The 72089-nt window shown below is 40.4% G+C and overlaps 1 long non-coding RNA gene and 2 pseudogenes across 3 annotated transcripts; all 3 read left to right on the plus strand.

The window, feature by feature from the left end:
- Positions 1-6261: 6261 nt before the first annotated feature.
- LOC102178808 lies at positions 6262-45489 on the plus strand. The gene is made up of 3 exons (XR_001917589.1): positions 6262-6611; positions 18791-18856; positions 44394-45489. It is a non-coding gene; the product is annotated as an uncharacterized LOC102178808 (long non-coding RNA).
- On the plus strand, positions 11155-13399 carry LOC102177717 (annotated as a pseudogene). The gene has a single exon (XR_001295427.2). The product of XR_001295427.2 is annotated as a serine/threonine-protein phosphatase 2A 65 kDa regulatory subunit A alpha isoform pseudogene (transcript).
- LOC108634365 lies at positions 16405-18480 on the plus strand (annotated as a pseudogene). Its single transcript, XR_001917588.1, has one exon. The product of XR_001917588.1 is annotated as a serine/threonine-protein phosphatase 2A 65 kDa regulatory subunit A alpha isoform pseudogene (transcript).
- Positions 45490-72089: the final 26600 nt, after the last annotated feature.

The following is a 72089-nucleotide window of genomic DNA, read 5'->3' on the forward strand; positions in this document are numbered from 1 at the left end:
AATTTCAGAGAACTGTTGTCACAAAAGCTATGGTTTATAAATAAACCCCCTTTTCAAACTCAGAGTTCTAGTGTGCATTTTTTATGTCACTGTAGCGCACTAAGTCTTCAGGTGGTGGCACCTTAGTGGCTTCAGAAGTCTTACCAAGACTAAATTACTTCCCCAAAATTTTAGATGGGGAAATTACAATCAATTAATGCAATTAAGATCAATCTGAAAGCTAGCATGGGGTAGCACTTGAATAGTTCAAACCCCAGTAATTCAGATTTGGCAAAAAGTTAAATGGAGCACCAAAAATAGGCCAGAGAACTGTCTGTGGGTCTTACAGAACATTTCAGCAATACTGGGCATAGTACAGTACTGTCCCACCAATTACACAAGGTGGCAGCTAATGGATTAGGGAGCTGTGGTATTTGGTGACAAGTCACAGCACTTAAAATGCCAGCTATTAATTTTGTTGTCTATTATTTATTTTAAATGTTAGTCATAGAGTGTCAACTGGACTTCAGGCTATTAGAAATCCCCTAGATAGTATAATTTCTGTGAAGGGAAATGTACCTATCAGTTTATCCTTTAATGACATTTGTCATTTCTGAATGATGGGAAGGGGTGAAATGTTTTGACTCTTAAAAGAGCACTTATTTGTGCTCTTTCTTCAGGTAGAAAATGCTGCAAGGCATTCTTTGAGGCATTTTCATATAGAACCAGTGACATTTAATACACATTAAAACCAAGAATGGAAGTAAACATTTCTGAGCACCTCCTATGTCCCTGACACCATCCCAGGCTTTGTGTATGTGTAATTTCATTTAACCCTTATGTATATACTATTTTGTGTGTATTTTTTTTTACATATATGGAAGTGGACACAGAGAGCTTGAGTAACTTGGTCAGGGATTCAAAGCTCGTTATCTGCCTCCAAAGCTTATGCTCTTTCTACTGTATGGCTGCTTTGTCTACATCTGTCAAGACGCCAAGAAAATATTTTCAGATAAGAGCCTAAGCAAAAAAAAAAACAAAACAAAACAGCATTTTCATCCCTGGGAATTTTTAGCATTGAAATGAGCCAGCTTTTCCAATCAAGAATGAATGATAAGGAATGATGAACACATGCAAATGTCCGACTTATAAACAGACAGAAGAACACTGTACATCATTAGTCAATTCTGGATTGCTTATACTAACAGCCGAGAGTGGGCGTGAAGACAATCTGGAATAGAGAACTTTAAAAAATTATATTTGACTTCAGACTGCATTTTTGGCCTATGAATTATTAAAAATAGTAAATTATCACTGCCTTATTATTATGAGATGGTATTTCCTGGACATCAGCTTCCAAATCATAAAACACCAAAACATTAAAGTTAAAGACAAAGAATTCCACAGGAAAAATTTTACACGAAACCACAGAGCAGATAATTGAAGTTTGGACTATATGACTATATAAATTGGCAGCATATGAAAGATTTCACACTCTGGTGTGCTACACTCAGTTCTCTGACCCATGCTTCTTATGAACACAGACTCAATTTATCTTCTTCAGGCACTGGAATTACTTTATTCAAAGATAAAATAACAAATCTATATATAACTTGCATGGCTTTTTTAAGTTGCCCTATCAGGCTCTTAAACTTTTTACTTTTAAATCTGTGTATAATAATAGAAAAACTTCTTTAAAAAGAATTTTAAGTAGAGATACAAACTGCAGTGCCAATATGAGTACAATTAGCAATATTTTCTTCATTCCTAACTTATTCCTTTACAAATAGAAAGTGATTATTAACTCAGGTACTATTCGTGCTAAGTCACTTTAGTCATGTCTGACTCTTTGAGACCCAATGGACTGTAGCCCACCAGGCTCCTCTGTCCACCGGATTCTCCAGGCAAGAACACTGGGATGAGTTGCCATGCCCTCCTCCAGGGGATCTTTCCAACTCAGGGATCGAACCTGGGTCTCTTATGTCTCCTGCATTGGCTGGCAGGTTCTTTACCACTGAGCCACCTGAGAAGCCCCAGGTACTATTAGTTACACAATTAAATGAAACAATAATTTCATGTGGACAAAGGGCTTTGAAAGAAAGAACATATTTGTTGAGTACTGTGGAGAAATTAATGAACAACACGGCATCAGTCAGGCTCTCCTGTCCCACTCTCTCACAGCCTCATACCTTATGTTCTGCAAACAGTGATATTGCTAACCTTGGTAGCACTGCGCCTGAGTGCCCACTTGGCCATGGGCCACTTTTGTGTATCCTAGTATATCAGTAGTCTTTGAAGACTCACTGCTGCTGCTGCTGCTGCTGCTGCTGCCCAGAGAAAATAAACATGTCTGCAGTCCCCACAGCTCCTTGAGTCTTCTTCCATTTTCCCTGGCTGCACCTTATCTATTATGGGTGCAGTGAACAGTGTGAGTGGCAAGGCAATTGGTGTAGCCAGCAGCATACCTAGCAGGTCAGGGGAGCCTCAGGCAGGGAGGAAGCCAGTGGCCACCACGGAACATGTGGTATCTGGTGGCCGCTGTCCTCTCAGGGTGGGCCCTGATGGAAGACTGGGAGGCAGTGAATGGGTCACTGGATAATATTGAAAAGACACTATAGGCAGTGAGTTCTCACTTGCTGGACAAATCTGCATATACTGCTGCTAACACCATGAGGTGGATTTTGTTGACTGCCTTGAAGGCAAACATGGGGAATGCTCTCCCTGATGCTGCGCGAGTGCACAGAGAGTATTATAAAGACATTAGAAGTGGTGAGCTTTTGGAAAAAAAGCAGTGCATGCTGCTGCTGACACCATGGGGTGGACTTTATTGACTGCCTTGAAGGAAAACATGGAGAATGCTCTCTGTGATGCTGCACCAGTGTGTGAACTACAGAGATGGGCAAAGGAAGTAGAGTAACAGATGTAGATGCTACGACAAGAGCTGCATGGCCTTGGGGACCATGGTGTCTCGGACTATGAGATTACAGAATGCTAGGCAACTCACACAGGGTGCACCTAATCAAACACACGGCCTGATGAAATGGATCAATGCCACCATCTGCACCATGCAGACCAACGCAGGAGTGTTCCCAAATACCATAAGTAAATGGCATACTTGTGCCAAGCTAACCCAAGTGGTGAGAGAATTGGGCATGAGACAGGCGATGTTTAACCTAAATGCCTGGAGCCCAAATGATAAGCCTCTTACCGGCGGTATGCGAGACACCATTTTAACCAGTGCTCCATCTGCCTATTTTGGATCACTACCTGCTATACTTACACCCTATGTGGGGCACCTCATCTGGCCAGCTTGAGAAACACAAAAGGGCAGCAGCAGCAGGCTAAAGGGATTAGAACAGTGAAAGCCTCCAAGCGGGGTTGAGCTGGTAAAGGCCCCACCTGGTTAACAGCGGTACAAGTGAGGGCTGATTCACTAGCAGCAGGTCTTGACAGAAACAAAATTGATAAGCAACCTAATGCTGTACTCCTAGAGCTGTGGAAGCAATTGAGCCCAGAGCAGCAGTTTACCAAGTGTGGAAAGCACCCACAGCATGAGGTACAGGCAGTTTGGATAGAGGACTTTATGCCAAGTGGAGATGTCTCTGCTGATGCCCTGTTCTGTTTTGAATAGGGCTCAGGCCAAGGTACCCACCCAGAAAGCCCAAGCAGGGACTGGAGGCCCCATGTGGAACATGTAATTCACTGGTCGCTGACTAGCGTACAAAGAGTAATGGCCCTGGTTGACCCTGGTGCTGAATGCAGCCTGGTACATGGCAAACCAGAACAGTTTCCTGGCCGCAGTACATATATCAATTGCTACGGTGCCCAAAGCATTGAAGTAGAGGCTGTGTCTTTACCACTGGAAATTGGGCAGCTTCCTCTGCGAGTATACACTGTATGCTAAGTCGCCTCAGTCGTGTCCGACTCTGTGCAACCCCAGAGACGGCCGCCCACCAGGCTCCCCCGTCCCTGGGATTCTCCAGGCAAGAACACTGGAGTGGGGTGCCATTGCCTTCTCCGATACACTATATATGTGTTCCCAATTCTGGAATATATTTTGGGGATAGATGTCTTGCAAGGTCTTGTGTTGCAGACCTCTGTGGAGGAATTCTGTCTCCAAGTGTGTGTTGTGAAGGCAGTCGTGAGGGGATATGCAAAGCATCCCCCACAGATGTTGCTGACACCCTGGAGGGCAGTAACTGTGAGACAATATCATCTACCTGGTGGCCACAAAGAAATAGGCACCACCATTGCTGAGCTGGTGAAAGTGGACATGTACGTCCTGCAAGAGCCCATTCAACTCCCCGTGTGGTCCATCCAGAAGCCCAATGGCTCTTGGCAGTTGACTGCAGACTACAGGGAACTGGATAAAGTGAGGCTGCCTGTGCATGCCACTGTGCCATCCATCCACGACTTGATGGACCAGTTACCTACAGCGCTGGGCACTTATCACTAAGTGGCAGACTTAGCAAATGCTTTTTCCCCCAATAGCTATAGCTGTTAAAAGTCAAGACCAGTTTGCATCCACTTGGGAAGGGTGTCAGTGGATGTTCCAAGTCCTTCCCCCAGGATATCTACATAGCCCAACAATCTGTCATGGGCTGGCTGCAGGAGATTTGGGAAAATGGAACTGCCCTGCATCAATGAAACTCTTTCATTATATTGATGATGTGCTACTAACCTCTGATTCTTTTGCAGGTATAAAACAGCGTACTGTGAAGGCTGTGTCCCATGATGTACATTGTACTGTAAAGGCTATGTACTATGATATAGACAGCGAACTGTGAAGGCTGTGCCCTCCTAATGAGGTAGTGGCTTGGCTATACCAGCACCTGCATCACACAGGGACAAAAACTATGTGGGCAATTGCCAAAGGGTGGGATCTTCCTATTTCTTGGAGAGAAATAGAAGATGCCTGCCATGACTGTTCCACATGTGCCTGGGAAGCTCTTCACCCCCACAGGCTGGCAGCCACTGATGGACAGGTGGTGAGGGGGAGAATTTCTTTGACTCGGTGGCAAGTGAACTTTGTAGGGCCTCTGCCACTAGCAGAGAACGCCAGCTTTGCTTTAACAGCTATAGATGCAGCTACAGGTTTGCTATTTGCCTGGCCATGTAAGGCCGCTGACTAACGCTGTACACTTAAGGCGCCTGACTGCCTGACAGCCATGTATGGCCATCCTCTGATTATAGCGGGTGACTGGGGTACCCATTTCACTGGAAAAGAAGTCCAGCACTGGGCAAAGAGGCTGGAAATTCAATGGGTATTTCATATCCCTTATCACCCACAGGCAGGGATCTGACTGAGCCATATAATGGTTTGTTAAAACAAGGCTTGAGGCTGTCTATTGATTCCCCCCTTCTTGAAGAGGTAGACCTGACACATATGGAGGCTTTTACAGGTTCTCAATGAAAAACCACACAGGGGTGGAATCACCCCAGAGGAGGCTCTTCTGCATCCTGCTGCTGCACCAATACAACTGCAGGTGGCAACAACAGATATTTGCCTAAAACCTGGCTATGGTACCCAAGGTAATATCCTGTTGCCAGCCCCAACAGAGACTGCACAAGGACAGATGGTGGACTGGACTTGGCCATGGAAGATAAAGACACCCCACATGTGGTGGGAAGCTTTCCTAGCCCCATGTGGGCAAGGGCTGCAACATGACTTTCAGGTTGTACCCTGGGTGACAAGCACCTGGTCCCCTCATGTGCATGTCACCTGGCCAGGACCACAGGGAACTGCCTCAGTGTTGAAAGGTGTATTTGTACTCTCCCTGAGGTCTATCATGAGTTCCCCTGTTATGCTCCGTGTGGAGCCACAGGATGTGAGAAACCCATGATGTGCAACGCCTAACCAGAGACCCACTGCAAGAACGGTGGGCAGCCTGTCCAGTACCTGGCATTGGAGTTTGCTCTGTATTGGGTGTGTAGCCTGCACTCTAGTGGTTTGTTGTTGTAGCTTTCACTGTTGTTGTGGAATATGGGTACAAGCAGCAGCGGCGTTCGCCAGAAAGAAGCCACAGAGGGCCGAGCCTATGTAAACAGTGGGACAGAAGACCCTGAGGGGTGGATTGTGGAGAAGTTAACTGACAACACAGAGTCAGTCAGGCTCTCCTGTCCCACTCTCTCACGGCCTCATACCTTATGTTCTATCAACAACGATATTGCTGACCTTGGTAGCACTGGGCCTGCGCACCCACTTGGCCATGGGCCACTTTTGTCTGTCCTAGCATATCAGTAGTCTTTGAAGACTCCCTGCGGCGGCTGCTGCTGCCCAGAGAGAATAAACATGTCTGCAGTCCCCACAGCTCTTCAAGTCTTCTTCCATCTTCCCCGGTCACGCCTTATCTACTCCGGGTTCAGTGAACAGTGTGAGCGGCAAGACAACTACTTACCATGAACACGGGATTCTGAAAGTACTTTATATCCATGATTTTCTCCAACTCTCAAGACAGTTTCTGTGAGGAGAGCATTATTATCCGCCATTGTTGGAATGAGAAAGCCGAGTCCACAAGAAGCGCCAGGTTCCAGTGATTATAACCAGCCACCTGGGTTCTATCTTCTAAACCACGCAGCTGCTGCTTCTAAACTTCAGGAATCCTGAGAAGCACCAGCTGAGAGTGACAGAGGTGAGTTTCAGCCCCTAGTTCACCACTTCATATTTGGGGGACCTTTAGGAAGATGAATCACCTGACTCTTCATTCTCTCATCTGTAAAATGGGAAAAATAATGAATTTAAAACTTAGAGTGGAATGAAAAAGATTTATATATATAAATATATTAAAAATATATATTGGAATCACTTTGCTGTACATAGGAAACTAACACAATATTGTAAATTAACTATATTTCAATGAAAAAAAATTTTTTAACTTAGGGAGGATGCAAAGTTTAAATGATTAAGTGCCTACTGCTGGGAGGGATTGGGGGCAGGAGGAGAAGGGGACGACAGAGGATGGCATCACTGACTTGATGGATATGAGTTTGAGTGAACTCCGGGAGTTGGTGATGGACAGGGAGGCCTGGCATGCTGCGGTTCATGGGGTCGCAAAGAGTCGGACATGACTGAGCAACTGAACTGAACTGAACATGCTGATTAATATTATTAATTTCCAGAAATGTACAGTACAAATACAAAAATAATTTTGTAAAACGGAGCAGGGTCCATCCTATGAAGGAATAAATGTAGGAACACAAGGAGTCAGTACAGTTGTGTTAATCGAGACTATAAGCCTTCCAGAAGCCAAAACAACATACCATACCACTCTCTTTCTCCCAGAACGGATCTTACATCAGTTTCTTAGTGAAAACAGGGTTTTCAGAGTGGAGGAATTCAACTGGGGCCTTATGTAGAGGAAACTATGGCAAATAGCAGAGTCCATAAAATGAGAGTCACAGAAAAGCCTGAAGCAAATATCAAAGGTTGTTCTTGTAGCAATCCTAACTGAAAGATAAAGGCCTAACAGAAACTGTAATTTTGAGGCAGCAGTTGAACAGAGAATTAAGCTAATGCCGCTAAAGTGTTTTGAATCTATGGGCACTCCAGCCAATATCAATGTGCTCAGCCTTGTCTGATTCTATGACCCCATGGACTGTAGCCAGCCAGCCTCCTCTGTCCACGGGATTTTCCAGACAAGAATACTGGAGTGGCTTGTCATTTCCTTCTCGCAGAGATCAACCAGTCTCTAGCGTCTCCTGAATTGGCAGGCAGATTCTTTACCACTGTGCTACCTGGGTGATTGTTGTTTTTCAGTCACTCAGTTGTGACTTTTTGCGAACCCATGGAATGCAGCACACCAGGCTTCCCTGTCCTTTAGCATCTCCTGGAGCTTACTCAAACTCATGTCCATCAAGCAGGTGATGCCATCCAACCATCTCATCCTCTGTTGTCCCCTTCTCCACTTGCCTTCAATCTTTCCCAGCATCAAGGTATTTTCCAATGAGTTAACTCTTCGAATCAGGTGGCCAAAGTATTAGAGCTTCAGCTTCAGCATCAGTCCTTCCAATGAATATTCAAGACTGATTTCCTTTAGGACGGACTGGTTTGATCTCCTTGCAGTCCAAGACACTATTAAGAGTGTTCTCCAATACCATAGCTCAAAAGCATCAATTCTTCAGCACTCAGCCTTCTTTATGGTCCAAGTCTCACATTCATACATGACTACTGGAAAAACTATAGCTTTGATTAGGCGGACCTTTGTTGGCAAAGTAATGTCTCTGCTTTTTAATATGCTGTTTAGGTTTGTCATAGCTTTTCTTCCAAGTAGCAAACATCTTTTTATTTTAGGGCTGCAGTCAACATCTGCAGTAATTTTGGAACCCAAGAATACAAAGTCAGTCACTGTTTCCATTGCTTCCCCATTTATTTTCCATGAAGTGATGGGACTGGATGCCATGATCTTCTTTTTTTGAATGTTGGGTTTTCAGCCAGATTTTTCACTCTTCTCTTTCGCCTTCATCAAGACGCTCTTCAGTTCCTCTTTGCTTTCTGCCATAAGGGTGGTGTCATCAGCATATCTGAGGTTACTGATATTTCTCCTGGCAATCTTGATTCTAGCTTATGCTTCATCCAGCCCAGCATTTCACATGATGTACTCTGCATATAAGTTAATTAAGCAGGGTGACATATACAGCCTTGATGTACTCCCTTCACGATTTGGAACCAGTCCGCTGTTCCGTGTCCAGTTCTAACTGTTGCTTCTAGGCATGCATATAGGTTTCGCAGGAGGCAGGTAAGGTGGTCTGGGTTTCCCATATCTTTAAAATTTTTCCACAGTTTGTTGTGATCCACACAGTCAAAAGCTTTAGGGTATTCAATGAAATAGATGCTTTTCTGGAATTCTTTTGCTTTTCTATAACCCAACATATTGGAAATTTGATATCTGCTTCCTCTGCCTTTTCTAAATCGAGCTTGGACATCTGGAAGCTCTTGTTCATGTCCTGTTGAAGCCTAGCTTGGAGAATTTTGAGTATTACTTACGTAGTGTGTGAAATGAGAGCAATTGCGCACCTCCTGCATTGGTAGGTGGATTCTTTGCCACTGACCCCTGCTGCTGCTAAGTCGCTTCAGTCGTGTCCAACTCTGTACGACCCCAGAGACGGCAGCCCACCAGGCTCCCCCGTCCCTGGGATTCTCCAGGCAAGAACACTGGAGTGGGTTGCCATTTCCTTCTCCAATGCATGAAAGTAAAAAGGGAAAGTGAAGTCGCTCAGTCATGTCCGACTCTTAGCGACCTCATGGACTGCAGACTACCAGGCTCCTCCGTCCATGGGATTTTCCAGGCAAAAGTACTGGTGTGGGGTGCCATTGCCTTCTCTAACCCCTAGGGAATTCCAAATCACCTCGAGGGTTTGTTAAAACTCTGAATTCAGAGCTCCACCTGCAATGTTTCTGATTCAGTTATCTCCAGTGGGGCTGTAGGATTTGCATTCTAACAAGTCCTGGGGGAGGAAGATACCCTGGAGAAGGAAATGGCAACCCACTCCAGTATTCTTGCCTATGAAATCCCATGGACAGAAGACGCCTGGCAGGCTACAGCCCACGGGATCACAAAAGTCTTGGAAATGACTAGGTGAGTAAACAACAACGAGGTGATTTGGATGTTTGCTCACATGTGACACAAGAGTGCGTTAAGACCTGAAATATCTCTGAGAAGTGGTGGGAGCTTGTGTGCTTCAGTCATGTCTGACTCTGTACAACCCTATGGACTGTAACCCACCACTGGTAGCAGTGGTAAATTAAAATTTCAGCGCCTGTAATTCTGGCCATCTCCCAAGACAAAGAAATTCCCCTAAAGAAGAGTCTAGTTCTAAGAAATAGGGCCTCCCATTTTGCCTACTAATATGTTAGCCACAAAATACACATCTCTAAGTTTACCGGTCAAAGGAGCCTGCCAAATGCGCTTATGATATTAATCAATTTCCGATTAGAATGTTTGCCAGTGATGATGATTTTTTCTATTACAGTTAAAATTCAGTCTTTCCTCCCTACACCGTAAGTGTGGAGTCACTTTCTTCCAAAGACCACAGTATAGAAAGGGGTAGAAAGGGCAACTTTACAATGAGAAAACAAAAATGGCATTTTACTTCTGTGGTCTTCTTCCCAAGGATACACAACCTCAGTCTATCCCTAAGATAAACGTCAAACACATCCCAAGTAAGGGACATTCTACAAAACACCTGAATAGTATTCCTCAAAACTGTCAAAAGTCATGAAAAACAAGAAAAGTTTGAGAACCTATCATAGTCTAGAGAAGACCTGACAACAAAATGTCATGTGATAAACCTGGGTGGGATCTAGAACAGAAAAAGGGTATCAGGTAAAGAATAGCAAACGAATCTGAATAACGAATGGACTTCAGTTAACACTAATATATGAATCCTGGTTCGCCCATTGTGAACAAAGTACCAGACCAAGATAAGATGTTACAAAAAGGGAAACTGGTGTGGAATGTCTGAGAACCCTTTGTACTATCATAATAATTTTTCTGAAATCAGAAACTCTTCTAAAATTAAAAGTTCATTTTAAATTTCAGTCTTTCTTCTTGATAAGAAGCAGATATCCAGACGATTTGCACGTCAAGTTTTCTAATTAATAATGAAAATAGAATCCTCCTCTCCTATGCATATGTGCATTAGTCACTAAGCCCTGTCCAACTCTTTGCCACCCCATGGACTGTAACCCGCCAGGTTCCTCTGTCCATGGGATTCTCCAGGCAAGAACCTGGAGTGGGTAGCCATTCCCTTCTCCAGGGAATAATCACGAACTAGAGATCAAACCAGGGTCTCCTGCATTGCACGCGGACTCTTTACCATCAGAGGCTCCAGGGAAGCCCCACCTCACTCCCCCCACAACTTCCACGTGTTCCCTACCCACAACCATCCACTGGATGCTCTCCCCTCCGGTCCTGCACACCTCGCAAACCAACCACACGCTCCTGCAAAGTTAATCTGGTCCCTTCACCCAATGGCAAATGGGTGGTAGGTGGGACTTCGTTTGTTAAAATGAAATAAAGAAACACTGGCTCAATTAGGGGTAGCATGGCCAATGACTGTGGGGTTGCCCCTGTAAAGTGACTCAGGCATCTTCATGCCTTTCTTTGCTCCTCCCATTCCACCCATTCCCTATCCCTGTTTTTGCAAAGCACTGGCTGCAGTCTGAGAGGAACGGAGATGGCAGAGGCTGACGGTGATGACTCGCTCAACCCCATGTCGATCCTCATAGACGAGCTCCAGAACGAGGATATTCAGCTTCGCGTCAACAGCATCAATAAGCTGTCCACCATCGCGTTGGCCCTTGGAGTCGAAAAGACCCGCAGTGAGCTTCTGCCCCTCATTATAGACATCTTGTACGATGAGGACGAGGTCCTGTTGGCCCTGGCGGAGCAGCTGGGCACCTTCACCCCTCTGGTCGGAGGTCCCGAGTATGTTCACTGCCTGCTGCCACCCCTAGAGTTGCTGGCCGTGGTGGAGGAGGCCATAGTGCGGGAGAAGGCGGTGGAGTCCCTGAGGGCCATCTCGCATGAGCACTCACCCTCCCATCTCGAGGACCACTTTGTGCCACTCGTGAAGCGGCTGGTGGACGGCGACTTAGTCAACTCTCGCATCTCAGCCTGTAGCCTTTTCTCCGTCTGCTACCCTGGCGTGTCCATTGCCATCAAGGCGGAACTTCTACAGTGCTTCCGGGATCTGTGCTCAGATGACAACCTCTTGGTGCGATGTGCAGCAGCCTCCAACCTGGGGGATTTCGCCAAGGTGCTTGAGCTGGATGACATCAAGAGCGAGATCATCCCCATATTCTCCAACCTGGCCTCTGATGAGCAGGATTCGGTGCGGCTGCTAATGGTGGAAGTGTGCGTGAACATCGCCCAGCTCCTGCCCCAGGAGGCCCTGGAAGCCCTGGTGATGATCACCCTGTGCCAGGCTGCCGAGGACACATCCTGGCGCGTCCGTTACATGGTGGCCGACAAGTTCACAGAGCTCCAGACAGCAGTGGGGCCTGAGATCACCAAGACGGGCCTGGTCCCTGCCTTCCAGAACCTGATGAAAGACTGTGAGGCCGAGGTGAGGGCCGCTGCCTCCCACAACCTCAAAGAATTCTGTGAAAATCTCTCCACTGACTATCGGGAGAATGTGATCCTGACCGAGATCTTGCCCTGCAGCAAGGAGCTGGTCTCAGACATCAACCAGCATGTCAGGTCAGCCGTGGCCTCCGTCATCATGGGCCTCTGCCCCATCCTGGGCAAAGATAACACCATCGAGCACCTCATGCCCCTTTTCCTAGCTCTGCTGAGGGATGAGTGCCCGGATGTGCGGCTGAACATCATCTCCAACCTCAGCTGCATGAAAGAGGTGATCGGCATCCTGCAGCTGTCCAAATTCCTGCTCCCCACCATCATGGAGCTTGCGGAGGATGCCAAGTGGCGGGTGCGTCTGGCCATCGTTGAGTACATGCCTCTGTTGGCTGGACAGTTTGGGCTGGAGTTCTTTGATGCGCAGCTCCACTCCTTGTGCATGTCCTGGCTTGTGGATCATGTCTATGCCATCCGCGAGGCGGCCACCAACAACCTGAAGAAGCTGGTGGAGCTGTTTGGGAAGGAGTGGGCCCTTGCCACTACCATCCCCAGGGTCCTGACCCTGTCTGAGGAACCCAACTACCTGCACCGCATGACTACGCTCTTCTGCATCAATGTGCTGTCTGAGGTCTGTGGGCAGGAGATCACCACCAAGCACATGCTGCCCACAGTGCTGTATATGGCTGAGGACCCCGTCGCCAATGTTCGCTTCAACGTGGCCAAGTCCCTACAGAAGATTGGGTCTATCCTGGACAACAGCACACTGAAGACTGAGGTCAAGCCCATCCTGGAGAAGCTGACCCAGGACCGGGGACGTGGACGTCAAGTACTTTGCCCAGGAGGCTCTGACTGTCCTGTCTCTCGCCTGATGCTGGAAGAGGAGCCAACGCCAGCCTCTGGTATCCACTCTCCCCCTCCCTCCCCCCAAGTCCCTCCTTTGGGGAGACAGTGCCCTTGGCTGTCACTCCCTGTGCATGTTCTGACCCCAGGCCCCTCCCCCAGCACGGTTGCTGGCCCCAGCCTGGGAATCCAACTTCTCACCATCCACTCCCTCGGGGTTGGGGGTGCCCAAGGTGGGACAGAGCAGAGATCCTAGGAGGAAGGGTTGTTCATGCTGCGCTGTGTGGTGATGCTGGCATCCCAGGTTGCAGGCTCCTGTTGCTATGAGGACCCCTCCCCTATCGATTTCACCACCTCCCTTCCTTCCCCCTCAGTTGGTTGTTTGTGTCAGTTGTGCCATTTTTATTTTATTCCTTTTACCTCCTTTGCCAGAGAAATAAAGATCTAGAAAATTTTTTAAAAATGAAAATAGATTCATGGGAAAATACATGTTTCCGCCAAAAAGAAATGGTAGCTCTTTCTACAAATCACAAGGATTCTTACTGTTTTAATACCTTCCAAACTTCCTAATTTGCATCATTGTTCTAAAAATATTATGTGAAAAGATTGTCACAAAATATTTTCATATTTTCTCCCTTGCTTCTCTTTAGCTGGACATGAATATTCACCTTTTTTCTATTTGAATGAGTTATTGCTTGTTTTTCCACATCTGCTTAAGTGAGTAATATTGTAAGCCTCAATTAACTGTATCTTGAATCTGCAGATTCAATTTCCTTATCTTGGACCCTTTTATTTAACGAACCTAAATAATTCTATTAAACATGAGGCATTCAGCTTCCCTCTAATTATCTGGAGAACTCTGGGAAAGAACTGGGACCACTTTGTTCCAGCTAACCTTAGACTGCGGTGGAAAGTCATTCTCCAGCTCTTTTTGATACTTTGTGGAAGCAGCTATAAAAGGGAACCAAACACCCAAGAATTTCACAAACATTTGGCAAAGTAAAATGTGAGTAGGGAATTCTATATAGTCCATTAAATAAGAATCAAAAATAGAAGCCTTTTCTGCAGTGCTTGGCTCCAAATTAATTACTTAATTTTGTTTTCTCCTGCACCATGGAGCTTGAGGGAACTTAGTTCCTGGACCAGGGATGGAACTGGCACCCCTGGCAATGAAAGCTCAAAGTCTTATCCACTGGACTGCTAGGGAATTCCCCCAAATTAATTTTTTTTAGAAAAAAAAGACCCATGTAAGAAGTGTGTTGTAAAATTATGTTATGAAGCTGATTTGAGGCAGGGAAATACCACTCTAGGTATAAATTACAGATTTTTAGCATGGCATAACTGGTAAAAAGTAGAAGAAAAAGGACCAGCTTAGGTGGTTTAGGCCACAACAGACAGAACAAGACCCATCAAATTAAACCAGTTTCTTCCTCTTATCCACAAAAAGACATTACTAAGTAAGATTCAGTAGTTCAGGTCTTTATGGAGAGTGGCATAACTTTAGAGTTCTGGTAAAGTCTCTGAGTAGCTAAGCAAATGAGCACATTTTAAAAGTTATACTCCAGTTGGAAAGATTATCAGACTGATTTAGGAGATCTGGCTCTACAACTGGTAATGGTAGCTCAGCTAGTAAAGAATCCACCTGAAATGCAGGAGACCCTAGTTTGATTCCTGGGTCTCGAAGATTCCCCTGGAGAAGGGACAGGCTATCCACTGCAGTTTTCTTGGGCTTCCCTGATGGCTCAGACAGTAATGAATCTCCCTGAAATTTGAGAGACCTGGGTTGGGAAGAACCCCTGGAGAAAGAAATGGCAACCCACTCCAGTATTCTTGCCTATGAAATCCCATGGACAGAAGACGCCTGGCGGGCTACAGTCCATAAGGTCACAAAAGTCTTGGAAATGACTAGGTGAGTAAACAACAACGAGGTGATTTGGATGTTTGCTCACATGTGACACAAGAGTGCGTTAAGACCTGAAATATCTCTGAGAAGTGGTGGGAGCTTGTGTGCTTCAGTCATGTCTGACTCTGTACAACCCTATGGACTGTAACCCACCACTGGTAGCAGTGGTAAATTAAAATTTCAGCGCCTGTAATTCTGGCCATCTCCCAAGACAAAGAAATTCCCCTAAAGAAGGGTCTGGTTCTTAGAAATAGGGCCGCCCACTTTGCCTACTAATATGTTAGCCACAAAATACACATCTCTAAGTTTACCAGTTAAAGGAGCCTGCCAAATGCACTTATGATATTAATCACTTTCCGATTAGAATGTTTGCCAATGATGATGATTTTTTTCTATTACAGTTAAAATTCAGTCTTTCCTCCCTACACCGTAAGTGTGGAGTCACTTTCTTCCAAAGACCACAGTATAGAAAGGGGTAGAAAGGGCAACTTTACAATGAGAAAACAAAAATGGCATTTTACTTCTGTGGTCTTCTTCCCAAGGATACACAACCTCAGTCTATCCCTAAGATAAACGTCAAACACATCCCAAGTAAGGGACATTCTACAAAACACCTGAATAGTATTCCTCAAAACTGTCAAAAGTCATGAAAAACAAGAAAAGTTTGAGAACCTATCATAGTCTAGAGGAGACCTGACAACAAAATGTCATGTGATAAACCTGGGTGGGATCTAGAATAGAAAAAGGGTATCAGGTAAAGAAGAGCAAACGAATCTGAATAATGAATGGACTTCAGTTAACACTAATATATGAATCCTGGTTCGCCCATTGTGAACAAAGTACCAGACCAAGATAAGATGTTACAAAAAGGGAAATTGGTGTGGGATATTTGAGAACCCTTTTGTACTTTCATAATTTTTCTGAAATCTGAAACTCTTCTAAAATTAAAAGTTCATTTTAAATTTCAGTCTTTCTTCTTGATAAGAAGCAGATATGCAGATGATTTGCAGGTCGTTTTCTAATTAATAATGAAAATAGAATCCTCCTCTCCTATGCGTGTGTGCATTAATCACTAAATCACGTACGATTCTGCCACCGCGTGGACTGTACCTAACACCTCAGAGGCCAGGCTCTGTCCATGGAATTCTCTAGGCAAGAATACTGGAGTGGGTAGCCATTCCCTTCTCCAGGGGATCATCCCGACCTAGAGATCAAACCATGGTGTCCTGTGACGCAGGTGGACTCTTTACCAGAGGATCCATGAAAACCCATTCCACTCCCCCAACAACCTCTGTACCTCCCCCACCCCCAACTCTCCACTGCGTCGTCCCCCGTCCCATCATGCACTCCACCCAACCCCACCTCAGGTTCCTGCAGTTAATGTGGTCTCTTCAGCCAATGGCAAATGGGTGGTAGGTGGGACTTCGTTTGTTTGGACAAATGAAATGAAACGCAGGTTCAGGACGGCGTAGCGTGGCCAATGACTGTGGAGGAGTCCCTGTAAAGTGGCTCAGGTATCCCTACGCCTTTCTTGACTCCGCCCATTGCAGCCATTCCCTATCCCTGTTTACACAAAGCGCTGGCTGCAGTCTGAGAGGAACAAAGATGGCGGAGGCTGACGGCGATAACTCGCTCGACCCCATGTCGATCCTCATAGACGAGCTCCAGAATGAGGATATTCAGCATCGCGTCAACAGCATCAATAAGCTGTCCACCATCGCGTTGGCCCTTGGAGTCGAAAAGACCCGCAGTGAGCTTCTGCCCCTCATTATAGACATCCTGTACGATGAGGACGAGGTCCTGTTGGCCCTGGCAGAGCAGCTGGGCACCTTCACCCCTCTGGTCGGAGGTCCCGAGTATGTTCACTGCCTGCTGCCACCCCTAGAGTTGCTGGCCGTGGTGGAGGAGGCCATAGTGCGGGAGAAGGCGGTGGAGTCCCTGAGGGCCATCTCGCATGAGCACTCACCCTCCCATCTCGAGGACCACTTTGTGCCACTCGTGAAGCGGCTGGTGGGCGGCGACTTAGTCAACTCTCGCATCTCAGCCTGTAGCCTTTTCTCCGTCTGCTACCCTGGCGTGTCCATTGCCATCAAGGCGGAACTTCTACAGTGCTTCCGGGATCTGTGCTCAGATGACAACCTCTTGGTGCGATGTGCAGCAGCCTCCAACCTGGGGGATTTCGCCAAGGTGCTTGAGATAGACGACATCAAGAGCGAGATCATCCCCATATTCTCCAACCTGGCCTCTGATGAGCAGGATTCGGTGCGGCTGCTAATGGTGGAAGTGTGCGTGAACATCGCCCAGCTCCTGCCCCAGGAGGCCCTGGAAGCCCTGGTGATGATCACCCTGTGCCAGGCTGCCGAGGACACATCCTGGCGCGTCCGTTACATGGTGGCCAGCAAGTTCACAGATCTCCAGACAGTAGTGGGGCCTGAGATCACCAAGACGGGCCTGGTCCCTGCCTTCCAGAACCTGATGAAAGACTGTGAGGCCGAGGTGAGGGCCGCTGCCTCCCACAACCTCAAAGAATTCTGTGAAAATCTCTCCACTGACTATCGGGAGAATGTGATCCTGACCGAGATCTTGCCCTGCAGCAAGGAGCTGGTCTCAGACATCAACCAGCATGTCAGGTCAGCCGTGGCCTCCGTCATCATGGGCCTCTGCCCCATCCTGGGCAAAGATAACACCATCGAGCACCTCATGCCCCTTTTCCTGGCTCTGCTGAGGGATGAGTGCCCGGATGTGCGGCTGAACGTCATCTACAACCTCGATTGCATGAAAGAGGTGATTGGCATCCAGCAGCTGTCCAAGTTCCTGCTCCCCACCATCATGGAGCTTGCGGAGGATGCCAAGTGGCGGGTGCGTCTGGCCATCGTTGAGTACATGCCTCTGTTGGCTGGACAGTTTGGGCTGGAGTTCTTTGATGCGCAGCTCCACTCCTTGTGCATGTCCTGGCTTGTGGATCATGTCTATGCCATCCGCGAGGCGGCCACCAACAACCTGAAGAAGCTGGTGGAGCTGTTTGGGAAGGAGTGGGCCCTTGCCACTACCATCCCCAGGGTCCTGACCCTGTCTGAGGAACCCAACTACCTGCACCGCATGACTACGCTCTTCTGCATCAATGTGCTGTCTGAGGTCTGTGGGCAGGAGATCACCACCAAGCACATGCTGCCCACAGTGCTGTATATGGCTGAGGACCCCGTCGCCAATGTTCGCTTCAACGTGGCCAAGTCCCTACAGAAGATTGGGTCTATCCTGGACAACAGCACACTGAAGACTGAGGTCAAGCCCATCCTGGAGAAGCTGACCCAGGACCGGGACGTGGACGTCAAGTACTTTGCCCAGGAGGCTCTGACTGTCCTGTCTCTCGCCTGATGCTGGAAGAGGAGCCAACGCCAGCCTCTGGTATCCACTCTCCCCCTCCCTCCCCCCAAGTCCCTCCTTTGGGGAGACAGTGCCCTTGGCTGTCACTCCCTGTGCATGTTCTGACCCCAGGCCCCTCCCCCAGCACAGTTGCTGGCCCCAGCCTGGGAATCCAACTTCTCACCATCCACTCCCTCGGGGTTGGGGGTGCCCAAGGTGGGACAGAGCAGAGATCCTAGGAGGAAGGGTTGTTCATGCTGCGCTGTGTGGTGATGCTGGCATCCCAGGTTGCAGGCTCCTGTTGCTATGAGGACCCCTCCCCTATCGATTTCTCCACCTCCCTTCCTTCCCCCTCAGTCAGTTGTTTGTGTCAGTTGTGCCATTTTTATTTTATTCCTTTTACCCCCTTTGCCAGCAAAATAAATGTCTAGAAATTTTTAAAAGATGAAATAGATTCATGGGAAAATACATGTTTCTGCCAAAAAAAAATGGTAGCTCTTTCTACAAATCACAAGGATTCTTACTGTTTTAATACCTTCCATACTTCCTAATATGCATCATTATTGTTCTAAAAATATTATGTGAAAAGACTAACGTTTTCATATTTTTCTTTCTTGCTTCTCTTTAGCTGGACATGAATATTCACCTTTTTTCTGTTTGATTGAGTTATTGCCTGTTTCCCACATCTGCTTGAGTGAGTATCATTGTAAGCCTCAATTAACTGTATATTGAATTTGCAGATTTGGCAAAGTAAAATGTGAGTGGGGAATTCTATACAGTCTATTAAATAAGAATCAAAAATAGAAGCCTTTTCTGCAGTGCTTGGCTCTAAATTAATTACTTAATTATTTTTTCCATGCACCATGGAGCTTGAGGGAACTTAGTTCCTGGACCAGGGATGGAACTGGCACCCTTGGCAATGAAAGCTCAAAGTCTTATCCACTGGACTGCTAGGGAATTCCCCCAAATTAATATTTTTTAAAAAAAAAGATCCATGTAAGAACTGTTGTAAAATTATGTTACGAAGCTGATTTAAGGCAGGGAAATACCACTCTAGGTATAAACTGCAGATTTTTAGTACGGCATAACTGGTAAAAAGTAGGAAAAAAAGGACCAGCTTAGGTGGTTTAGGCCACAACAGACATAACAAGACCCATCAAATTAAACCAGTTGCTTCCTTTTACCCACAAAAAGACATTACTAAAATTCAGAAGTTCAGGTCTTTATGGAGAGTGGCATAACTTTAGAGTTCTGGTAAGGTCTCTGAGTAGCTAAGCAAATGAGCATATTTCAAAAGTTATACTCCAGTTAGAAAGACTATCAGACTGATTTAGGAGACCTGGTTCTACCACTGGTAATGGTAGCTCAGCTGGTAAAGAATCTACCCGGAATGCAGGAGACCCCAGTTTGATTCCTGGGTCTGGAAGATTCCCCTGGAGAAGGGATAGACTACCTACTCAGTATTCTTGGACTTCTCCATTGGCTCATTCAGTAAAGAATCTGCTTGCAATGTGGGAGACCCGGGTTCGATCCCTGGGTTGGGAAGTTCCCCTGGAGAAGGAAATGACAACCCACTCCAGTTTTCTTGCCTGGAGGATCTCCATGGACAGTGGAGCTGGCGGGCCACAGTCAATGGGGTCACAAAGAGTCGGACACAACTGAGTGACTAAGCAGAGCACTTGATGAACAGGGGTTTGTTTTCTCCTTCATAAAAAAAGTAATCATACATTTGAACAGGAGCTCTTAGTTCCCAATAGACTTTTTGTATACTGTATCATTTCATCCTGACAAAAACAATAGAATTTATAAGGCAGGGATTTTTCTTACTTTCACAGATGAGGAAATAGAGTTTAAAGAATTTATGCCATGAGTTGGGTCACACAATGACAAAGTGGAAAGCAGGAAGTTGACCTCACGTTTTCTGACTTCCATTCTCTGCTCTTCACACATCACCACAAAGCTATCTAAAGATGCCTTTTTGCTCTAAATTTCCATTATCCTTTGACTAAAATATGGCTTTTAAATTTCAATTCATAATCTCTCTCCAGCTAACTAAATATGAACGTTTCTACATCTTCACTTCCCAAAAGTCAATATGTTTTTCCATTTTAAAATGAGAAAAAAGATTGGAGATTTTTAAAAGTATAAGAATCAATCATAATTTTAGCATCTTTTATAGATGTAAAGGGCTTTGCCTGCTTTAAAAAAAATCGAGGCAATTCTTCAGAGGAGCGTAGGGATTCTTAATAAAGTTGCAGTCTAAACATGGACCAATATGCTATCACAAAACAACATGAGTTATAGGGTCCATGAGCTTGTTTTGTTCCTCAGTCTAAATTGTGGTAGGTGATAAATAACACATTCTTAAAAAGGTTAAAGTAATGAAGAGCAAATAAGTAGGTGTTTTTTTTTAATAAATCATGTTTAAAAACTACAGTAGACAATATTCCCCTACTTTTGGCATTTTAACTGTGAAATGAGAATCTAAATGTTGAAAATTAGATTATGAGAAGTGAAAGTAAGATTTTGGTAAAATTCTGGCACTGCCACTTCTCTGTATAAGTATCAATTACACAATTAATCATTTCAAATTATGTTGAGGGGTAATCTAAAAAAAATTCTAAATATTATCTCAGAAATTAGAGAAGCAGACTGGTCTTTAAAATACTAGATTTATCTCTATCTCCAAGAGATATCCACACTTCTGGGCTGATCACAGCATCATTTGCAATAGTCCAGATATGGAAACAACTCAAGTGTCCATCAACACTTGATGAATGGATAATGAAAATGTGGTACATGTATGGAATATTATTTATTCTATAAAAGAAGGAAATTCTGTCATTTGCAACAACACATGAAAGTGGAAGACATTATGATTAGTGAAATTAGCCAGACAGAGAAAAATACTGAATTGTCTCACTCGTATGTGGAATCTAGAAAGTGAACTCATAAAAGTAGAAAGTAGGATGATGGTGGCCAGGGGCTGGTGGTGCAAAGGGTGGGAGGGAATTGGGGCTATTGGTCAAAGGGTACATACTTTCAGTTAAGCAGGATGAATATGTTCTGGAGATCTAATGTACTATATAGTGACTATAGTTAAAAATATAGTATTGCATACTTGAAATTTGCTAAGAGAATAGATCTTAAGTTTTCTTAACAAACACAAATGGTAACTATATGAGTTGATGGATATGTTAATTACCTTGATGGTGGTGATCATTTCACAGTGTATACATACATCAAAACATCGTGTTGTAACTTTAAACATATATAATTTTTAGTTGTCAAATATGCTTCATTAAAGCTGCTGCTGCTGCTAAGTCGCTTCAGTCGTGTCTGACTCTGTGCGACCCCATAGATGGCAGCCCACCAGGCTCCCCTGTCCCTAGGATTCTCCAGGCAAGAACACTGGAGTGGGTTCATTAAAGCTAGGGAAAATATTATAGTTCTCCTAAAATAACTACAAACTTGGAAAACCAAAATTATTTCACTAGTCATACAGAACACACACACATATGTACAACTGCCTCTGTTTTCAAATCCTATTAAAAGTACAGGGGAAAGAGAACATACAAATACATCTATATTAGTGCTAGAAAGTTGAGGAAGGTATCAGAGGATCAGAGCAGTAAGGAAAGACATAAAGCAAGTCAAACTGACAGAAAATCTAAACACTATTAAAGAAATTGTAAACTTATCAGGACAAAAGTGAGGAACATGCAAGAAAACGTCAGTTTTCTCAGAAGCCTGAAATAATCCCCAAACTAGAGCCATGGAGGCTTGGAAAAGGAAGAGGCAATAAGTAAACAGCTGATTAAAGGAATAGAAGGGAGCTGGACTGATCCCCTAACCACAGAACCATGACTGTGGCATTTGCTACAGACTCTAAAGTATTCTCACCTGGAAAATACTATGGACAGAGGAACCTGGTGTGCTGCAGTCCAGAGGGTAGCAAGGAGTCAGACGTGACTGAGTGAGAACACACTAAAGAATTTAGAACAACTCTGCATATAACACTAGAGTTTTGACAACTACCCTCAGAATGTCCCTTGTGGTAAGAGAAGGAGGACACTGCCATGAGTCGTATACGGCCATTATGAGGAAACAGAAGACTCTGCATCCAAGAAACAAGCTCCCCATACACCCTAAATGAAAGGGCATGCAGCCATATAGCCCCTGCTTCCCTCAGTGAGTGCTGGATTGAGAATCCCTATCGTTAAAACATTTACCCATTACCAAGGATATGGAGATTCTCTCCTTGGATGCAGAAACTAAGCTTGAACTAACCAATAAGTATCAATCAAGGGTAATTATGTATAAATATGGACAGAACACCAAGAACCCTCATACGTTAGAGGAAAATCAACAAAATGAAAGAAAACTACCAAACTCAACAACCAGAAAAATTAACTTCACAAGAAACAGTGTCAGCACAGAAAAAAGAAATGTAAGTTTTCAGTGTGGTTTAAAACCATTTAGAAATAACAGGCTTCTATAAAAAAGGAACTTCCCTGGGTGAAATCTGAAAACAGTCCTGGTACAGGGAGGGCAAGGAGAGATCAAAAAAAAAAAAATGCAGGCACCCCAGACTGGTAGGTGTCAGGGTTAAGCAACGAGGGAATTACCCAGGAGGGTTGTCTGGGCACCATGAAATGACTAGATCTCCATTCCCATTAAGTCTATATAGAGACCTTAATAGGTTCAGTCATGTATGCTGTCCGGCCTCAACACACCTGACTCTCTCAAGGCTGTGTCCTTGAAATGGCTTGGGCAAAAAGACCAGAGGATGGAGCATATATTGCAAGGACAGAGGAGGAGCTTCGGACAGCCTGGGTCAAGCAGCAATCATGCCCTCTCCAGGTCTGCTTCTAATAAGAAGCAACTGAGACCTTGAAAATGTTAAATATTATGGCCACTTTTCAAAAAGTTCAATGGGTGGGCTGAGGTCATAATAAAAAAGCAGGAAAATCAAACCAGGAGTTCTCCTGGAGTACTATGCAGAAAAATAAACCTGAAGAGTATGAGGAAAACTAAAAGGCTTAGAAGGGTAGGTAGATTCAGTGGTTCCATTGCACTATTAACAGGGGTTCCAGAGAGAGAAAACAGAATGGAGTTGAGAGAATCATCCAAAAAATAAGAGAAATTTTTCACTGAGCTGAGGAAACATGACTCTTTAGTTGGTAAAATCCACCAAGTGTCCTGTGGTAATGGAGGACATCAGCATAGACAAGTACTGGTAGAACTTCTGAACAACAGTAACAGCTTTCTGAGAGGTAAACCAAGTTGGACTCACATGTACTTCCTGTCCATACCAGGGGAGGCTAAAAGAAAAAAAAAAGGAGGAAAAAAAGTGTCTAAGTGCTATGAATATGTTGCTCATGGAAATGTAAATTGATCCAAACTTTTTATCAAGCAACTTGGCAATAACTATGGAAATTAAGAAAGCACATACACTTTGACTGTGCAGCTACATTTCTAGGAATCTACCCTACAGGTAAATTTGCACAGGTACAAAATGATATCCACAGATGCATACTGACTGTGCTACCTACAGTGAACCCCAACCCACCTTGGCAACTTGTCTCCTCCATCTAATCACCACGCCTATTCCTCTCCCTCCTTAACTCTCTCAATTTCCTCAGAGGTCCAACAGGCTGACTGTAATACTATTTCTTCCCCCTCCTAACCACCCCAGGATCTTACTTTTCTAAACAATTTTATATTTCTGTACATCTACAAGCAAGGTTTGGGCTTCCTAGGTGGCGCTAGTAGTAAAGAGCCCGCCTGCCAATGCAGGAGATATAAGAGATACAGGTTCGATCCTTGGGTTGGGAAGATCCCCTGGAGAAGGTAATGGCAACCACTCCAGTATTCTTGCCTGGAGAATCCCATGGACAGAGGAGCCTGGTGGGCCACAGTCCATAGGGTCATACATAGTTGGACACAGCTGAAGTGAATGAGCATGCATGCACAAGCAAGGTAATGATATATACTGGGAAAGTATTTTTATGCCCAAATACTTCTCATTTCAATATAACCAGTGTATGGGGTGTGGAGAGTTTGGGGGAGAATGGATATATGCATATGTATGGCTGAGTCCCTTTGCTGTTTAACTGAAATTATCACAACATTGTTAATCAGCTATGCTACTGCTGCTGCTAAGTTGCTTCAGTCATGTCCAACTCTGTGCGACCCCATAGATGGCAGCCCACCAGGCTCCCCCCTCCCTGGGATTCTCCAGGCAAGAATACTGGAGTGGGATACCATTTCCTTCTCCAATGCATGAAAGTGAAAAGTGAAAGTGAAGTTGCTCAGTCATGTCCGACTCTCAGCAACCCCATAGACTGCAGCCTACCAGGCTCCTCCGTCCATGGGATTTTCCAGGCAAGAGTACCGGAGTGGGTTGCCATTGCCTTCTCTGGTTAATCAGCTATACCCCAATACAAATAAAAAGGTGTAAAAAAAAATAAAAGATAATCGGTGCTATTGGAGAATGCCAAATGGGAAGATTCCAGAAGCCAAGTTTTTCTCATTTTGAAGAAAGGTGTCTTTTTTTCTCTCTCTAAATTTCTTTCTTAAATAATGTCACACATAAGATGTGTCACAATTCTCCCTAGAAGTGTAAAATATAGCTAGAAGTAGTCCATTCAAAGGGAGAAAAGAGCACAACATGAGAAAAGAGACAAGAGACTTTGAAAATTAAGTCTACAAACTACAGGTTGCCTGGAAAGAGTAGGAGGGTCTCCTCTTTGAGCTCAGCATGAGTCTGTTTAAAGCTAATTCAAAACCCTTCCAAATGAGCTTATTAGATTCTAATTTGGTGGCTCAGAACCTAATAAGAATTCAGATCAAACTGTTCTTCTTTCTCAAAGAGAAAGCATTGTCAAAGAGCCAAAATTGGAGTGGGTGTTGGGGGAACTGAGTTATACAGCTTTCACATTATGATTCACCTCACCACCAGTGAACCCTCCTCCATCTCAGTAGCATCTGTCAGACATTTTTATTCAAATTCCTTTCCACTAAGGGCAATCAGAAGCTGAAGAGATGCTCCTTCAGAAGTGACCTCCACAAAAATCAAAGTCAATAATATGGCCAGCTGACACAGAGGATGTCAAGAAGTGCAAACTAACGATGACAAAGAAAAAGGCAAAACTGTGAGACAGGAAAAAAAAAAAAAACAATCACAGGCCAGGATGAAAAATTAGGGCAATTATCTGGATAAGTCCACCTCAAAACGTGCTACCTGATGATTGACATAAATGTGTGTTCTTCTCTGGTCTCCATTTTCACAATAGATGGAACAGTGGAACTGCAATAATAGCTTTCTATTTAAGTTTAAAGGGAATGTGCCTTCTTTGCTCCTGCTTTACACTTTATATCTGTTGTGAAGGAATGCTTTATAAATATAATGCTAACTAAAAGCTTGGCTTAGAATGAAAATAATATTCATCTGGATTATCCAGATATCAGTTCCAATTCTTCACTTCAGTTAGACTTCTAGAATTGGGTTAACTGGAGTGACTGATTCAGAAGCAACTTAGAGATCACTATAAATGAGCTAGTACCGGTACTGATTTACCATTTCATCTGAATTTCGAGTAAACACACATACACAGGCAATCACAAGCACACAAACTCACACCCTCACCACAGAAACACACAAACACACAGTCCCCTGTTTAACAGAACTTTGGGAAAGGTTATTCATATTTAGCAATGTTTAAAATTCTTTCCAAGATAACTACGATGTTGGCAAATTATAATCCTACTTAACAAAAATGAGGAAGGAGAAGGAAACCACTATTTGTTGAGCACCTAATTTGCACCATGTTTTACAGTGCACATTACTTTCTTCATTTCATTAAATCTTTATATAACCCTTGTCAGGAAGGCATTATGAGATGAGAATCCTGAGGAGGCTTAGAAAGGTCTGGTATACCTTGCCCAAAGACAAACAGCTAAGAAAAGGCAGGCCCAAGAGACCAAACTAAATTTCATCTTGTTCTGAAATCAGACCCACTGACACTCCACAAATTTAGACTTTATTTACCATGAGGCTGGTACATAGGAGTGAGTCACTTAGTGAGTAAGGAAACCTGACAGGGCAGTCCCAGAAAGGAAGCTCTTCCTTTGTCAAATATTGTATTTTCTCTCTTCATTCTCCATAACAGGCCCATTTAGACATTTCCACCACCAAGTTTAAGGTTTGAGTGCAGAAAGAGACCTAAGAAAGCACCTTGGCCAATGCCTGCCTGTGTCCTTCCCTACATTAGTCAGCTATTTGCTGATGCAGCTGTAACCCCAATATCTATCCCTCCATTCCCAGTTATAGGTCACAGCAGACAGAAATTCAGACAATGGCAAGGGACATGAAGTCAACAAGACATAATTAAGATGAACACCCATCAAAATAGTTCAGATCTACCAGCCATGATCTGGTTTTTTATTCACTAGTATTTTATCCAGGAGAAGGCAATGGCAACCCACTCCGGTACTCTTGCCTGGAAAATCCCACGGACGGAGGAGCCTGATAGGCTTCAGTCCATGGGGTTGCGAAGAGTCGGACACGACTGAGCGACTTCACTTTCCCTTTTCACGTTCATGCATTGGAGAAGGAAATGGCAACCCACTCCAGTATTCTTGCCTGGAGAATCCCAGGGATGGCAGAGCCTGGTAGGCTGTCGTCTATGGGGTCGCACAGAGTCGGACATGACTGAAGTGACTTAGCAGCAGCAGTATTTTATCCAGAGAAGAAAACTAACAGTGCTCTAAGTACACCCACAAACTTAATTACAAACACCAACAATAAATTTTAATCAAAATTGCAGATATATAATAAAATACTCCGAGGAAGTTTATAATGCCATTTTGCCATTATCCCTTATATGCAAGAATGAAAAAAGGCAAATTTCACTTTCTCCCACTAATTTTTAAATTAACAGGTAATACCTCTGTCCTGAGTTCTGATTTCAATTCTCTGTACTTGATCCAAATATCATATTTAAACTAGAAAAGGAAACAGCCCTGCTCTAACTCTTGCGGTTAACTAACTAGCTTCACAAACAAGTGGGGAATTGTCCTTTTTGTCAAATACTGTATAAACTCTTTTAGCTATAATTCATAAAACAATGCACCAAGATTGGCATTATGGTACATTAAATGCAGACTCAGCTTTGTAGTCCTGTTTTCATTGTCAAGTGAGAAATTTTGAAGATAAATGAACCCTGGGAATTTCAAGATCTAGAATGTGATACCAGCTGGTGCATGGAGGAAATAAATTCTATCAGGCTCCCTGACATCTCCTGCTGCTGCCTGGAGCTGGGAAGTCTGCAAGGTTGTAAGAGGACCCAGTTTGTCCTTGTCTCTCTCACAGTGTAAGTGGCGGGGGTAGGGGTGGAGGAATGATCTCTTTAACTCTGTTTAAAGAAAGAAAAAATATATAAGCTGAAGGATACTTTATAGCAAAGCTAATACACTGGATTTTAGAGACTGAGGTGGAATTTTGACGATTGATTCTAGCTATTATAATTTAATAGATAGGAAGGCTGACATCCTATGATGGCTGGTTTCTAAAAACAGAGATGAATTTTTAAAATCAGACTTGTATTTTTAACCCTCTGGATCTCGGTTGACAAAAGTCACAGTTCAACAAGATGTAAAATCAGTATTTCAGAAGTTTGAATGAGCTTCTATGAACTACTGTTCTATGAAACATTGTAATTCATTTTACATATTTTCAGTAGTGTCTCCAAAGTTCATTTGTGTGAGAAACATGTAATAACTACCTACTCTGTAGTGAATTCTGTGCTAAATGCTGGAAGTTTATAGTTTTAAATAAGATAAACTCTCTCCTTCAAGGGCCTTCAATTTCTATAACATAATGGTGAAAACTAAACCACAAATATCCATCTGCCCTTTTACAAAATCATCTGGTGACAACAGGAAAATATGTAATGATTATACTAGTCCCTGAACTTCAAGAATGGTGTGAGATAGAGCTACTATTTGATCAAGGATGGAAATGAGTAAGATTTTTCAGTCTGGAAGGACAATGTCAGGGAGAGGTTATAATTAAAAGGTGCAAAGCTGGGAATTATATGCATAATTTCAATTTAATCATGGTCATCCCCCTTAAAGATCTGGTCCATTTTCGTGCCCTCAACCATAACCTCTCTCTTGGCAACTCTGAGGTAACCTCATTCTCTGTCCTACGCTGAAAAGTTCATCTATTACTTTTTGTTTGTTTTAATGTATTTATTTTAACTGGAGGATAATTACTTTACAATGTTGTGATGGTTTTTGCCATACATCAACATGAATCAGCCATGGGTATTCATGTGTCCCCCCATCCTGAACCCCCCCTCCCATCTATCTCCCTCCCCACCCCACCCCTTTGGGTTGTCCCAGAGCACTGGCTTTGGGTGCTCTGCATCAGCCTTGCATGGGTCATCTGTTTTACATATGGTAATGTACATGTTTCAGTGCCCTTCTCCCAAATCATCCCACCCTCATCTTCTCCCACTGAGTCTGAAAGTCTGAAAGTTCTTTATAACTGTGTCTCCTTTGCTTTCCTGCATGTAGGATCGTTGTTACTGTCTTCCTAAATTCCATAATATATGTGTTAATATAAAGTATTTGTCATTCTCTTTCTGACTTACTTCACTCTCTATAATAGGCTCCTCGTTAGAACTGATTCAAATGTGTTCTTTTTATAGCTGAGTAATACTCCATTGTATATATGTACCACAACTTCCTTATCTATTCATCTGCCAATGGACACCTAGGTTGCTTCCATGTCCTAGCTATTGTAAAGAGTGCTGCAATGAACATTGGAGTACATGTGTCTCTTTCAATTCTGGTTTCCTTGGGGTATATGCCAAGCAGTGGGATTGCTGGGTTGTATGGCAGTTCTATTCCCAGCTGTTTAAGGAAATCTCCACACTGTTCTCCATAGAGGCTGTACCAGTTTGCATTCCCACCAACAGTGTAAGAGGGTTCCCTTTTCTCTACACCCTCTTCAGCATTTATTGTTTGTAGACTTTGATGATGGCCATTCTGACCAGTGTGATGTGATACCTCACTGTAGTTTTGACTTTCATTTCTCTAATAATGGGTGATGTTGAGCATCCTTTTCATGTATTTATTAGGCATCTGTATGTCTTCTTTGGAGAAATGTCTGTTTAGGTCTTTTGCCCACTTTTGTATTGGGTTGTTTGGTTTTTCTGGTATTGAGTTGCATGAGGTGCTTGTATATTTTTCAGATTATAAGGTTTTTTAAAAAATCAGCACCTCAGTCTTAGAACCAGCCTCCTCTCTTGCTTTCTCCATTTTTGTTATTAAGGCCGTTGTTAAATTCACTCACATGCAAAAATTTGATATCGTCTTTGATTCCATCTCCTACTTGCACAATTAAATATATCACTAAGCTCTCTCAGGTGTCCTCCAAACTGCCTTAATTTTTCCTTTCCCCCCCCACCACTCCAGTTCAGGTACATACAACATCATAGTTACACTGTGCTAACAACATAGTTACTACCTCATAATCTCCTTCTTGGTTCCTGGGCCTTCAGTGTCACAACTCTCCAAGCAGTCTGCACACCAAATTGGCCTCAACAAATACTTGCTAAATAAATATATGCCAAGTTAATTTCCTAAACCATCATTTCTCATCTTCTTCTCCAGACCATCTTTGACAATGTATTCACTAATTTCAAACAAATAAACTGGAACTCCTTAGTCAAACATTGAAGATCTTCTTTAAACATACGACCTAGATACTTTTCATGACTCTTCCTTCCTGACTCCTGAACATGGACTTACATCTTCAGTGAAACTCATCCCTTCACTGCTGCTAAGTTGCGTCAGTCGTGTCCGACCCTGTGCGACCCCATAGACAGCAGCCCACCAGGCTACCCCATCCCTGGGATTCTCCAGGCAAGAACACTGGAGTGGATTGCCATTTCCCTCTCCAGTGCATGAAAGTGAAACGTGAAAGCGAAGTCGCTCAGTCGTGTCCTACTCTCAGTGACCCCATGGACTGCAGCCCACCAGGCTCCTCTGTCCATGGGATTTCCCAGGCAAGAGTACTGGAGTGGGGTGCCATTGCCTTCTCCTATCTACCCCCAAATACCCATCACTTTTCAGGGTCTTCTTGAATCTTTTCCATCTTTTAAGATGCAATAATTCTCATCTGAAGTTTACTATATAGCCCCTTTTATTGTTAGAAATCTATAATATCACCTTCTAAATTCCAGTGTAACCTATTAGGTTGAAGCATATGAAATTGTCACTTTTTAATATTTTACCCAAAACAATTGCAGTTTCAATATAGTAACTGGTGTATCTTTCTGCTCCAGAGTTCCTAGGATATGCCATCCATAATGGATATTCAGATCTATTTGATCCAGTTTTCTTTACCATCCTCATTTATAAGCTAGGTGAAGAAGTGGGTAGATAAGAATTTACTAGTACAGAGCTGGCAGTTTCTTTCCAGCTGATGTTCCTTCAAGACTCATCTTCACTTTGACTTAGCAGTCACATTAGCATGTCTACACTAAAAAGACGGGAGAAGGCAATGGCACCCACTCCAGTACTCTTGCCTGGCAAATCCCATGGGTGGAGGAGCCTGTTAGGCTACAGTCCATGGGGTTGCTAGGAGTCGGACACAACTGAGCGACTTCACTTCCACTTTTCACTTTCATGCATTGGAGAAGGAAATGGCAACCCACTCCAGTGCTGTTGCCTGGAGAATCCCAGGGACGGGCCTGGTGGGCTGCCGTTTCTGGGGTCGCACAGAGTCGGACACGACTGAAGCAACTTAGCAGTAGCAACAGCAGCAGCAACTGAAAAGACCATTTCCAGCTTCACTTAGGATAGCCTCGCCCATGGAGATAGGATGCTTCAGTCATATTGCTCTGGTAAAATTAATAGGTTCTGTGTTGATTTCCTATTGGCTGGCTGCTATACAATAGAAACTTATTTCCCGGCTGTTCTCGAGGCTAGAAGTCCAAAAATGACATGTCAGCAGGGCCATGCTTTCTCTGAGACTTTGGCTAGAATTCTTTCCTGGATCTTCCTTGCTTCTGGAAGTCTCTATCAAGCCTTGGCGACCCTTGACTTGTAGCAGCAGCACTTCAGTCTCCGTCTTCACTGTCACGTAGCATCTCCACTTGTGTGTCATGTCTGTCGTCTCTTCTCCTCCTCTTATAAGGACACCAGTCATATCAGATTAAGGACTCATCCTACTTTAATGTGACCTCATTTTCACTAATTACATCTGCAGTGATTCAATTTCAAAATAAGATCACATTCTGAGGTGCTGGGAGTTAAGGATTCAGTGTATCTTTTTGTATATTTTGGAGGGAGAAACAGGTCAACCTATAGGAGGTTCATTCTTCAAAGCTGTAGTTTATCTGAAATGTATACTTTTATAGGACTTGCCTTTAAATAACTGAAAATTTAAAAATTATATAAATTGAAGTACACATTTAAAGTCAGCAAGCATGCTGGCAGTATGCAGTAGCCTTCTGAACTATTATAAGTTTATTCCAGTCCATAATCTTATGCATAGAATGGGTTACAATGTCCTGATGTAACTTCCACAGTGAGGACTGCAACCCAGGCTTAAGAGGCTCCAGACTCTCATTTACTACCTGGCATGACCGTTTTTGCAACCTCTTTTCTGAATTCATGAGTTTTTACTCTCCTGTGACTGTTATTATCCGTCCTCTACAAATAAATGGAGAAAGACATCATTTTACCTTTAACCTTCCTGTTCACTTCTGTTTCTATTTAATTCCCCTGGTATTTCCAAGCACGTTCTAACTGAACTCTCTACTATCTGTCTGCATGGATCTCACTCTGGGGCCCTCTTGTCTGCTGTCTGCCTGTCATTCATCTATCCTATTCTCCTTTAGCACCTTAGCCAGTGCACTAGACTGTTTCTACAATCCCTTTATACTATATACCGAAAAGAATGTTATCCAATGGAGAGAAAATTGTTGATACTTATAAAGAGAAGACTGCTGTCACACAAACTCAACCCAGAAAATTAGTCTACTGAAATAGAAACTATACAGGCACAAATATATTAACCACAGCATTAGATATCATAATCATTTTTAGTCAATCATTTAAATAAAATTACATATAGTAGGGGAACAGATATCTGTTGCTTATTTTAATTTTATATACATTTTAAATATATAATCATTGCGGATATAATTAGTTAAGATGAAGTCATACTAGAGTAGGGTGTGCCCTTAATCTAATATGATATGTATTTTATATTATAACAATCCAATAGAATGTTAAGTAGCTATTAAAAATAATTATGAAGTTGTTTAACAACAGTGAACATATGTATATAATATTAATAAAAATCTATCATGAAAATGTTTCTCTGATTTTAGTATAGCTATTCTCTAAGAAGAGAATAGTGATACTAATTGATTCTAGAAGTGGTAGAAACATGTTTAAACGTGTGGTGAATTTTAAAGCTAGCTAATAGAAGAACATAAATAGCATATGCAATTATCAAACAACTAGAGATAAAAACCAAAACAAAGGAATTTCAATAAGTAAAACAAAAGGCTAGAAATTAAAAGAGAAGTCATGATTAAGAGAAAACATGAAATAAATCAGATGGCAAGAATGCATCCTACATATCCAGAATAACAGTAAACGTAAAAGTGGTTAAATAACTATGTTGAAAGAGTCTCAGGGGAAAAACAAAAACAAAATAAATTCTAGACAATTATTTACAACAGACATTCTTTTTCTTATTTCACTGAAGTACCCTTGGACTGCAAGGAGATCCAACGAGTCCATTCTAAAAGAGATCAGTCCTGGGTGTTCATTGGAAGGACTGATGCTAAAGCTGAAACTCTAATACTTTGGCCACCTCATGCAAAGAGTTGACTCATTGGAAAAGACCCTGATGCTGGGAGGGATTGGGAGCAGGAGGAGAAGGGGATGATAGAGGATGAGATGGCTGGATGGCATCACAACTCGATGGATATGAGTTTGAGTAAATTCTGGGAGTTGGTGATGGACAGGGAGGCCTGGCGTGCTGCGATTCATGGGGTTGCAAAGAGTCAGACACAACTGAGTGACTGAACTGAACAGTTGATTTACAATGCATTAATTTCTGCTGTACAGCAAAGTGACTCACTTATACATATATTCTTTTCCATTCCAGTCTATCACAGGATATTGAAGACAGTTTCCTGTGCTATGCAATAGGACCTTGTTGTTTATCCATCCTATATTTAATAGTTGACATCTTCTAATTCCAAATTCCTAATCCTCCCTTCTGCCCTCCTTCTCCCCCCTTGGCAATCAAGGTGTCTTCTCTGTGAGCCTGTTTCTATTTTATAGATATGTTCCTTTGAGTCATATTTTAGATTCCACATATAAGTGATATCATATGTTATCTGTTTACTTCTTACTTCACTTAGGATGATACTCTCTGTGTCTATATGTGATATTGCAAATGGCATTATTTCATTCTTCTGAATGGCTGAATAGTATCCCATTTTATATGTGAACCACATCTTCTTTATGCATTCATTTGTCAGTGGACATTTAGGTTGTTTCCATGTCTTGACTATTGTAACTGGTACCACTATGAACATAAGGGTGCATGTATCTTTTTGAATTATAGTTTTGTCTGGATACATGGATAGGAGTGGGATTGCTTGATCATATGGTAATTCTAGTTTTCATTTTCTGAGGAACCTCCACACTGTTTTCCATAATGGCTGCACTAATTTATAGTCTCACCAAAAGTGTAAGAGTTCTCTTTTCTCCATATTCTCTCCAACATTTATTATTTATATACTTTTTAATGATGGTCATTCTGACCAATGTGAGGTGGTACCTCATTGTAGTTGTGATTTGCATTTCTCTAATATTTAGTGATGATGAGCATCTTTTCATGTGCTTATCAGCCATTTGTATGTCATCTCTGAGAAATGTCTATTTAGGTCTTCTGCTCATTTTTTGATGGGGTTGTTTGCTTTTCGTCATTGAGTTGTATAAGCTGTTTCTATATTTTAGAAATTAGGACCTTGTTGATTGCATCATTTGGAAATATTTTCTCCCAATCTGTAGGTTATCTTTTCATTTTGCTTATGGTTTCCTTTGCTGTGGAGAAGCTTGTAAGTTTGATTAGGTCCCATATGTTTATCTTTGCTTTTATTTTTATCGCTTGGGGAGACTGACCTAAGAAAACATTGGGAATGACAGGGAATGTTTTGCCCATGTTCTCTTCTGGGAGTTTTATGATATCATGTCTTATGTTTAAGCCATTTTGAGCTTATTTTTGTGTATGGTAAGAGGGTATGTTCTAACTTCACTGATTCACATATGGTTGTCCAACTTTCCCAGCACCACTTGCTGAAGAGATTATCTCAAAAGGTATTCTTAAAATGAAAAAGAATGCTTTAAAATACAAGGATGTAAAATGATATCCAAGCTAGATGAAAAGTGGAGTAGATTTCAAGGTGAACATTAAACTGCACAAAAACTTTATATTCCTTTTTATATTGGCTAATGATATAATACAACATGGAGATACAATTATCACAAACTTTTTTTGCATGTAACAAAATGGCTTCAAAATATTTAAATGGTAACTACTTACAAAATGAATAAACAATAAAAGGATAAATTTTGAGTCATGAATTGCAGTGGAACACTGTAATCACTTTTTGAAGAAGTTCAGTTTATAAATTAAGTCAGAAGAGTAAGATGACTGACAACTGAATGCCATATACTAAATATCTTGTATACCATCTTTTTTTATTTTTATTTTTATTTTTTTACCATCTTTTTTAAAATATAAATTTATTTATTTTAATTGGAGGTTAATTACTCTACAGTATTGTATTGGTTTTGCCATACATCAACATGAATCCACCAAAGGTGTACACATGTTCCCCATCCTGAACCCCTCTCCCTCCTCCCTCCCTGTACCATCCCTCTGGGTCATCTCAGTGTGCCGGCCCCAAGCATCCAGTATCATGCATCGAACCTGGACTGGCAATTCGTTTCATATATGATATACATGTTTCAATGCCATTCTCCCAAATCATTCCACCCTTGCCCTCTCCCACAGAGTCCAAAAGACTGTTCTATACATCTGTGTCTCTTTTGCTGTCTCGCATACAGGGTTATCGTTACCATCTTTCTAAATTCCATATATATGTGTTAGTATACTGTATTGGTATTTTGCTTTCTGGCTTGCTTCACTCTGTATAATAGGCTCCAGTTTCATCCACCTCATTAGAACTGATTCAAATGTATTCTTTTTAATGGCTGAGTAATACTCCATTGTGTATATGTACCACTGCTTTCTTATCCATTTGTCTGCCGATGGACATATAGGTTGCTTCCATGTCCTGGCTATTATAAACAGTGCTGTGATGAACATTGGGGTACACGTGTCTCTTTCAGTTCTGGTTTCCTCAGTGTGTATGCCCAGAAGTGGGATTGCTGGGTCATAAGGCAGTTCTATTTCCAGTTTTTTAAGGAATCTCCACACTGTTCTCCATAGTGGCTGTACTAGTCTGCATTCCCACCAACAGTATAAGAGGGTTCCCTTTTCTCACACTCTCTCCAGCATTTATTGCTTGTAGACTTTTGGATAGTAGCTATTCTGACTGGTGTGAAATGGTACCTCATTGTGGTTTTGATTTGCATTTCTCTGATAATGAGTGATGTTGAGCATCTTTTCACGTGTTTGTTAGCCATGTGTATGTCTTCTTTGGAGAAATGTCTGTTTAGTTCTTTGGCCCATTTTTTGATTGGGTCATTTATTTTTCTGGAATTGAGCTGCAGGAGTTGCTTGTATATTTTTGAGATTAGTTGTTTGTCAGTTGCTTCATTTGCTCTTATTTTCTCCCATTCTGAAGGCTGTCTTTTCACCTTGCTTATAGTTTCCTTTATTGTGCAGAAGCTTTTAAGTTTAATTAGGTCCCATTTGTTTATTTTTGCTTTTATTTCCAATATTCTGGGAGGTGGGTCATAGAGGATCCTGCTGTGATATATGTCAGAGAGTGTTTTGCCTATGTTCCTCTCTAGGAGTTTTATAGTTTCTGGTCTTATGTTTAGATCTTTAATCCATTTTGAGTCTATTTTTGTGTATGGTGTTAGAAAGTGTTCTAGTTTCATTCTTTTACAAGTGGTTGACCAGTTTTCCCTAACCCTAAGTCCAAACCCTGAGAACACCAGAGAACTCCTGACTCCAGGGAACATTAATTGACAGGAGCTCATCAAACACCTCCATACCTACACTGAAACCAAGCACTACTCAAGGGCCGGCAAGTTCCAGAGCAAGACATACCATGCAAATTCTCCAGCAACACAGAAACACAGCCCTGAGCTCCAATATACAGGCTGCCCAAAGTTACTCCAAAACCATTGACATCTCATAACTCATTACTGGACACTTCATTGCACTCCAGAGAGAAGAAATCCAGCTCCACCCACCAGAACACTGACACAAGCTTCCCTAACCAAGAAACCTTGACAGGCCACCTGTATACCATCTTTTTAAATATCCATAAAAATATTTACAAATGACCATGTTAAGCCATATGAAAATTTTCAAAAAAAAATTAAAGAGAACATTTGAATCAAATTCTCTGAAAAGAGTGGAAAGAAAACAATTTTAACTGTGAAAACTTTGAGTAGCCTTCTATGAATTCCAACAAATGGTGGATTCATGTCAATGTATGGCAAAACCAATACAGTATTGTAAAGTAAAATAAAGTAAAAATAAAAATTAAAAAAAATAAAGAAGAAGCAATTTTACTACATGCTACTTTACTAGAAGTTAAATGGAAAAAAAATCTTCAGCTGCATTGAAAAACTGTATTTTAAAATCCTCTAGAAATGACTGATAATCAGAGTGCTACATCTCAAAACATTGCATTGTGATACTCAAAGAAAAATTTATTGCATTAAAAGTGTTTATTAGAAAAACATAGGCTTCCCTGTGGCTCAGTGGTAAAGAATCTGCCTGCCAACTCAGGAGACCATGAGTTCAATCCCTGATCCAGGAGGATCCTACGTGTCATGGAGTAGCTAAGCCCTTGTGCCACAACTACTGAGCCTGTGCTCTAGAGCCCACGAACTGCAACTACTGAGCCCACACGCACTAGAGCCCGTGCTCCCCAACAAGAGGAGTCACTGCAATGAGACGCCCAAGCACTGCAACTAGAGAGCAGCCCCCGCTTCCCACAACTAGAGAAGAGCCCAGGTAGCAATGAAGACCCAGCACAGCCAAAAATAAATAAAAATTGCATTAAGAAAAGAAAACCAAAACCTTACTTGTAGTTGACCTGAATAGCACTGCCAAATAGCTTGACCTGACTTTTGTAGGACACTCCATGATACAACAGCAGAATAAACATTTTTGTCAAATATACATGGAACATTCACCAAGATAAGCTAGGTTGTAAAACAGATCTTAACAAATTTCAAAAGACTGAAATAATACAAAATATATTCTCTGAAAATAATGTGCTGTGCAGAGTTGCTCAGTTGTGTCCGACTCTTTGTGATCCCATGGACTGTAGCCCTCCAGGCTCCTCTGGCCATGGGGATTCTCCAGGCAAGAATACTGGAGTGGGTTGCCATGCCCTCCTCCAGGGGAGCTTCCCGACCCCAGGATCAAACCCAGGTATCCTGCATTGCAGGCAGGTTCTTTACCATTTGAGGTACCACAGGATTAAACAATTTTATAGAAAGAAAGCAGACGCTTCTTATTAATTTCTAAAAAAAAAAAAAAAGCAAAAACAAAATAAGCAAAACAATTAAATCCATGACAATTATGGACTTTTTAAAATAGTTATATATTCCAATGACACAACAGAAGAGCAAACTGAAACACAATTCTGGAACCTGAAAAGCAAATGAACAAGTGGTTACCTATGTAATAGAATTGAGAAAGCTGAATCCTATGTAAGCAATAGAGAACACCAAGGAATAACTTGATTTATACCACAGATCCTCCAAAATGCTTCAAAATGTGTTGTTTCAGCTATTTCTGAAATAGAGTGATGAAGTAGCTAAGACAAGAAGATAAAATCAACATCTGGTGAGGGAGAAAAAAAAAATCTCCCTTCTCATTTCATGCAGCCAAGTAAGCTTCCTTTCCTATCCAGAAGACAGGAGTTTATTCTTTGGAGGGGAAAAAAATACAGGTTCTGTAGACTGCAGGATACTATGCAGAGTTAAGAGAAGGACACTGAAAGTGTGGTATGTTGTGGAAGTCTGCATGCTGAATGTTAGGACTTCTTTCTTCCTCTCTTGGCTCTCACAATATTGCAACCAGGATTATATACCACTACCACCCCTCCATCCCTACCCAGCAGGGAAGTGGAAGAGTATTTTTCCAGGAACTCTGACCACTGAGGAAAAATATACTCAATACAGTAATAATGTGGAGTTTCTCTACAGAAAGGTCTAGCCAGAAGCTATACTCAACAAGTCTCAGCTATCTGCAAAGAAATACCCCAGTGAGCATTTTAGTGTTTACTGTTATGCCCTAGACATTAGAAGACCTCTAAATCTCTCTCTCTCTCTCTCTCTCTCTCTCTCTCTCTCTCTCTCTCTCTCTCTCTCTCTCTCTCTCTCACACACACACACACACACACACACATGGGGGTGGGGGGGAAGCAAAGAAAAAGTTGGAATGGGTAGATTATACAAGAGAAAGAAAGCTTAAAGAAAAACTATTGTTATCTTCCTCATAACAAAATGAGATGTTGCTTCTAGGAAAGAAGAGAAGGATGCTACAGAAGAAACATTTCAAGAATTAAAAAGAGCTCTTGGAAACAAAAGTTAAATGATAGCTGGACACTTCCAAGAGGTCTAACACCCCAATAAGAGAGCTCCAGAAAGAGAGAAGACAAAATGGAGAGGAAGAAATCATCAAAATCATTATCCAAAAATACTTTCCACAACTGAAAGACCTGAGTTTCCAGATTGAAAGGATCCACCAATAGATATTAGATCCTCTTCATGTCACATCATCAGGAAATTTCAGAACACTGAGTAAAGAGAGGATCCTCAAAGATTTCAGAGAGAGAGGAAAAACATAGGTTCTCATAAAATATCAGAATGACATCAGACTTCTCAGCGGCATCACTGGAAATTAGAAGACAAGGAGGCATTTCATTTTAAGATTCTGAAGAAAAAATGATCTCCAACCAACATCTGTATAGCCAGCTAATTTATTATTGTAAAGATAATTTCTGAAAAGTCACCTTCTCTGAACTCTTCTCTCTAGGGAAGTCATTAAGAGAGGTGCTCTACCATAATGAGGTAGTAAAGCAAGAGGACAAGAAGACATGGGATCCAGAAAACAGGAGCCAAATCCAGAGAGGAGAAAGGAGTACTCAGGAGGCCAGTCAAGTAAGATACTGAGATGACAATAGGAATAGCTTAGAGCCCAGCTCGGTAAGGCAAGAACTGTTCTGAAGGCTACCACAGTGATCTCCTCCAGAAGAGGACAATGAATGAACACTTGACAAACATGAATATAATGAGAGGAATTTTGAGTTGATTTAGGGATAAGAATATAGAAAATGAAGCAAATGTAGAAAGATAATTAATAGCTCCAAGGCAAATGAAAAAGTTTCCTAGAAAGGAAAGTCAAACTGAGTAATCAACTGTGAATAACATTTCCTTGGTTCTCAACACTGGACAGACATTACCCACTCCAGTACTCTTGCCTGGAGAATCCCATGGACAGAGAAGCCTGGTAGGCTACAGTCCATGGGGTGGCAAAGAGTCGGACACGACTGAGCAACTTCACTTTCACTTTCACTAAGGAGCTTTTAAAACTTCAGATACCCAAACCACATCTGGACCAATTAAATCAATAATAGGCATCAGTATTTATGGTTTAAGCTCCCCAAGTGATTTAAATGGGCAGCCAATATGAAAACCACTGATTTAGTAATAATAATGTATGCGAAATATGCATGTAAGCAAAACAACAAAAAATCAGGAGCCTGGGAATATGGTTAGAAAATGGGGGGGAGGGGTGATAAAGATGAGGAGTAGGTGGACAGAAAATTAATTTTTCCTTATATACAAAGGGAAGCCAGGTGATAATGGTTGAAATTGAGACATCAAGAAGTAGCCACAAGCACATATTATATAGAGATATGGAGATAATATCAAATGAATCTTCTAAAACACTTGAGAGTAAGAAATACGAGCAGGGGGACTCTGTGTTTCTTATAACATGCCATATAGAACTGCTTGATTCTTTAAACTATGTGCATGTGTGACTTTGACAAAAATGAAAAACAAGTTTTAAAAATAAAAGCTAAAATAATAATGTAGAAAATAACCACAAAAAGAAAAAAGAACAAGTCTAGTTTTTTCAAAAAGCTAATTAAGTAACAAAAACATAGCTAAGAAAAAGATAACACACACACATACACACTTGGATTCTGAAATGAAAACGTAACTAGAGATAAAGGTAATACTAAATAAAATTGTAAAAAAAAATATGTATCACTTTGTACTTAATAAACTTGAAAGCAAGATGACCTGAATGATTTTCTAAACTATGTAAGTTAGTTACCGAAATAGGCTTGAGGTAAAAAACATCAAGACACTGATAATCATGAAAGAAAGTTAAAAACCTACCATGACAAAGTCACCAGGCAGAGCAGGTTTCACAAAGGAAATATTCCTGTACTTTGTATAAATAGTTCCAGATCATAGGAAAATAAGAAAATCTTCTCAAATTATAATGTAAGCTTAATTTAACCTCATTACTATATCAGACCAATGGTGACAGTAACGTGGAAACATACATTACCATATGTAAAATAGATAGCCAGTGGGAATTTGCTGTATGACTCAGGGAACTCAAACCAGGGCTCAGTAACAACCTAGAAGGGTAGGGTGGGGAGGGAGGTGAGAGGGATGTTCAAGTGAGAGGGGACATAGGTAATCTATGGCTGATTCATGTTGATGTTTGGTAGAAACCAACATAATTCTGTAAAGCAATTATCCTTCAATTAAAAATAAATAAAAAACATAAGACCGCTATAAGTATCGATAAAAATTCTAAGTAAATATTTGCAAATTGAGTCTGTGATTAAAGTAATATATTATCATCAAGTAATAAAAACAGAAACAATTTCTATCCTTTTGACCCATCAGATTAGCAAAATATTAAAAGATTTATTATAGTCAGTGTTGGCAGTGGTATGTGGAAATGGTACTCTCTTGCACTACTGCTGGGAGCATAAACTTTATAGCATTTTAAATGAGAAGTTGACAGTTTCAATCTAATCTAAACTTTATTAAGCAGAAGATAGATTTCACCCAACAATTCCACTTCTAAATATCTATTCTAGAAAAGAACAAATACATATATTCAAGGATACTTACTTCAATATTATTTATAAGAATAGAAAATCAGAAACAATCTAAATGTCCATCAATAGAGGAGTGGTTAACTTTCTTATGCTCCATATATATTTTGAAATACTATGTAGCAGTTTTAAAAATGAGACAGATTTCAAAGGAAAAATATGTCAAAACCATAATAAGTGAGGAAAATGTGTTGCCCCATTGGTATAGCTTAAAATTTTATTTGTGTTTATATGTGTATATATGTATATTAAATTATTGAAAGAATTAATTGGATGCATATTAAGCCTTTAAGAATGGTTAAGTGAAGTGAAGTGAAAGTCACTCAGTCTTGTCCAACTCTTTACGACGCCATGGATTATACAGTCCGTGGAATTCTCCAGGCCAGAATACTGGACTGGGTAGCCTTTCCCTTCTCCAGGGGATCTTCCCAACCCAGGGATTGAATCCAGGTCTCCCACATTGCAGGCAGATTCTTTACCAGCTAAGCCAAGAATGATTAAGGATGACCTAATAAGGATCATGAGATTTAAGAGAAGAAGAGTAAGTAAAGAGTGACTTCTATTTTTTACTCTATATATTTCTGCATTTGAATTTTTCCAATGAAAATATATTCATGTAACTGTGTGATTAAAATGTAAATATTGGGACTTCATGGTAGTCCAGTGGCTAGGACTCCATGCTTCCACTGCAGGGAGCACAGGTTCAATCCCTGGTTGGGAACTAGGATCCCACAGGCTGTGCATGGTGTGGCCAAACAAAAAATTTAATAAAATTTTAAAAAAAAAGGCAAAAAAATAAAGATCACATATTTATGTGGAAATATCCTGAAAAGAAAGAAGAAAAAAATTTTAATGTAACCAATTGTACATTTTGATTTAAGGTGGTATGATCCTGAGCATTTAAAAAAATATTCTAAGGTTTTTACCTGAAGCTGGGTTGTATGGCTGCTCCAACTCAATGAGACAGTTTAAAAATTACCAAACATGGCAAGAAGAGTTTGGAAACAAAAGTCTGAAGTGACTAACAAGCTAATCTCCCATTTCAAAATGTGTCACTATTTCACTACTTAGAAAAAAAGATAAATATGTCCTTGGAATATGTCAAATTTCAATTGAACTATTTCCTTACTCACAAATTTTGACAATCCAATGAGACACTTGCCTGATGTAAAAATGCTACTGGGTCCAAGCAAGCCTTCCCAGAGTAGATAAGAGGGATTCTTTTTGTTAACCAAACAAGCAACTTACTACATGATTAAAGAGAATATTCAATTGGTCCCAAACCGTTTCCCATTTCTCCTGATAGTAAACAAATCTTGTGACATACATAGAAATTTTAGAAATCAAATAACTGAGTGTGATATAAAATGTCTCACCTTTGAGGTAGCATTAAAGAGTAATCAGTTTGATAGAATCAAATCCTGATTTTACTAGCCTCAAAAATCCAACCTTCAGATACTAATTTAAGTATCTAAGATATAATTTCTGTCCTGTGGTCCTAAAAATAAGTAGTTAAATATGAAACTTTTGGGCACAGCTTTGTAATAGAGACATCTCTGTTTTTATCTTGTTTGCAACTTGGTGATATTATTTCCCTTAATTTTTCTATTTCCTTTAGAGGTAGGATAATCAGGCCATGATTTACTTTAATGAAATTCAGAGAACAGAATTTCCACATAAAACACTGCCAACATACCTCTACACACTTAAAACTTAAGGATCCTTGTTGCTTACCAGAAATATTACTTGGCTACTCCATGATAGCAAATTAGACAGCAAAAGCACTTAGAGCTTTACATTAATGCTTTGCACTTTGCAGACTCCAGGGGCCCGTCTGAAGTACTGTAGGACTACTATACATAAAATATGAAACAAACAAGGACCTACTATACAGCACAGGGAACTCTACTCCACACTCTGTAATGACCGATTATGGGAAAAGAATATTAAAAGGGTGAATATATGTGTATATACATAGCTAATTTACTTTGCTGCATGACAGAAAATAACCTAAGACTGTAAATCAACTATATTCCAATAAAAAAAAATTTTTTTAAATAAAGTACTGTGTGAAGGTAGGGCAGAAGACAATGAGTGGTGAGGTTACCTCCCTGCAGCCCTCCTCCTGTCACTTAAGTCACCTTTCCTCTCCTTAAGGCTTATCCACTCCCATGTTCCAAGATAAATCCTGACCTTAGTCTTCAGAAATTTAAGTCTATTGCAATGACTTAGGATCAAGTCACTCTACACCTCTAGCTTTGTTTGACAGGATGCCTAATTATAATTGGTAAGTTTTCAACCATTTTCACAAGGTAAGGTTTCTCTCAGTATCCTTGTTCTAGCAGCTAAGTACACGACTTGTTCTCTAGTTCCAGAATCCCTGAGAATCTAGAGGCTAAACAAGACAGATCTTGGTGTGGATCTCAGTTCCAGCACTTGAGAGCTCTCTTACTTTGGGCAAGTTTCTTAGTTTCTCCAAACCTCAGTTTAAAATGGCAGGATAACAATACTTAGCACGCAGAAAATGTAGCACAGTGTATGTCACAAAGTAGACGCTAGATAAATGTTAATCCCCACAACACACATCTTTTCTGCTGATTTTTCTTTGATAACTGAGAAGTTTATCAGAACCTCTGGAACTGGGAATTTGTCTTGCTGCTCTTTCAAATCTGTATGCCACGCCTAGGGCTAAGCCTCTGAAATAAGTCAGCAACGTCTTTTGCCTACTCAAATTTGCAACTTTGCTCAACATTGACGTCTATGGGACCTGTGCTTCTTGAGACACATGACTGATTTTCTTCTCTCCTGATGTTCTTTCAGAATTTTATACTGCATCCTGGCTCAACAACTCTGTACCACGGGAACTGAGATTTGTACCCTAGTGCCTGCCCTGAATTCTACTGAGAAGTGTCTCCAAAATCCTGCCGAGATGACTCCTGGGTCTACCCATGGAATGCCTTCTGAAACTCATATATCACAAGTGTTCCTCACTTTCAAAGCAGAAATAAAAAATAAAAAGTAGTGGATTGTCTTTGCCCCAGGTCCCTTCCCTGACTTTGAGAGAGCTATTTGGATGAGATGGAATTCTACCATCAAGCTGTTGAAAGACAGCCACTAAATTATTGCCTGATTCCTATTATATACCAGCATTATGCTAAAAATTCTATATTCATTATTGCAAATGCTCACAACAGTGTAAGGTAGCACTGCCCCCCACCCCTTACCAGATGGAAAAATTTAAGATCAAACAGTGTTCTCAAGTTGACAAACCAGCAAGGAACAGAGCTGGAAATGTAAACCCTTGTTTGTTTTACTTCAAGGTATCTATAAGGGCTCTTCAAAAATGGTAGATTCCTTTCTCACTCTATCACATTCCCCACCACTACACCATTACCTATAAATTAACCGACTACTTCAAAATGTTTTTTTTTAATGTTCAAGTTCCAAAGTAATTTACTCCTTGATCAACAAAAACCAGCCCACGAATCTATATACATATTCCTTTTGACTAAATGATAGTGACAGCTAGCACTTATCATTTATGTTTGCCACCATTCAGTGTATGTGTCTTAACTCATTTAGGCCTGTTACAAGGAGTAACACGTTGCTTGCGCATCATACTCTCTGATTACTCATCACACTTTCGTGTCTGGCTCTTTTTCACCTTAAAGATGGAAGACATAAAATTCTTCAAGTTACTGTAGAGGTCACACTTGTCTGAAAAGGGTATATTTCAGGATAAAGGTAGAATCTTTTTCCAAGAAAATAATCTCTCCTCCCATAACAATAAATACTGTTCTACTCCATTTGGGTAGCATTCTTTAGACTCTGGCAGGAATGTAGTATACCAAAATCAGGGTTTATCACCTAAAGGCTGCAGTAAAGTTATTTTTTTTAATTTATATAGTACATGTTCAACAATCCTATATATTATAATGTTCTGGTGAGAATAACAATAATCAATAAAGCATTTAATTTCTAAAAAATCAGGCTTGTTTTGCTTCTCTATTGAATGAGTCAGTGTCTGGCACATGTAAAGTAAAATGAAGAAAATGAGCTTATAAATCACAGTAATCTCCCAGATAATCACTACTCATTTAGTGAAGGGACAAAGTGCTCACTACATGAGGCATTCTTATAAAAGACACCAAGCTGCAATTAACGATCTATAGATCTCATTTGCTCTGAATTAGTAAGTGCTCTGATTCTAATAAATTCTCGATACCTAAGGACCTTATTCTGATTATTTTTATCTCATGTTTCTTGCCCACAGAGAAAGGAAAAGGAAAATGACTTCTCCTTAAATACCAGCTGAGTGCATTCTTTTTCCTCTATTTTTCATATATCTAACTGAGAAATGTATTCCAACCAAAATACTGTCAGAATACATTTCATTTTTTAAAAAGATTACAATATTATTTCTTCCAATTCTTGTAAATAAAACATTTAGCTACTTCGGGAATACCACGATAATGTTCAAAATATACTTAGCTAATGAAGAAAAAGTGCTGGAGAAGACTCGAGAGTCCCTTGGAAAGCAAGGAGATCAAACCAATTATGAAGGAAATCAACTAAATATTCATTGGAAGGACTGATGCTGAAGCTGAAGCTCCAATACTTTGGCCACCTGATGGGAAGAGCCAACTCATTGGAAAAGACCTTGATGCTGGGAAAGATCGAAGGCAAAAGGAGACGAGGGTGGCAGAGGATGAGATGGTTAGACAGTATCACCGACTCAATGGATATGAATTTGAGCAAACTCTGGGAGATCGGAAAGGACAGAGAAGCTTGGCATGCTGCAGTCCATGGGGTCGCAAAGAGCTGGACATGACTTAGTGACTGAAAAACAATGGAAAAAATCCTTAAGTACCTTCTAAATTACATGGAAAAAACTAATTGATTTAGCTTTATTTTAAAATATTTAAATTATGCTATGAAACATATATTCTAATATTTGAAGTAAAATGATTACCTATATGCTAAATGTTACACATAAACCAGAATTTGATTCCCCAAAAGATACCATTGCCTGGGTAGAACATATAATACTAATAGCTTCATCACTGCATTTCTTATAACAAAAGAAATATAATTTCACATTCCTGGCAGGCATTAAGGATTAATAAATGCAAAGTGGAAAAATCACCGAAGACTCAGGTTTGAGATAGAGAAGAATGAATCTAAAACAAATTTCAGAATCCAAACACTCATTAAGTGAAATCCAAAGAAATTTTAACCCGCTGTTAATAGGTTTTGTTTCAGTCAAGGGCCCAGAGATGAGGCACTCAGATGAGAATAATGCAAATTAAGTTTAACAGGTAAATTTTTTTAAAAAAAGAATTTAATGTTTATAAAGATTGGGCAAGATGGAGTTACCATCCTGAGAGTATCCCTCCTTATCTTAAGCAAGGCTGAGAGACTCTTCTGGCTGAACTAAGGCATAGGTCACTTAGTTATATAAAGTGTTAAAGGGAGTGTCTTTGAGCAAAGAACAAAACAAGGACATTCTAGGAACAAATGGTCTCTCATCTCAAGTAAGCCGGCAGAGCAGAGGTGTCACTTGGAGAGGTGCCCCAAAGACTCAGCTCTTGAGGAAGTCTCTAGGTATGTAGATGACGCTAATCTGTGCTCAGTGATGAGGGCCTCTAATCTACCAGGTTCTGGCACACAGGTGTGGAATCTGGGGAAAGAGAAATCAGAACACAAGAAGGTAACTCAGTCACAGTCTGGTAAGTGTCTATCGAATCCAAGAAGAGAGAAGGGCCACAATCAGACATCTGAGGTGTGCTAAAGGGCAGAAATCCCATCCATGCCACATCAAGAAAACAGATGAGAAGATCAGACCTCAAATGTCAGGAAGGCTGGTATGGAAAAATCCTTCCTCCAGGACCTGTGACATTCAGAATTCTTTGTAGAATTCTGAAGGCAGTGGATCACTGATGGCACTTCTGTTACCATAACCTCCCAGTTGCATTAGAAATGCATCTGTCAAGCAAATCAAAAGAATATATTTTTCTATGATTTTGGTGAGAAGTGAACTCACATTACAGTAAAAGTAATTAAAGCTTTCTGGCTATTTCAATCTCAAACAAAAAAGGTATTTCTTCCCCACCTTCTCAAGCAAAAGAGTAGTGATAACTGTTTAGTCTTCATGATGAGATGTTGTCATACTGAATATCAACTTGGGTGAGAAGCTATAAAACAAGGCAGTTTTCTATAACTTTGGGGAATCTCTCTTCTCCATCTAACATGAAAAATAAATGGTCACCTCTTGCTGCTGCTATTTCTTCCTGTCTCTATCATCCTTCCACTCACCTTCCAATTTAGACTTTTCATTTGCTGTCTTCAGAGAAAGACACATAAGGAAACGTGTTAAGAATTATATATTTAAATACATTATCTGAATGTCATACGTTACATGTTTATGGTACTTTTTTGCATCTGTTTTCACTGTTTCCTCATTTAAGGATTTTAAAATTTCTCATCACCAGCACCATGCTCTATAAAGATTTGATGTAACATACAAGAATCTATACAGCAAAGTAAGACAAGAAATAAAATTGAGAAAGAAACACAGTAATGAGATCAGGTAAAATATAAATTAGAATTGATAGATAAATTCCAGGGAGCAATTCAAGATGCATATCAGCCACCCATGGGAAACTTCACTATAGTGTAGAGCACAGAGAAGGCAATTTGTACTTGAACTCACTGGAGGCTAAAGAAAAAGAGGAATCTGGTCTTTTACCTGATTTATAATGCCCAGAATATTTACCTATTGCCCTCTAATTTGGGGTCACTGAGAATACCAGAAATCTGACCTCTGTTCTATATTAGAATAGGTTATCTGAGCTGAAAAGGACTGAAGATCATCTAACCCAAAGAGTACCAGAGGGAGGGATCAAGTGAGTTTTCAGTCCAACAAAAAATAGAAGAGCCAGCTGTAGAACCCTGACACCTGGAGTTCAGTGAATTTTTCAATCAGCAACTTTGCCCCCTCTCTCTATTGTAGAGCAGGATACCAAGAATCTAAGAATCTTCTGTTTGGGCCTCTTTAAATTGAAACAGGGCTTCCCTGGTAGCTCAAATGGAAAAGCATCTGCCTGCAATGCAGGAGACCTGGGTTCAATCCCTGGGTTGGGAAGATCCCCTGGAGGATAGGGGGTTGCCCTAGGTTCATACTTACAATTAAGAGAAAGTGTAAAGTGAGGAGGTGAGCATCATATGTATATTTACTAGCGCCTTCTTAGAATCAAAAGGGAGACAAAAGAGTTCCCACGTCAGGTAAATACAAACTAACAAGTGAGCTAACTGTGGAACAAAGCCTGGCACTATCTAAAGGAATACAATTAACCCCAACATTTAGTGTAAACTTCACACTGTCCAGCAGCCAATAAAAAAACTACTAGACCTATGAAGCATCAGGAAAACTTGACATATAACCATGAAAAAAGTCAGTTGATATATAGAGATCAAGATTCGACAAAGAGGAAGGAATTAACAATTATATTAAAATCACAATGGAAAATATAATTGAGATGTTCCAATTTTCTAAGAAAAACATGAACATAATGAGGAGAGGACCGAAAATATAAAGTCAAATGAAAGTTTTAGGAATGAACAACATAATATGTGAAATTCACTGAACACAGCAGACTGGATACTACAGAAAAAAAATATGAAACTTGAAGACATTAGCAATATAAACTAACCAAACTGAAGCACAAGCAGAAAAAAATCTGGAAAAAAATGAATAGAAACTCAACAACCTATGGAACAATATTAAGTGGTCTAATGTACTTATTGGAGTCACAGAAAGAACAGACAGAAGGAAGAATAGAAAAATTATTTGAAAAAATAATGGTTGAAAAATTTCCAAATTACGTAAACTATAAGCCCCCAGAACCAAGAGTATCAATGAATCCCAAGAAGAATAAACAAAAAGAAAACCAGAGAGAGGCATATCATAATCAAATTGTTTAAAAGAGAAAATATTAAATGCAGTCAGAAGAAGGTGGAGAAAAGGTGCTCTATGTACAGAGGAACAAGACTAAGAATCATTGCAGAGTTCTTGTTAGAAACCATTAATGCCTAAAGACAATGAAATGACATCTTTAAACTAGTCAAAGAAAAAACTGTAATCAATTACAATTAAGAATTGTAATCCCAGTGAAAATATCTTTCAAAAATGAAAATGAAGGAAACTTCTTGTTTCAGCTCCAATATGTAAAGAACTTAGATGTCACACCTGTCCTTACAACAAAAATACACTGAACAAACTGAAAAATCAAGTTTTTCCTTGGAGCCATCAGAGAATTGAGGTCACAGGGCAAACATCACCTTGAAATCTGGAGAGACAGATGCATCCAGAGAGGCATAGCCATGATTCCCTGACCTGGAGCAGAAGCTGTGGGAGCAGAAGCTACTGGGAACACCGAATGGGAGGGCTGACCAGTTGCTGGAGACTGAGAATGCACGAGTGTGAGAGTAAGAAATTTCTGAGTGTCACTTCTTGGGGGGCCCCACCTTCTCACAGGCTTTACCTCCAGGAAACTGACCAGGTTCTCCCAGTGAAGATCTAAGAAACACTCATGACTCTGGCAAGGGAAAGGGAAGAGTAATCACTAAGAAACATGCCTTCTCCATGATGAAGGTCCGCTATTCAGAGGAAAAGACTTTTCCAGAGCTTTATTACAACTGGAGGACGGGAATTTCTCCCACTCCAGCCGCTTATCTAGCATTCCTGTCTCACTGAAGACAGAACTTTTTATAAGAGCTATACCTCTTGGATTAAGAATCTGCCTGCTGGGCAGGGGACATGGGTTCGATCCCTGGTCCAGGAAGATCCCACGTGCTGAGGAGTACCTAAGCCCATGCACCACAACTACTGAGCCCGTGTTTTAGAGCCCGGGAGCCGCAACTACTGAGCCTGTATGCTGAAACTACTGAAGCCTGCTCATAGAGGAGATGCTCCACAACAAGAGAAGCCAGCACAATGAGAAGCCCACACACCACGATGAAGAGTAGCCCCTGCCCTCCACAACTGGAGAAAGCCCACACACAGCAACAAAGACCCAGTGCAGCCATCAATAAATAAACACATAATTTTTTTTTACAAAAAGCTGTACCACTAGATAGATAAATGTGGAATACCTATGCAGAGGAATACTACTCAGCAATAAAAAAGGAATAAATTACTGACAAATGCAACAACAAAACAGATAAATCTTAAAAACTTTATGCTGTGCAAAAGAATCTCAATACAGAAGAGCATATACTGTATAATTTCATTTATCTGAAATTCATTTGCTTTAAAAGGCAAATCTAACTTACAGTGATAGAAAGCAGATTAAGTGGTTGTTTCTGGGCACAGATAGATACAGAATCGACTAGGAAAAGCTCAAGAAAACATTCTTGAGTTATGGCAATGTTCTAAATCTCTTGTAGTGGTGGATACATGGGTGTATACATTTGTCAAAACTCATCAAAAATGAACACTTAAAATAAGTGTATTTGGGTGCCAAATCTTTTTTTAAAAACTTTGAAATTTTTCTAGTCTACATGGTAAGCATATTTCATCTTGCTCCTTCTTGAGCAGAACTAAGAATGTCCCCTTCACCAGTACTCACCAGACTAATCCCCAGACTTGAAACCAGCAACTCTATCATCCCATATTCTTCTCTTCTGAAAAGAAAAGCAATAGGAATTACACTAATCTTTGGTCATCCCTTACATTTACTGGCCCTTAGATTATTTTTTTATTTACCACCATAAATTAGTATTTATTGAAGATTCATTGAATGCTTTCCAACTCCTTTTTCTCATGTCACATGAATATACTTAGTACTGCCATAATGTTATTTTAAATAAGTTAATAAATTAGTTAAATGAAGAAATTAGTACAATTTCTTTATTTTTAAAAACTCATCTTTAATTACATATCAAAAAGGCAGCAGAGACACTGTTCTTTGTCATATCTTAAAAATGTATCACTTCCAAGTTCAACCTCACAGTCCTTGTGAAATAACCTGGCCCTCATCTTCCAAACCTCTACCACAGAAACTTGCTCAATAATACCTTCTTTCCTGTCTCTAATTAAAAAGAAAACAAACCCTTGCTCATAAAGCCTTCTTCTTCCCCTATGAAAGCCAAAACTCTTTCCTAATGTATTCCCTGATGAATTAGGACAGCGACACAAAATGTTCCTTAGCTAAAGAAGCAATTTTCTCCAGCTGTCCCTACATTCATCACTATTCTCTTTGGTCCGCTGACTAGTTGTTTAGATGAATATATGTCACATTGGGGTCCAGGAGCATCGGATGCTTTTCTACTATTCAGTTTGCACACGTTACTTCTTAATGAAGATGGAGATAAACAAAATCAACAGAGTCATCCTACATCCTAAATGCAGCCACATGCTACGTGCTCTTGAGTCAATCTTGGCTTACCATTAGCTAAACAGAGATTAATTTATAAATGCTGATAATCAGCCCTACTACAGAACTGTGTGCACTATCTCTACAGAACACAATATACATCTAGAGCCTAAGAAAAGAAATTAAAGTAACCATTTATTCAGTCTGCCAAGGGACTATGGAACCTTGTAATTATCTGGCTTTAGATAGAAGAGATAGATTGCAATTGGATACACATGAGGGCACAGGTTTATGCCTCAGATGACAGACGGCAGAGAAAAAGCTCCAGAGTGCAAGCTTTCTACCAGACCTTTTTAATTTATTTTCCCCAAACGCATCAAATTTTAATGCTGCCTCTCTGACCCAGTATGTTAGCTTTTTTATGAACTTATGATTAACTAGTTCCAAAGTAGCAGGAGCTAAATTTTCTTCCATTTAAAACTAAATTTTGCTCATAGAAGTTATAACCCCTAAATACTGGGTGAAAGAGACCAAATGAGGAATGAAAGTATTTTAAAAAGACAAATGAGAACAGAAAATTTAGTCTTGCACTATAATTCCCAGAGCATCTAGAATGCTATAAGCCAAATCTGGTCAGGTCCAACCCTGGCAATTCAACCTAAAGACCAGGGTTCAAGAATTAGCCATATCAACTACAGCCCAGCAGCTTGGTCCCCCTAATGAAGATGATCTCTTTCAGACCATACAGTAATTCAGAGCCTTGGATGGAATGGAAACAGTGCTTGTAACATGGATATCCCTTTTATTCAAAGACTGTAAGATGTAACACTGTATTCAGGTACCTAAATCATGTGGGCAGGATCTGGACTTCCAAATATATGGCCAGGATATGAGCTTGGTTTGGGGCTGTCCCAGAATGAAAAACAGGCCAAGGTTAAGTTTTCAAACATATGCCAGAGACCTCTGGTCAGGTAGCTTCAGTCACTGTGAACACTCTTCCTGCTCATAATGCATGTTTTGACTACTGAGAGAAGAATTTGGAAAAAAAAAATTTGCTAAAGTTGATGACTATATACTGATTAAAAAACTTCCCCTATGAATGCTGGTTAAGGAGCAACTCAAACGATGCAATATGACACTGGTAAAAGAGAACAAAAGTCCCAGAAGAATTCACCCTCCTCCCAATTTTTATTAATACCTTTGAAGTGCATTTTATAGTAATAAATTTATGTTTAAACCAAGCTCAGTCCACTCACTCTCATCAATACCATTACAACTCATATCTCAACTCTTTACCTTAAAAAAAAGTCCTTGCACAAGTTAGTAAAAGTTTTAGATTATTTAAGTTCTCTCTCAATAATGGAATGACCTCACAATAAATCTAAAGCAGGAACTCTGTGCTTCTTGAATGTCTAACAAACTTTGGTTTTTCTCTTGTAAAACTTTAGCTCATTTTCTCATATGCGCTACAGGGGAGCTAGGCATGTTGAATGTTCCACAAAAGTAGATTATCCTATATTCTTTTACATGATACCCTTTGCTATCATCTCTATCTTCTTAGAATTTAAGCACTTGTCCTCAGTACTGATTAATCTAGACCTTTATAATTTTCAGATAAATTAATGTGTGTATATATATATGAGTATATATGCTGGTGAGTTTCTGGAGGGACAGGGAAAGACCTTGGATATACATCTTTGCAGCTCTCACTGCACCTAAAAGAGCACTAAAGAGTGTTGAATTAATTGGTAGTTATCTCCCACATAAGCCTGGAATTTGGCAATAGTGACAGAAAGGTCATACTCAAATCCCAGATATGGCAAGTCAGGATCCAAGAAATGAAGTGTAATTCCATCAGCAATTACTGAGCACTTACTATTTGTCAGGCAGAAGGACACAAAGATAAGTAAAACATGGCTTCTGTCCTCAAGGATCTCACCATCTAAAAGAAAGAGTAGGGGTAAGCAATTAGATACCGTAAGGTAGTGTTATAAATACAATGCTATGGAGCTGGCATCATTATCAGCACCATCATCATCACCACCACCACCACCATTTATTGAGTAGTTACTATGTACCAGGCTCTATTCTAAGAACTTCAAAAGTGTAACTTTAAATTACACGCCCGTAACAGCTCTATGAGGTAGGTTAATCCAGGGAAAGATCAAGCCATGTGCTGGAGGTCACACAGCTGATAAGTGGTAAAGATGGCTTCGGACCACAGCAGTCTGACTCCAGGAGTACAAACTCATAACCACTAGGCAATAATGTCTCTCATAACTTCCAGCAGAGTACCATAAAGTCTGTTACTGGACTAGTATGTAATGTCATATGGAGGGATTTTCAGGGAAGATGATATGTATTCTAGTTAATCCAGGAACAAAATCTGAGTTGACTTTGTGGTCATCTTTTTAGAGTCAAGCAAATTTAACTATTTTTTTATTTTGGAATTTCTTAGATAATAAAGAGAGTTCTCATATCCCTCACCCACTTTGTTGTTGTTTTTAGTCACTAAGTCATGTCTGACTCCTTGCGACCCCATGGGCTATAGCCCACCAGGCTCCTCCATCCATGGGATTTTCCAGGCAAGAATCCTGGAGTGGGGTGCCATTTCCTACTTCAGAGGATCTTCCAGATCCAGGGCTTGAACCTGCGTCTCCTGCATTAGCAGGTGGATTCTTTGCCACCAGGGAAGCCCATAGGGAAAGAACTGGATTAAAAATCTGGACTTCTCAAACTTGTGACCAAACTTGCATGAGTCTACATGAAATCAGGTATAAAGTAGTACTGATAATTTACCTTTGTCTCAGAGTTATTATTGTAATCAAATACTATGTTTCATAATTCACATATCTTGAGATGAAAATTACAGGCCTTATTCCCATAAAACTCATTATATATCTATTCCTTATATTATATATACCTAATTTTTCATCCATTATTAGATGAAATCTGAATCTCCAATAAGAGTCCCTGCCCTAAACCAGTGGTCCGTAAAAGTGTCAAGTATGATCATACTAGAGGCGACACCATTTTATGGAACTAAGTTTCCAGGGAAACAAAGCAAAACAGGGATAAATCCAAAATATGAGAAGCCTATTTCATCTCACTGAAGGCCTGACACTAGAGAGAACCACAGAAAGATGTGAGTCCATCAGGGGTTAACTTCACATATTCACCTAGCTCATCTGATGCCTGATTTGCAAGCCCATGTCAAGGCTCAGGCACGCAAGTAGGGAGCATATCATAGACTTAAAGGCCCCAGCTTTCTTGACTTCAGCATTTGAGGAAGTGTAGTTGATGCTGAGGCAACCACTGTAGCATGATTTAAGCCCATGTTATTTATAGAAAAAGATCTGTAGGCAGAAATTAGTTTCTGAAAGATAAAGATATTTATTTTAATTTTTTACTTAGATGACTATAGTGTTTAATAAAACTGTTCTTTTTCAAAGTATTTAAAACAAATTAATGCTTATAATTCTTCAGGCTCTGCCCACAGATGACATGCATATTAAGACTTTATCTGCTAAAGCGAATGAGTAAATTGCATTTAAATACCAACATTATAGGTCTGTTTGTTCTAAAATCTTCCTCCCAAAGATTCCTCCACCCTCTCGCCTCCCTCTTCCAAGCCCAGAAGGTCACTCATTCTTACTGTAGTGCAGAATCATACTTCTGCTTTAGATGTTACTGTTAGTCACTGCATTAGTCATTTGCAACTTCCTTGAAGCAATACTGAAACCTTCTTTGCCAACTCCATTACCTGTTATGACTAGAGCTGAAATCATCCTTCTCTACTCTCCACTGCCAAACTCGGGGTATGCCCAGAGGAAAGAAAATAGCAGATAGAAACAAGCCACACAGTATATTATAGCATCTCTGCTGAGCATAATCCCTCATCAGGAAGAAATTTTCTTTCCTCTGCACAATTTTCTCAGTGGTTAAGCCACTTTTTTGCAAAATTAAATCAGAGTTACAAAAAAAAAAAAAAACACAAGAGGTTCATAGAGCAGCAAAGGATAGGTATTGTGGCCCATAGTAGCTTTTTTTTTAAGAAGAAAAAACTCATCTCTGTACCTCTCCTTCCTATGACCCCAGAGCAATATGATTGTTTCAGGGGATATAATTTTACATTTCAATATCTTCCCAACACATGATGGAAAAAACTGCAAAACTGGAGCCTGAAACCAGAAAGCCATGCAGAGCTGTGTGTGTGTTTTGGAGGGAAGGGGGAGCAATGAACAGAAAGGAAGCAGAAACCCATTGTGCTGTTCTGGTCTGCAGCCAAACCATCCTGCTCACTCCTGCTTCTGGTGCCTCAGGGAGTTTGTTTTTCAAGCTTTTTATGGCAAAAAAGAAAAATGTATTGGGAAATGGGAAAAAAATATTGTCTTCAAAGTGATATTATTTAGTCCTATCCCTGTAATCTATGACATAAAAGATGAAGGCATGCAATTGACTTTTTCAGAAAAAATCTTATATGAACGAGATTTTTGTATGTAATTGCTGTATCCTCTAAAGATCAAACAAACTCAATTCTTTGATGTTAAAATCTGGAGTTAGTCTTTAAGTTTTTTCCCCAACAATCAAGTAGGGGTTTCTTGTCCCCACTTGGCACATTTGGAAGTAAAATAAATGACCATTTCTGCAGGCATCTCAGGAATAAGTGTTTTGGCATCACATGCTTCATTAGCCCCTGACAGGACAGTGGAGTGCCGGGGTGGAATGCAGAGGGTAGCAGTGAGCAGATGCATTAGAAAAGGTCATGTCTCAATCTGCTGACTCCCTGAAAGCTGGGGAGCTTCTTTTTAGGAAACTCCTCAGTCTTAGAAAGCTGAAAGCTTTAAGAAAGTCGGCTTGCCCTTCTGTATGTCAGACTATTTTCTTTTCATGGAAGAGTGAATGAAAAAATGTCATAGCTTAGCTATTAATGCTCTCCAAAAAACTGTTATCAAAACATAATAAAATTTTAAAGTTAATCATTTGACTTGGTTATGGTCTTTCCAATGGTGGTCTCTTTTGAAAGATGAAAGACTGATTAGGTAGATAGATTTTTAAACCTATATAATAGATGATTCATAGTATCATATGTAATAAATGTATGTAATATACAAACATCTATATCTAACATAACATATAACATTCATATATACATATATTATTAATTTCAAGCATCTAGCAAGAATTTGACCTCTAGTTTTCTCAAACTTAATGAAAACGAAGATTATTTATAGTGAGAACAAATATATATATTGTTAGGAACCCAGTTTATATTCCTGTAATCATGGTATTATATTAGGAATAAGGAATGGCAGCTTTGGGTTTAAATAAATAAAACAGGATAAAAAAAAATGACCCTTACTGACCAAAAAAAGGAAATTTATTGGTTTATTGTTAAACAACTTTTTGTTAGTCTAGCAGATGCTCCATTTCTAAGTGGGTTGATCCCTTCCAAAGCCACATAACACTTTTATATTTTATCAATAAGGATGCTGGATGTCAAAGCTCCCAATACCCAGTATGTCCTTTTAACTTTTTGCACTAAAATACTCATGGAGCATATCAAGTCCAATTAGATAAATAATTATTTATGGCACTTCAAGCAGTTTTAACTCATGACAATACTTTCAGGAATGTGGAAAATTATCAAACCTCAAGGCTGTGACAGAGAATGAGTCATTAACTTTTCACTAAAAACATTTCATCCATTTACCATTTATTCTACACCTAAGACATGCCAGACACAGTGACAGGTGAAAAATGTCAGCACTAGGTCTCAACTCTGTCCTTGTATGTTTTGCTTGAACATAATTATTTCTTATGGGTTCAACTGAGGACTTGAAGCTCTGTAAGCTCAGTAAAAGTACAAAGTCTCTACTGCTTTTCATTACTGGTATCAGTAAAATTTCATAACCATAAATGTTAATTTGTATTTATGAAGAATGGTTAAAATACTGGAATCCTCTTAAATCTACAACCTTCCTTTCTTTTAATAATTCAAGAGGGCGAATCTTCATCAGCATCTCTGCCTTTGTTTTTCTCAAATTCTTGTTGTTGTTCAGTTGCTAAGTCATGTCCCACTATTTTTGCGATCCTATGGACTGCAGCCCACCAGGCTCCTCGGTCTATGGGATTTCTAGGCAAGAATACTGGAGTGGGTTGCCATTTCTTCTCCAGGGGATCTTCCCAACCCAGGGATCGAACCCACATCTCCTGCATCTCCTAAATTGGCAGGCTGATTTTTTTTTTTTTTTTACCACTGAGCCTCCTAAGAAGCCATATAGCTGTGTTATTTTTGCTTAACTCCTCCTCTGTTTTAATCCATTAAAGTTACCAGGAGCTTGGCTATTTACCTTGTGAAATTTTACATTACTGGAAGTAGATACAAATGCAGCAACCACAGAAACCCCAGCTTTCAATCCCAGAACCGAGGAGACAACAGCAGTAGAGGTAAGAATAAGGGAATTTTCTATCTTATTTCTCTAGCCAAGTTCAGAAAGTGCAGTCAGATTGCCTACTTTCCAGAAATGAGAGCCAAGGGAGCCAGCCAACTTCTTCAAAGGTACTCTAAAAGGAGCATTTGTTCAGGCTCTGCCTCCTCTCGGAAGTATCTTAAAGAAGGAGCCGTAAGAAAATATAAAAACAGGTTCACCTGTTCTGGCAGAAGACTCCATTACGAATGGCTGCATTTTTACTCTTAAGCATCTATCTCAAATAACAGATCTGAAAAATCTAAACTCTGAAACATTCTCTAAAAAGTCACAAAGAATTGCTGAAACAGTGACATTTTACTATAAATTATTTTCTACTATTCAGTTTAGCATCTTCTTAGAGATACAAGAATTTTGGCCACCAGTCTCAATGTCAGATTCATTCATATTAACAGCAGTTAATTCTGGATTTTTGCTTGATATGTTATTAAGAATTTGTTTCTATCCAGTCTTTTTTTTCTCAATTCATTTTTTTTACATTTTTGTCACACTTCTCACATTTACTCCTATTATGTCTTCCCTCCAATAATTACTATAAGCAAGATACACATATATGTATATGTGTGTGTGTATATATATATATATATGTAGTAACTTGGCTGTTCAAAATACAGAAAGACTAGATTTTAGGCTTACAGAAATATCAAACACATAAAGCGTTCTCTGTAGAGAAGTTTGAGTTGTGGCTTGGAAGTTTGATGGGGAACTGTTCTCAAATAAAATATAGGTTTGATCTCCAAATTGAACTGATAATAAAATAAATGAACATGAGATAAATAGGTTACTGGTATCCTCAGATACCTTGGTTTACTCACGTGATGAAGACCTCACAAGTCATAAAGGCATAAGTGTGCACAAGAACATTTCAGTTTGGCAAATTCCACTCTCCATTTTTTGGGTGGGGTGGGGATCAGCACTAAACCTTTTTGACATGCCTGAAGAGAAAGACTGAAGTCGAGTTCATTATCTCTTTAGTGCAGAAGTCTGGGAAATGAAGCGCCTAGACCAGGGAGACTCAATCCAGCTAGCATTCCTTTTCGTTTTTCAAGCTGCCCTGACAATAATGTGGCAGGGTGAAAAGATCACGAACACTTTATACACATTGTGCTAATTACTGCAAGTACTTAAAGTTGTAATTAGCTTATTATACTGCAGAGATCCTAACATGGCATGTCTTTCAAAAGAATTTCTCTCCAGATCATTAGTGGGAAAGCTAACAACATCTGCTTCAAATAAAATCAACCAATTAGCACAGGCAACTCCACATAGTTTGCAATCAGAGAATTATATTGTGCCAAGTGCTAATTTCAATGTGAATGCTATCTCCTTCTCATATCCCACGCTTTTCTGCCAGCACAGCTGGTGTTTAACACCACTGACTTCAGCGAAGTCTCCCAAAACTTATGTTAATTTGAAATAACCTAATCAGAAGTGTGCAATACAGACTGAGGTTGATCTCAGCTTAATTAAAACTGACCTTGTCATTTCACTGCCTGTAAAACACCATTATCTCACCATTTATCGTTCAACTACCACAAATATTCCATTTATGCGAAAAGCCAGAAAGATGAGTTCCAAACCACTAGAGCTGTTTTCAGAAGTACTGTTAGTGCTGGAGTTTAATGGAAGGAGAGATCTGCCTGTAAGTACCGGGCAACAATAAAGGTAATTCAGAAGACTCAAAATAACTTGTCAGCCCTACCCATGAAGGCTGCTTCTGCCCACTTCCATTGGCTCGAATGGCACATTCACTCCAGAGACTGACAGGCATTAGCAGATGTGAAGGCTTTCATTTTAAAATTAATATCTCACCCAGTACCTTTCAGCATGCTGAATCGTTCAATCAATAAGCATGACATGGCAGGTGTGATGTGTACAAGGCACTAAATTCTTCTGCCAAAGGTACTAGAAAACATCTGCTCACATGCGTGTGTGTGCATGTCAATGGATGAACCGCTGAGAAAAATGATTGCAAGTGGAATATGTAATATGCTTGTATTCACCAAGATAAAATTAAAAACAAAGATCATATTTTTATGTGGTATACCTGTCATCAAATACACTGGGTTTAACCTGCCTTAAGTCTAGAAGCCTGTACTTTTATATGGACATGGTCGACTGTCTATCAAATTAAGTAGCCACCATTCAGGTTTTCTGCACATTAACATGGTTTAAAACATATCTCCAGGTTCTCCTTCCAGGAGTGCTTTATTTTCATACTATCTTAGTCCTTAAAGTACTTGGCAAGTCCTAAAGGCCTTAGTACTAACACTAAAAAGCTTACCTCTGAAATAATTCCAAAGACTGACACCAGGAAGACTTTTTCTTTGTCCACAGACCACATGCTTAGCCATAACTCAACATATTTGCTGATGCTTTTATTCCAGCCAAGCAAGCCACCGCCCTGCGCTTGTTCTACCCACCCAGCCAAACCCAGTCTGATCACCAGAGCCCATGATGACTTCACTCCATAACACTTATTTGCTAAGCCAACCCTTCTGATACAATCAAATACTGGCTATCTTGATTATTTAATGTTTTATTTCAGCCAAGTTATGGAGGGATAGTCTCATTTCATTTATAAGGAGACCCTCTGGTCTTGTGGAACAGGGGACGTGGTATCAAAATATTTGAATTCTTAGGCTTCCCTGGTGGCTCAGTGGTAAAGAATCCACTTGCCAATGCAGGAGACACAGATTTGATCCCTGGTCCAGGAAGATCCTACATGCCGTGGAGCAACTAAGCCTGTGTCCCAGAACGACTGGGCCTGTGTACCCTTGAACCCATGCACTGCAACAAGAGAAGCCACCACAATGAGAAGCCTGTACGCCACAACAGAAGGGTAGCCCCTGCTCAGCACAACTAGAGAAAAGCCTGCCCTGCAACAAAGACCCAGTGTAGCATAAATAAATAAATAAATATTTTTTAAAATTTGAATTCACAACTTGGCTCTGTTAACCCTATGACATTGGACAAGTGCAACCTTGAGCAATACACCAAATTGTCCAAGGCCTAGTATAAATTATTTTACAAAGTTAATTTTAAGGGTTAAAAGAGATATTATAGTAGATGTGACTGAGTCTAACAGTCCAACAGATGTCTACTGAGGGAGATTTAAGGGAGGTAACCAAACATTTGGTGAAATATTGGTTGGAAAAATGTTCCGGCCAGCAGGAAAGAAATTTACAAATGAAATAGGAACTGCTGTGTTATAATATTCATATGACTAACATATGCGCAAACCAGACAGGTTATTTATATTCAAGTCGCTGTTTTTAAAAGTAAAACAAATTATATTCTGTCACAAGACAACAAACAAAATCCATTTTGATTTGATTTTGAGTGGAGGTGTCTCACTCTCTGAACTCAGGAGGTTAGGGCCCTGTGAGGAGATGTTGGTATAACTGGCAGACATGAACACTTTGCTGCTAAGTGCTACCTTGCCTGATGGAGATGAAGAGCTTCTGATTCTTTCCCAAGAGAAGCTGAAATAACTTAGGCCATGAAAATTGTTTAGACAGTGTTGTACCACTCACATGGTCTCTCTCATGATCTTATCATTTGATGGTGAGATACTTCAATTCCAGATTTATGACTGTTACATGATTTCAGTCACTCATTTATCAAAAATGTACTCTTTCCTACCTATATGATCTTGGGCCAGTTACTCCACTTCTTCAAGTTTCAGTCTTTTCCTCTGTAAAATGGTAATACAAGCATCTGCCATTTTGGTTGGAGAGTATATCATACGAAGATAGCTCATGCCAAATATTTAGTGCTTTGTCTGGCACTTATTAAGTTGTTGTTTAGTCACTAAGTCATGTCTGACTCTCTGCGACCCTATGGCCTGTAGCACCCCAGGCTCCTCTGTCCATAGAATTCTCTAGGCAAGAAGACTGGAGTGGGTTGCCATTTCCTTCTCCAGGGGATCTTCCCAACCCAGGGATCAAACCTGCATATCCTGCATCTCCTGCTTTAGCAGGTGGATTCTTCACCACTGAGCCACCTGGGAAGCCCACTTGGTAAGTACCCTGTAACTAATAGCTGGGCTTCCCTGGTGGCTCAGACAGTAAAGAACTCACTTGGTAATCTTATCTACTTCTATCCCTGCTGCTACATAGAAAGGAGTAATTTGTACTTCCTAGGATTCTTTTGAGCACTGCTCCTTTTCAGATACCTGATGTCAGCTTCCCTTATGGGTCCTACTCCCAGGCTAAATTCATCACCCTCTCTTTGGTTTCACAGACCAAGGTGACAAAGCTCACTATCTGTATTGTACCATTTAGGAGAGTGTACAGGAATAATCTGTTTTGGTCATCATTTTCTTGGCAAATTTTTTTAGCTCCTCAAGTGCAGGAATTTTTAACTTATTAACATTTTGGCCCTAGTGTTGATCAAGTTCTGCACATAGGAAGAATCCAAGAAGTATTTGATTAAACGAATGAATAAATATACTGACATGGTATATAAAGGCATAAACATTAGAAGCATTATTCTGAAAGACCATAGTCCTCTGAAGTTTTAGAATACCAACTTCAGAAATCTGTGAACTTTAAATATAAAGTGTTGGTTTCAAAATTTAGACATTGGGAATTCCCTGGTGATCCAGTGCTTAGGACTCTGGGCTTTCACTGCCATAGGCCTGGTTTCAGTCCCTAGACTCAGAACTAAGATCCTACAAGGCACAGAACAGCATAGCAAACAAACACAAACAACGACGACAAAGCTTCAGACATTTCTGGAGCTTATTCCTCTGTTATTATGGTTTCATTAGTGTCCTTTGCGGACCAAATGAATTCAGTCAGAAGGAGCTTGTTCAAGTTCTCCACATTTCTTACCACCAGGGAAATTAAATAAGGGACTTTGTAACTTGAGCACTCTTTTTCCCAAAGGCCCAGGTTTGATGAGAGTACCTTCTGTAGGGCAAGACAGCAGGTGGACAAAATGGAGAAAGAATATATAGACAGGACAGTTTCTTCTCTGTTTTCACTGACAGTCCTGGATTGTTTTCACTATTACTACTTCTATTATATACTTTGGAAATCCATATGAAACAGATTCCAAATAAGAAATTAATTTACAATTAAGCCCTTAGACATGGTAGAAAGCTTTCCAACGAAAATCTTCATCATTTCTCAGAGAACCATTCAGATAGAAGTATACCTGCACTCAGAATTAAAGAACCAAAAACAAAACAAAACCAAAACTGGATCCACAGATGCACCATTTATCCAAAATAGATATAAACTAAAATAGCTTAAGAGTTAAAACATTTTAATTAGTGTTGATGTGACCCTGAGGTCACTGAATCAACAGATAACCGTGTTCTATATGTTAGGACTAAAACTGTTTTATCATCTCATAATTTTAGCATTGTTAAAATGTGTGTGACTTAACCATATGCTGAGCATTCTGGCTTTCCCAGGATTATCTCAATTTCATATTTTCTGTTGTTGTATAAATAAACATGTATTTGTCAGACTGTATATATTCCAATTTGGGATGCAAAAATTCTGGTCTCCATATTTAACTGTAAACTCTCAGTTCATTGGAATGTGTATGGAACCAGAAACTCCAGTCTAGGTCACTGGGCTTATGTTTATGAATGGAAGTATCCGATTGATGTTTCAAAAGAAGTATTGCTGCATCATCTCTGTGTTACTTCACATGGGGACTTATCAAACAAAGAGAGAAAATTCCTAAGAGTGAATGTGGGCCAAATTTGCTTCAGCACAAATTGGTAATCCTAGAAATCTCCCCATTGCCCTTTTCTTTGTTTTATTAGCTCTTTATCCCTTCTTCTTTGACTGCATGGTAAACCTTCTTACTGCCCATGTTATAACAACTTCCATTCCTAAAAGCCCAGACAATGGATGATGTTTACTTGCTGTTTGCAAACAACAGAATCCACAGCATTGCCAGCAGATGTCCTTGATTCACTGTGAATGAGGAAGGGAATTATAGCAAATCAGAGTGCATTCTGTCCAGCTGAGATGGATGCTGATGGAACAGATTCCAGGCAAAATTTCAAAGCACAAAAGTGTATCTTCTGGGCCTTTCCTATAGGGCACCCCTCTGAGGCCGACCATTTCCATTGTCCCTCTTTTCAAGATATGCCCACTTCCTGACTCTTTAAAAACCACCTTTTGTTTTCTCAAGACTTGCTAGTTCATCTGATAAAATGAATTGAGACTGATAGCTAATGTCATACTTCACAGATAATCTTGTATTTGAGTAGGGAACATCTAGAGATTCAATATCTTAACCAAAAGCGATGGATTGTGAAAACAAAAAATTCCTTGTACCAAGTTACATTAGTGAAGAACTATTTATCAAGAATTAGAAAAGGTCTGAGATTTTACCCTAGTGGCAAGCTGACAAGTTACTCTGCCACAGTTTCTTGGGTGCTGGCAGAGGACAAGAGATTTCTGGACCAGAGACAAAGGACTTTATTACAGCACAGCCAGCACCGTGAATATCGATGCTCGTGTCAATTCTTCTGAGTGTTCCATTGGGTGATACAGAGGAGACCCAATGGATGTTCTCCTGCAGTGGGTGTGAGTCACAGTTGATGAGCCCCAAACTTAGGGAACCTGATTCTTTTATAATGGGCACTCAGCATGTCTACCCTTTGCCTCATTAGGAGAAATTTAACAGTGGAAACAGTGTCAGACTTTTATTTTGGGGGGCTCCAAAATCACTGCAGATGGTGACTGCAGCCATGAAATTAAAAGACGCTTACTCCTTGGAAGAAAAGTTATGACCAACCTAGACAGTATATTCAAAAGCAGAGACATTGCTTTGCCGACTAAGGTCCATCTAGTCAATGCTATGGTTTTTCCTGTGGTCATGTATGGATGTGAGAGTTGGACTGTGAAGAAGGCTGAGCGCCAAAGAATTGATGCTTTTTGAACTGTGGTGTTGGAGAAGACTCTTGAGAGTCCCTTGGACTGCAAGGAGATCCAACCAGTCCATTCTGAAGGAGATCAACCCTGGGATTTCTTTGGAAGGACTGATGCTAAAGCTGAAACTCCAGTACTTTGGCCACCTCATGCGAAGAGTTGACTCATTGGAAAAGACTCTGATGCTGAGAGGGATTGGGGGCAGGAGGAGAAGGGGACAACCGAGGATGAGATGGCTGGATGGCATCACGGACTCGATGGACGTGAGTCTGAGTGAACTCCGGGAGATGGTAATGGACAGGGAGGCCTGGCGTGCTGCGATTCATGGGGTCGCAAAGAGTCGGACACGACTGAGCGACTGAACTGAACTGAACTGAGACAGTGTAAATCTACCTTCTTCTGAAGAGTGTTGTGAGCTCTATCTTCCAAGACTATTTGCCATACAAATATCCTAGGGAAAAGAGTCCAGAACAAAGGCCAATTACTGTCTCTGCTCACAAGCTATGCAAAAATAAGACATCCTTGGAGAATTGTCTCTCAACACCTATTCAGAAAGACTGTCACCAGCTATCCCAAATGATATCTTGTATACTGCTGGTTCTCACCTGGAAATAAACATGCATATTCCTGGGCTTTACCCCAGAGATGCTGATTCGGTAGGGGTGGTGCACAACAATATGCATTTCTAAAAGATCCCAAGTGAAATTGATGCTGGTGGTTCCTGGACCAACCTTTCTGCACTAGTGTAGATAACAACTTATTTCACAGGTGTGTAAAAGCAATTGAAATTAGAATTGGAGGAAAAGGTGGTGACAAAACCCACAATCAGAAAGGAGAGGAGATGGTCTACTGTCACTCAGGGGGAACAGTATTAGAATTTGGATATCAGGACTAGGTACCTAGCAGTGACTTTGTACCTTTGACTTTCAGCTTGGAGGTAACAAAGTCATTTTGTTTTCCTAGGCTCAGGATTCAGAACTGGGAGGTATGATCCTACATGAGCCCTATCTGAAAGGCGAAGTTCATGCTAAACAAAATGCCTTTGTTCTCATGTTTCCTTCTTTTACTTAACTTCATTTTACCTTGCACTTGAGAAAGTTTCCTGAGTAGGTGATGTTGCATTTTTCGTCCCCCAAAACATTTATTTATTGACATGGTATAGTCAAGACAAGCATGTTCATATTCACATTTGTTATAGACTGTACAATAAATGGGCTTCCCTGGTAGCTCTGACGGTAAGGAATCTGCCTGCAATGTACAATAAATACAATAAAAAAATTTTACTTGAAAAAAAATTTCTGTTTATGCTATTCTGATAAAATAGGCCAAATTTTAGTTTTATTTTTATAAACAGAGTTTTCATTAACCTCAGAGACAGTTGCAACATTTGATTCTCTAGAGGTATCAATAAGTATCTTGTTACTTATTAGATTTTAAATGTGACATGGTGTATGTGTAGTATCTATTTAAGTCTCTCTGAGATCAAAATTAAACTTGCCAATTAAAAACATAAATGTAGAGCCTACAACTGGAGGAAAAATCATCCTTTTTCAGTCTTTATCCTCTTCAACTCCTCTACTTTATTGATGTTATTTATGCTCTCTTTGAGGCATCCTACTCAGTTTCCATGACATCCAATTTTGTAGGTGTTGGAGGGATAATGATTTCATCATTTTAATAAAATTTATCCATGTTTATTACTTTAAAAAAGCAACACAGAAACATATCAGAAAGCAAAGAATTAACCCAAATCAAACAGAAATAAACAGTGTTAATATCTGGTGAGCAATACACATTTCTCTCTATGCCTGTAGAAACAGGATAAAGAAATGGATAGGTATATACATAGATGAGAGAAAGAAAGAGAGGTAGGGAAACATAGAATGATAGAGACCACCTCATAAAATGGGATAATATTTTAAACGTTTTGAATCAGATATATTAAAATTTATATGCATTTAAAAGAGAAAAAACTGAAGGAATTTCCAGTTTAAGCTGGCAGATTGAACACAAGAGCTTACCTCTAATACATCTTGAAACCTCATTGAAATAAGAGCAAATGGATAAAGGAGAAAAAATATACATATATGAGAAATAAAGAGAGTGGGGGAAAACGACAGCACACGGTTTTGGAGAGGGGAAGGCCAATAGATGAGCAGAAACCAATGCCAGCCAGTGAGAAACACTGAAATATCACAAAACCTGCAGGTGCCTCAGTAGTGACAGGAAAGGTGACAGGGAAGGCAAGGCTTAAACACTGCCTGAAAGTCTACTTAAGAAATAGTTGAAAACTGGAACCTTCATCCACTGTAAATGTAAAATAGTAGATACTTTGCAAAGCAATCTGACAGTTCCTCAAATGACTAAACACAGAGTTATCACAGGACCCAGCAATTCTACTCCCAAGACAAACAAAAACACATCCACACAAAAACTTGTGCAGGAATGTTGATAGCAGCATCATGCCTAACAGCCCCCAGAGTGGAAGCAACCCAAATGTCCATCAACTGCTGAATGAGAAAACAAGATGTGCTCTATCCATACAGTGGAATGTTATTTGGTCATAAAAGGGAGTGAAGTTCCAACACATGCTACAACATGGATAAACCTTGACAACATCCCAAGTGAATGAAACCAGTCACAAAAAGATAGGATACTGTATGATTTCAGTTATGTGAAATGTCCAGAATAGGCAAATCCATAGAGACAGAAAATGGATTAGTGGTTACTAGGGCTGGAAGGGTGAGGGAGAATGGGGAATGACTGCCAGGGGGTACAGGATTTTATTTTCTAAAAGTGTTCTAAAATGCACTGTGGCGATGGCTGTACAACTCTGTGAATTCAGTAAAAACCCTGAATTTATGTGTGAGTTGTATCTCAAGAAAACCATGTTTTTGGGGCAGGTGCATGGGGATGACCCAGAGAGATGTTGTGGGGAGGGAGGTGGGAGGGGGGTTCATGTTTGGGAACGCATGTAAGAATTAAAGATTTTAAAATTTAAAAAAAAATTAAAAAATTAAATAAATTAAAAAAAAAATAAAAATAAAAACAAGTAGTCAGTTACACGGAGAAAGCAATGGCACCCCACTCCAGTACTCTAGCTTGGAAAATCCCATGGATGGAGGAGCCTGGTAGGCTGCAGTCCATGGGGTCGCTAACTGTCAGGCATGACTGAGCAACTTCACTTTCACTTTTCACTTTCATGCATTGGAGTAGGAAATGGCAACCCACTCCAGTGTTCTTGCCTGGAGAATCCCAGGGACCGAGGAGCCAGAGCCGGACACGACTGAAGCGACTTAGCAGCAGCAGCAGTCAGTTACCCTCCCAGACGCCCTCCCCAACCTCAGCACAGTCAAGCCACTGTCCTCCCCTATTTTGTCAAAAGATCAGAGACCTGTTCTCTGGTAAGGGTAAACCTGCAGGCCTCTAAACTGAGTGACAGCAGGCCAATTGAGTGAAAACAGACGAGTTCAACTTCATGGGCTGAATGCTGAAATTCTCAGCCTTTCCCCCTCAGAAACCAATGTGCTCATGGTTCTAGTAAGAAAGAGAAAACCCAAAATTTGAATTTTGCAGGTAGGGAGACAAAAACTAGAGAAGGAAAATCTAGTAAGGAATTCTACATAATAATAATGTGCCACTTAGCATGTGGTCTCCCACTTAGTGCTCAATAAATATTTTGTGAATTAATAAATAAATCAATAAATGACTAGAGCTACTGGAGAAGCAACATGCCATGCATCACTGAGAAGTGATGTGCTGGCCTACTAAATCTTTTCTGGAAAGCAATTTGGCAATATGTCTCAGGAATGCCCAAAAAAGTTTCTCCCGTAATTTTATTTTTAGTAATTTATCCTTGACAAATCTCCTCAGAAATGGAAGCAAATGCTTATATGCAAAGATCTTCAGCACAGTGTCATTCCATAACCATAAATTTGGCAAAATCTAAATATTCAATAACAGGAATATTATTAAATATATTCAATGTATCTATATATTAAATAAATTCATTGAAATGATTTTGAAGGCCATTTCGCCACTTCATAATAATATGGAAATGTTACCAATGCTGGGTGAAAACATTAGGCCACAAACACTGGGACACAAAAACATCACCAGCTTTGAAATTAACTCTTGTTTAAACCTAACCTTCTCGGCCCCAATCCAGATGCCACACTGTTTTTGCATCTCTCTCTAGCTCTCTGCCTGCTCTAATCATGCATGATCTCTCTGTCCATCTTCTTCTGATTCCACTAGTAATTTGTCTGGCCTTTCTTATTCCACTTAATGAGTATTAGTCTTATCCCTTCTCTTCTTTTTAAGCTTCTGGAAGGCAAAAATCGCATCTTCTAGAAGGCAAGAACTGCATCTTTATTTTTTTTATTTTATTTATTTATTTATTTTTTTAGAACTGCATCTTTAGTATCTAATAAAATGCTTTGCACACAATTAGTACATCTGTCATTTTTCATCAATTCAATAGACAACTATTATATGTCTACTGAATATCTAGAACTACAAAGGAGAAGTTAAAAGAGCATAGACACAGAATCAAGAAATCTGGGTATGGAATTAGGCTGTGCATTACTTTGGACACACTGGTCAGGCCTCAGCTTCCCCAGAGTGAAATAAGAATGCCTTAAGTTGGTATTCCCAACAAATCTTAAGATGAGGACTCCTGTGCCAGTGATTTACGAAGTGCTCCCAGGAAAGATGGTGGGGGCAAAAGAGAGGAGGGAAAAACAGACAAGGGTGTGACTTCAGGTGAAGTCAGCCTGAGTCTGAGCAGGGGAGCTCTGGATAACACAAATGAAGCCTCAACACGGTCCCTACTTGAGTCAAGGGGGTGGACTTTCATAGTCACACCTGTCAGGCATTGGCCAAGGTTCCTCGATGCAGGGCCAGGGCCAGCAGTAGGTATGGTAATGCTCAACTCCAGGCACTTCCAGCTCTGTGTCTGGACAACGTGGCTCCAGCAGCCCAAAGCTATGCCTTAAATCACAGAAAGCCTTTGGAAACAAAAGAAGGCAGAAGTTGTGGGAGGGGTGGCATGTGGGTGGAGGTCAGTGGCCACTATAGAGGGTAGTGGACTAGGTGACCCCTAAATTGGTTTTCTGAATCAAATTTCAACAAAAGTTTAATATATTTACTACAGAAGACACAATCCTTAAATCTATTTGGGGATACAAAATGCGAAGTCAATGTACATGCAAACATAAACACCATTAAGAAAAAAGGAAAATGCAGAGCTTAATTTGCAAGAGATAAAGGAGTAAGTCTGTGAGTTAGCCATGAAGGAAATGCCCTGAACAACAAAATGTTTCCTTGGAATCCAACTTTCTGTCTCCTCTCTTCATATTCTTTCCATATTCTCTCCTCTTTTCATATTCTAGGCTCTCAAATCTTCTGCCTTCTACCCTTTATGCCATTATTTCCTCATCCGTTCCCTCCACAAACACAGACATTTATCCCTGTGTGTTTTCTATTTAGTTCTTCTAGCCTAAAATTTTCATCTTTTTTTCTCTCCAATTTATCTAAATCACTTCTACAACAAAACTTCCACAAATACTTCAGTGACTCTCCAGTTCATAAACTGCCTCTAACACCCACCAAATGATTAGAAACAACATGACAGTGTATAATTAATGTCTAAGTCCTCTGGTACTAAATCCGGCAGCTACAGGCATCTATTCTTTTGCCTTAACTAGACTGTAATCCTCCTAGGAAAATGTATTCTATCCCTTCACACTACTTGACACAGTTCTAGACAAACCAGACTAACACATGTGAGAGATGACATCTCTCCCTGATAAAAATAATAACTACCAAATCTAATCACATAAGATAAACTTCACTTCATAAAATAATACATGAAGACAATGCTGAATCATTGTCCTCATCAGTAAACTGCATCGCCAGTTTATTGATGCATTCTCACATGTGACTTCAGGATAATAAAGGAGAAAATGAGAAGAAAAAAAAAAAGAAACTCAAAAACATTTACAAAATACATATGTTTAAATACATCCTCAGGCTGATTCATTTAGGTGTTTATTTGTCTGAGGATCAGGATTCATTATTGTGCTAAGCAGGATTCTATGTAGAGACTTACAGCTCTTAAGGAAAAAAGCAAAGAAGGCAGCCTTGGGAAGTAAGAATAAGAGCACAGCAATGTCAAGTTTTTCTGATACAGGGGATGTCTGCTTATAACATAATGACTATGTTCTATGATCTAGATATCAATATTCAATTTTTTCATATGCTACCTAGAGTCAGTCTTAGGAGAGATTTAGATTGCCACTTTATAGAATACTGCCCCAAATGAGAAAAGTAACCATGCTTCCTAGGATTGTGGCTTTCACTCTTACTTATTTCATGGAAATATATCCATTAGGCCGGTCAAAAGTTTCCTGTGGGTATTTCCATAAGGTGTTATGGATGAACAAACCTTTTAGCCAACCCAATAAAAACAGAAAGAGAACATTTGAGGAAGAAGACAAAAATGAGTTAAGCAGGATACACAGACTGGATTATCTGTGGTTCCCTTCCGCTGTGTAAGAGACACTCACCCACCTTCCTCCATGATTCCAACGTCTGCTTTGTAACCGGCCCACTTCGGAGTTGATTAGGTCACCAGGGGAGAGCCCTCAGGATGGGAATTGGGGCCCTTATGAAACAGGCTTCATTGAGTTAGCTTGGCCCTTCTGCCATGTGAGGTCACAGTAAGAAGACAGTCATCAAGGAGGA

This window comes from Capra hircus, assembly GCF_001704415.2.
Source record: "Capra hircus breed San Clemente chromosome X unlocalized genomic scaffold, ASM170441v1, whole genome shotgun sequence".
Lineage (NCBI taxonomy): Eukaryota > Metazoa > Chordata > Mammalia > Artiodactyla > Bovidae > Capra > Capra hircus.